At 43.1% G+C, this 72,089-nt stretch overlaps 1 long non-coding RNA gene across 1 annotated transcript; it reads left to right on the top strand.

Moving 5' to 3' along the window:
* Nucleotides 1-36,095: 36,095 nt before the first annotated feature.
* On the top strand, nt 36,096-59,059 carry LOC134731084 (uncharacterized). Its single transcript, XR_010113152.1, has 3 exons — nt 36,096-36,551; nt 37,131-37,218; nt 55,848-59,059. It is a non-coding gene; the product is annotated as an uncharacterized LOC134731084 (long non-coding RNA).
* Nucleotides 59,060-72,089: the final 13,030 nt, after the last annotated feature.

The raw sequence follows: 72,089 nt of genomic DNA, 5'->3' as shown, positions 1-72,089 counted from the left end.
CTCTGAAATGGGAACAACATGGAAACGTGCATGGCAGGATAATCTCTCTGAAAGGCCGTCAAGAGATGCAATGCCCCTAAGAGGGAGAGACTGTTCTCAAGGAGCTTCTGCCTGTGTGCTTCTAGGCTGCTGTACACACAACCTGTGTTCTACTGCAACACACTTGTCTGCTAAAGAGACGGAAAGGAGTTATGGTCTGTCCGGAGCATCATGTATGAATAAATCGGGTGTTGTGAAGACGCCAATGCTGGATTTAACTTTGCCACTCATTAACCCATCTCCTTAGCTGGACCCCCTGTGTGTCCTGGAGAGTTCCCCAAACCATCCATTGAGATGCCCAGCTGACTCACAGAGCCCTTTAGCATTTGCAGAGAGAGTTATTATTGCTAACAGGACGATAGCTATTTAGATGGGAAGGTGGAAGTAGCTGAATGCCCAGATCACAGAGAGCAAGGTCCACTACACAATAATTGCTTTTCCGGTACAGGTACCCTAGACCGAAGTCTGTACCCATCAGAAGATCTTGGGGGATGACTTTGTAGTTCTCTAAAACGGTGATGACATACCAATCTTTGGTTTGCTATGATTTCCAGGGGATGAGGCGGGGGCAAAGAATTGCAAATCGCAGTGACATCTCCCACTTGCAATTCAAGAAGCAATGTCAGCGTGCAAGCAAAGTGATGATGAATTTCACAGCTGCTGCCTCTGCAGCCCTCAGATCGAACCTCCTCAGGACTCCAGAGGTTGGAGGAATAGCCTCACTCCCCAAAGGGTTCAGTATACCCATGCTGTGGTTCCTGCTTTAAAACAACTAAAAGGAGGGGGCAAGTAACACAATTGTGTTTAATAATAGCAGCCGGAATTTATCGATTGCACATCCTGCGTCAAGCCCTGTGGTAAATTCCTTGCAGACATAAATATTTACCATTACAAAATATCTAGAAATATTTTCACCTGCGTTTCATGGATAAGAAAACAGAGTGGAGCTTAGAGAAATAAATATATATAAAATATCTCTTTATGAACACAGATTCACCTGGCTGCAATGCTCAGGTGATTTCATTCTTATGACAAATGGTAAGACATTATTTGAATTTTCAAACGACTTCTTTAATTAGGCACCTATTTACTTGCTTCCTTTTGCTTCTTTTTTCTGTGTGGATCTGAATATCTTCCTTACTGGTCCAGACTGGGGCCAGGGTCAAGCTTAGCAGGGAAGATGATTCTCCTGTCCCGAGTTCCGCAGGCTGGCTAGGATGGGGGCTCTCCTTCTCAGACCTGAGGACGGCTGCCTAAAGCCAATCCTGCTATCAGGACAATGAGTCAGGAGAGAGATGGAAGCTACAGAAATGCCACAATGGTCTCTCTGCCTGTCTGTCTCTCCTTTTCATCCTTCCTCCCACCCTCACCCCCAAATATATAACTAAAATCAGTGGGAACTGCTAGAATATTTCTGCATGGTAATAACGCAATGAAGTATTATATTTTTAAGTATTAAAGGTTCATACCCTTTGGACCAGAATTTCTATTTCATTTTAAGAAAACTGTGATACAAAGCAGGCAAAGATACACATTCAAGAAATCATCCTGACATTGCTTACAAGAACACTAACTGTGAATGCAACACGTGTGCCCAATAATCAGGGTATTGTTAAATCATTGCCTCGCATCCATGCATTGGTAAATTATGCAACCATTCAAATAGTTCTAAGAGCAATGTCTATTGATGTGGGAAAATATTTTTGCTTACTAAAAGAAAGCTTGAAAACTGAGTGAATAAAATAAGTTTGGTCCTATAAAGTAAATATGCACATGGAAATGAGCAGAGTGGGGTTCTGTGGAGTGGGATTATAGACGTGCGTGTGTCTTCTGTGTGTGTGCGTGTGTACTTCTCTCAGTTTTCTATGCTTTTAGAACTGAGCATGAATACTTCAAATAAATAAAATCTGGCAGGCTCTGTTCATTCTCTCTTACTGCTGTAACAAATTACCACTATTATTTGGCTTTAAACAACGTGAACGTGTTATCTTACGGTTTTGGAGGCCAGAGGTCCAACAGGGCCCTCACTGAGCTAAATTCAAGGTGTCCACAGGACTGTCCCCCCTTCTGGGATCTCCAGTGGGGGCTGTTTCCGGGCTTCTCCAAGCTTCCAGAGGCGGCCTCAATCCCTTGCACCATGGCTTCTCCCTCCATCCTAAAGCCAGCAGAGTTGCAGCTCTCTGACCCTTCTTCCATCATCACATCTTTTCCTGGACACCGTTGGGAAAAGTTCCTTGATTTTTACAGCGGGGAAAGGTTCCCTGATTTTTAGGGCTCATGATTACCTTGGGCTGACGGGGATAATGAAGGATAACCTCCCATCTGAAGGTTCTTAATTTAATCCCATCTGGAGGTTCCAGGGATTAGAAAGTGGATATTTTTGGGAATCTTCATGTTGCCTCCCAGACGGATGTTGCCTTTCAACAAGTGAGCTTACTTTTCTTGTGCTATTCATTCTACCATGTGAATTGATCATTTCTACTTCACATGCTTTTCTTTTGGTTTTTAACAACTTGGTCTCCTTTGTATTTCAATGGACACCTTGATTTTAGCTCAGTGAGACCCTTGTAGGACCTCTGGCCTCCAGAACTGTAAGACAGTAAGTTTGTGTTGTTTTAAGCCACATATTAGTTTCTCTAATACCCCAAATTTTGACTTATTATCAATTTAAGTATAATATCATCCCCTGCCAATTTATTCGGTTTTCTTCATTGGAGAGTTTCTCGACCTATCTTGAGCATCCTTTGACACCGCTGCGCATCTTCTGTCTGCTCATTTCTCTGGCCTGGGCTCTCTCTTACATCCTCAGTTGTGTCCAGTGGACTATTCTTCACACCTATTACTTTTTTTTTTTTTTAAACAGAGTTTCACTCTTGTTGCCCAGGCTGGAGTTCAGTGGTGTGATCTCGGCTCACTGCAACCTCTACCTCCCAGGTTTAAGCGATTCTCCTGCCTCAACCTCCCCAGTAACTGGGTCTACAGGGACCCGCTCTCATGCCCGGCTAACTTTTGTAGTTTTAGTAGAGACGGGGTTTCACCATGCTGGCCAGGCTGGTCTCGAACTCCTGACCTCAGGTGATCCACCCGCCTCAGCCTCCCAAAGTGCTGGGATTACAGGCATGAGCCACTACACCCAGCCATGCCTATTGACTTTTTAAAACCAAAATTATTTTATTTTTAATTTACAACACTTTCAGTGGGTTCTTTTTCATTGTTGCTTCTTCTTACAGTTGTTTAATGGATGCCCTGTGTCACTTGAATAGTTCGTCCATACTTGCTTGAACATCTTTTTCAAGTTTCTCGGTTGTCTCTTTCCTGTGGTTTTGATGTTCCTATTAATGCACGGGTCCCGGCTCATGGCTATGAAATGCCCTGTATGCATTGCCCCCTTGGTGGGTACCACCTTGGATGAATATTTTCTCTCATATTAGTGAGCCTTCTTCTCAGAGGGTCGTGATTTTTTCCAACCTCCTTGGGAATATGGCCCCAACTCAGTTCTGGCAGCAGCTGGAAGCTCCTGATTTCCAGTACGCATGCCCATTGATAAATGCAGCTGCTTTCTCCTTTCCCCAAAAGCTCGTGGTTTTTTTGGCTACAACCTCAGAAAACTAGGCAGGGACAGTTCTCTTCTGATGTTGGCAAGGATGAAGGTCTCAACGAGCAGCTGTACCTTAGAAATTCAATTCCAGCTCCTTTCCAGACCTGTGCATTGTGCAAAAGAGTTGCATTCCTGAGCCCGACTGCCCTGATTGGTTCCAGGTGACCACGAGCCCTTAGCTGCATTGTCCGCCTCTCTACTTCTGCTCCACTGACACCATCCTCTTGTGTTGGAGGGCAGCTATGTTCTTATAAGGATTGTCTCTCACGATTGCATATATATTCTATATATAGTGGATATTCTATAACTACAACAAAGTTATCAAAATATTAAAATATATTAAATGAACATTAAGTTAAAACCAAATAAAGTACAAGGCAATATGTTATTATAATAATAAACTCTAATATGCACGAAGCAATGACTGTGTCAAGGCATCTTCCAAGTCCTTTCTATGAAGTAAGTCATGTAGTTCTCACGAGGATCCCATGGATTATGTGCTGATATTATCACCATCTTGCAAGTGAGAGAGTGGAATGCAGAGAGCGGAAGCAAGCCTCCCAGGGCTGCACAGAAAGGGGGTGGACACGCCCATCTCCCTGCCACTGCATTGGTTGTCTCCTCTACTCATACATGCAGGGAGGATAAAGACCAGCATCTTAAGAGATTCACTCTGGGTAGTGGGAATAGAGGTTTCTAAATTTCCTACAGTGAACCCTTAACACTTTTGCAATGATAAAAAATAGTAAGAAAATATTTTTAATATGCCTTCAAAATGCAAGCAAGACCTTTTAGTAACATTCATTGTTAGATAACATTAGCCAAAATAGAGCCAGCAAAGGGCCAGATTGCCTGCAATGGGTAGGCAAACTGACGATGGAGTGGAGGGAAGGAAAGAAGAAGAAATGGTACATGAACCGGAGACACGGATGATTTCCTTTGCTCTAACTCCAGGCTCAGAATCCTCTCGGAGGTGTCTGGCCCGCCCTCCTTATCTGGTACATGCTCTCCGATTTACGGTTAAGTAATCACCTTTCTATGTATTTTAGCTCCAAAGAGTTCAGTTTCTATGGCAATGGATGCTGTTTGAAATGTAGAGACAGGCCACTCTGTATTCTCGGTAGCTGCAATACTTCTAATTGTTGTGATACTTTACTCATTAAAATTCATGTGAAATACCATAATCTCATGCCTTCAGTGTGCTATGAGAGGAAAAGAGAGGAAAGTCATATGAACACAGAATATGCGGCATGAAAAAGTCACAGGGGAATGCAGGGAAAAGGTGGGAAAATGGGTTCTCGAGATAAGGGTGGGGTGTGGAAGATGAGAACCCTGTCCGAGAGCCTGCGTCCATGTCTGGCCACAGCAGGAGGGGCAGCCATGAGTCCACTCCAATCTGCCCACGACCCTGGGGTGACCCAGAGAGCCCTGCACCAATGCAGGTGGAGCCCACCGTAGAGACTCGGCCATGAGCGACCAGCACAACCTTGAATAAAATCCCACCTGAGATTCAGGGTTCCACTATCATTGTAATACAGAATGTGTTACATGAGACACCTTTTATAGGTATAAAAATGCATAACCTACCTATGTAAAAGGACAAATCACATGTTACGTTTAATTCATCCCCTCTATGGTCCTCACCCAGCCATCTTTCCCTTTGCACTCTCTGCCCCTTTTCGCTGGCCCCTATGAGAATTTTTAGCAAAGATTTTACATCAGAGGTTAAACCTCCTGCTCTTCCAAAATAGACAACATGATCCTTTAGCATCAGAAGTAAAAGCAACTCTAAAGTAATCATGCATAGGACTTTTTTCTTTAAAATCCTATTCATTAGAGAGAATGCAAGCATATCTTTCCCAAGACTTGCAAAGAAGGGCAGAATTTATCCAATTTTCTTATTTCTTCCTATTTAAAAAATTTTTAATTATATTATTTCAGAGACAGGGTCTTGCTATGTTGCCCTGGCTGGCCTCAAACTCCTGGGCTCAAGTGATTCTCCTGCCTCAACGTCCCAATGTGCTGGGATTACAGGCAGGAGCCACCACACCTGACCTCTGATTTTTTTTTTTTTAAAACTGTGCTTTCCTTATTCAAAACATACAGAATTTCAGTGTCATGATCTTGATTCTCATCAAACGGACACAAAGGTGTGCATTTGTATGGCAGAAATTTGTGCACCCCATGGAGAACTGTGTAAAAAAAGAAGAGACATTTCTGCTCAAAGCAACAGGCATCAGCGATTTTCGAGGACTGTAGGGCTGGGAAGAGAAATAATATGTTTAGAAGAGTCACAAATTAATAAGTCATGATACTAGTAACCCACAAGGACTATGCACTCTAATTACATCTGCAGCACGGATCGCCAGCAAGACAAGCAGAAAACGCTTCAAGTCCTCATCTTTCTGAAGTTCTCATTATGGTTTCCAAAGAGGCCTTCCAATCTGTCAGATTTATCTAAGACAACTCAGAAGTTGATTTTCATGTCGCTATAAATGATTTTTTCAGTTGTCATAAACTCAGAAACGTAAGATGCTGCATAGAGAACTGTGCGGGTTCTAATTAAGGTGTTCCACAGAGTGATTTTAAATAAATGCCAGTTTCTATATCATTGCTTTCTTTCTTTGATTTCTTCTCCCTAAGAAAAAAAGGGGTACATGTGACAAGGTGCTCATGCGTGTTTTCAAAAATCGAGAAAAAAATATGGCTTTGCTAGATTTGACAAAGACTGAATAAATAAATTCAGAGGCAATTAAAAGGAATGTCACTGTTCCTTATAAAAATGACGTGAACAGAAAATATGCAGGGAGCTGTACAGAGGCATTCGAGTCGCTATTTTAGTATCTATAATTTTTTGGCATCAGCCCTGGAACTTTGCTAGATCATCATTTGCAATGATAAATGGTGAGCCTATCTTAGACTCTCCAGAAGGCATTTTTATATTCTGAAGTGTGATAGGGTCTATTATTTTTTTTAAGGAGTTCATAGCCAGCCCTGTGAAGTCTCAGTCTGAGGATGGCAGCGTTACCAATGTCTCTGGAAATCCTGTGTTCTTTTTCTCCATTCACAGTATCCCAATAGGTGGCCAATCGGCCATAACATAAATAATTGTGGTGATCTGGGATTTTGAAGAGGTCAGTTCCTTAAGAAATGTTGTCATTTGTATTAACTCAAGTAATTTTCCCTTTGTGTAGTCCTGACGAATGGGTCCAGGTGAGGTTATTAGGAGGAGCACAAGTCAGTGCAGCCTGACTCCTCACACATGTTAGCTCACGTCTCAGAAGAAACGCTCCCATGGCGTTGTGGAGCCCAACACCTATTTCTACATTAGGATAAGAAATGATCCCAGGCGCGGTAGCTCATGCCTGTAATCCCAGCACTTTGGGAGGGTGAGCGGGGTGGATCACCTGAGGTCAGGAGTTCGAGACCAGCCTGGCCAACATGGTGAAACCCCACCTCTACTAAAAATACAAAAAATTAGCTGGGTATGTTGGTGCCTGTAATCCCAGCCACTCAGGAGGCTGAGGCGGGAGAATCTCTTGAATCTGAAAGGCAGAGCTTGCAGTGAGTTGAGATCACACCATTGCACTCCAGCCTGGGTGACAGAGCGAGACTCCATCTCAAAAATAAAAAATAAAATCAAAAGAAAAAAGAATACGGAAACGGAGGTGGCCACGGAGTGTGCAGTTGCACCTTACGCTCTGACTGCAAACCTGCTTCTTCCCGTGGAGAAGCAGACGCCGACGCTGCATCACAGTGGACAGTGGCCTTGGCCTAGCTGGCCCGGCCGGCACTCCAGGGAGCTCTTCCTGTCTGCGGGTCTCACCAGCTCCTTCCTCGCCCACAGCGTGCTCTCTGCTTCGTGCCAGTGAAGTCCGTGGGCTGCCGGTTGCTGTCCTGGCCTCGCTGCTCTGTGTGGACGGTTTCGCTTCAGTGACATTCTGCAGAGGCGGGTGTTGGAATGATCTTTAGCCCAGAGATCTTACAAGGAAAGAAAATACGTTCACACAAGCTGTTGGATTCTAATAAAAATGAGTGCCACATTCTTTATTTTATTCCTCCCTCCAGGAAGATGAACATCTCACCACATATGTCATAATGTGACTTTGTCCTCCATCCTTTGTTTGAAACCATTTGGAAGACAAATGGGGTGCGCTGCTACCAATACTCATTTTATGAAATGGATGTGTACACTTAAAGAAGGAATCTATGTAATAAAAATAGCCACCGTTCTGGGAACCAGAGAAACCAGGTTCTTGTCATAACCCTTGGGCTATTGTCTTTCTGAATGACCCCGGGCAGGTCACAGAATTCCCAAGTCTGAATTTTGTTGTTGAAGAAATTACAAGGGTTGGATGAAATGATGGCTATCTTTCTTTCCCGCTGTCACGTTTCTCAATTCCACTCTTTCCTTGGGCTTATCTGGTACGGAACATCCCACTAGATGACATGAGGTCATTAAAAGGGAAGGGAAGGCTGAAACAGTGTGGAGCTTACGATTTAATTGAAGAAAAGAAACAGGCACATATGAAAAATACAGCAGCAAGGGTGCCAAGTCCACCGCAGACAAGACCTTGAGAACAGCGTTTGCAGTTGGACCTCGACAGGTGGCTCTGGCTGTGCAGAAGTGGGAGGCAGGCCTGAGACGCCTTCTTAGTAGACGGGGGCTGGAGGGGAGAAGGACTCCTGGGAGTCTCGTGTTTTGAAACTGCTTCTCTCAAGAAACCATGAAGCCCATTCTCTTTCGTGAAGTGAATCATAGACATAGGACCCAGCTACAAACCTAACTAGAAATACAAACATACATACAGAAATATAAATATTAATATTTTCATAGATATAAAGAAATGTTGAACATATAAATACAGGTATCAACACACATGGAAATCAGAATAGAAACGGAAATGTTTATGCACGCGTTCTGCTGCTGTGGCCCGTTCCGGGACGGTCTTGGGCCACACAGGAGAGCAGAAAGCCCAGGTGTGTCTCCCCTCGGGAGGGGCTGGGGGACTGAAAAGGTCTGTTGGGGAACATTGCGTGTAGACATGGATATTACAGAGATAGACTCATAATGAACAGAGTGGGGACCGGAGGGACAGGCAGGAGGTGGCAGGAGCACAGAGGACCCCTGCAGGATGCAAGCTCTGGCGTTTAACCTGGAAGAAATAATACGCTTCACAGAAGACCACAGTCCTTCAGAAACCTTAGTGTGGAGCAACCCGTCGTTATAAACCACTGAATTTGGAAACATCTCTCCAGGACAGAACTACTAATACATCCTCTAAACAGATGCAGTGCAAGCCTGTGTAGGGACCGCAGCAGGACCAGGCCAACCACGCTGCAGGGAAGGGCTTTCCTCGTGTCCACGTACACAAGGGACTTCTCTGAATGGGAGCCAGTGACTCACATGCCCATGATCCCAGGCCTGGGAGGCTCAGGAGACCTCAGTGTACGATATGCTGGTTTTCCCTCTTTTAAATGGGTACCCGCATTTTGTGCCACTTCTTGAAGTCACGCTGTTGAAGTAAACAATGACAAACCCATTTGTAATGAGCAAAGGGGATTCTACAGGTGGAGTCTAGGTGATGTTAGTACGCTGGACGTTCAACGCTGGGGGGCCTCAGGCAGACAGCTGCCCTCTGGAGTGGGGTTTTGGCTACTCATCAGGTGGCTGTGGCTTTGTGGGGCTTCACAGGTTTTCTGACCGCCGACACGAGGCTGGAAAGTTTCTGAAAATGACCACATGTGACTTGACATCGTGTTCTGTGCCCTGCTCATTCTGCCTTTTGTCTACTGCGTTCATTCCTCTCAGGTTGGTTCTTTGTCTCTCAATTTTCTTTGATTTCACCCAACCCAAGGAGCTTATTTTCAAAATCCTTCTGAAGAGGTGATTCTTTTTTCTTTCTTATTCTGATTTTTTTTTTACGAGAGAAGAATGAAATACAGTTTCTCTGTCTTATTCCTATGTTTTCTCCTTTCCAAATGATAATTGGTATACCATGAGGACCCTTCTAGAGCCATAAAATATTCAAAAGTGTTTTGAAAACCAGTTTCTATCTTCGAGAAACATCTCATCTGGTAGATAATGTAAAGAAATATGGCTTGGTAAATATTAAGTAGTAAATTTCTTCTAAAGAGTCCGTGGCAACGCCGTCAACTTTATTGGTGAGTCTTCTGTGTTTAGGGGTATCTTATGTAGTTTGGACTTCCAACTGAATTGTATTTTCTCTATCAACCCAATTTTAACTGAGAAAGATTTTTTTATTAGTGAAGAATATAAAATTATGTCATTGAAGTGTAGAAGGCAATTTAGAAAGGGAAGTTCCAAAATTATTCTCAATAATGACTGTCTTTAGGATAAACACGTTGCCTGCTGAGTGATTTTGAAGAAAATAAAATCAATCTGCAAATATAAATCATTGTAAGTTGAAAAAATAATTTATGTTATTTGAATATTATTATGAAAGGGGAAAGAAAGGAAGAGAGAAATGAAGGAAATAAGAGATAGTGAGTAAGATGCAGAAGTTAAACGTCAAAATTAGAAAGTAGAACTATAATGTTCTTTAGACAAAAAACATTTCGCCCATAATTTCCCTCGGAAATGCCTTTTCAATCTGATTATGCAACATTTTTTTGTTCTAGGAAATTGAAGTTTTTTTTCCACTTGTAGGAAAATTATTTGCAGAACCTTCAACAGAGTTGCTTATTGATGAATCCATCACCTGTAGAGCTTCCCCCTTCAACTGTGGCCTGAAGGATGATGTTGGCTCACTTGAGGCAGTGCTAGAAATTGCCGTGTGTTCAGGGTGGGCGTAAACCTCTGAACCAGAGAAGCTTTTATAGATTTAGAGAAACTTTGTGGGGTACAGACTAAATGGGGAGACTTCATCTTCTCATCAGAGCACTCTGGCAACTGATATCTGTACCACCAGAACATTGTGTTTGCAGATTGAATGCCTGATGGTCAACAGGTTACTCTACCAGAGGCGGCACCTTCACACTCAGAGAATAAGGCACCCATGGGTCTGGTACCATGTGACCAGCACTCCTCTGTCTTGTAGAAAACAATTTGTTAAAGGGAATATTGAGTCCAGCTTGGTCTTTGTGTCATTGAAGATGAAAAGAAACAGGAGATGGAGTTTTGGGCTGTAAGTAACTTTGAAGTGAATTGAGAAGATGTGAAATACATAATATAAATAATAATGAAATAGTTGATGAGTAAGTAGTGATGTGCATAGGCCAGCCCGTGATAACAAAGCACTGGTGCTGGCCGTGTTGTCCAGGGCTGTGATGGAAGCTGAATGAAAGAAAAGAGATTGGACATGGTCTTTAGAGATTAGCCAGGATTTGGGTAAACTGAGGGGACGGCAAATGAAGAGAAGCAGGTTCAGCAGCCCCAGGGATGATTGAGCAAGCCAGGGGCTCACATAGCGTCAGCTGGAATCCAGAATGCTTCATAGAGACCCAGTTGTCAAGGGCTAAACCAAGAGGATAAACCAAGAACTTGGAATTTTCCATTAGCAGTGGAAAGCTCTAGGAAATCATTCTCCAAAATTGTAGGAGGACTATTTCCAATGTACCGATTTCATTACCTGGCAACCTCACTTCTGATCATTCCTTGTCAGAAATTGGTAATCTGGGGAAACGTGGTGGACATGCTGTTTACGAAAAAGTGAATCTGGTCTCTTCTAAAGAATGGATGTGTGAGCAGAAAAACGGGATGTATGGAGCCAATTAGCTCACCAGACTTAGACCACTGAGTTATGACATCCCAGGCTGGGGAACTGAAAACATCTGTTGGGAAATATCATATGTCTACATGAATATTGACAGAGATAGACTCATACCAGAGTGGGGACCTGGTCATCCGTTATGAGTCTAACTCTGTCTATATTCCTGTATACATATAAGCATCCAGTGATTCATACGAGTGCTGGGGACCTGGTCATCTCCACTGTGGTCGCTATGAGTTTATCTCATATATTTGAAAACTGAGCAGAGTTTCCAAATTCGGTGATTTGGAAGCGGCACAGAACAGAACTTGTAGGAAGACAAGAGTTTAGGGCTTAGGGACTAAAGAGCCATGGAGGATAAAAGAGAGAAAGAAACAAATAGACTCTGACTTTTCCTCTCAGAGGAATAACTTACTTTGGATGCAAAGAGGATCAAAAAAGAAACTTCCAGCCAACATGTCTATCTTCCCTAATAATCTAGTCCAACAAAGTTTAATAGGAATATATTTCTATTTTCTATGATATTCAGCAATATGATATAAAATTTTAAATGTACTGGTTACCACATTAAAATAATTTAAAAGACAGACTTTAATATTTTATTTAACCCTATATATGATAATATATAAATATTATCATTTTAACAGGTAGTCAACATAAACAATTATTTATGAGATACTGTCGATGCTTTTTTTTCCATAGTAAGTCTTTGAGATCCAGCATGTATTTTAAGTTAATTGGAAGCTAATTGTTCTAGAGAATGGAAGTTGTTTTTCCTACTCTTAGGAAAATTATTTGCAGAACTTTCAACAGAGTTGCTCATTGGCAAATTCATCAGATTTAGACCTCACAACTAAGACTGTGGCCTGAAGGACTTACTGCATATCTCGTTTCTTATCAGCCACGTGTCAAAGGCTCAATGACCCCACGTGGCAGTGGCTACCATATTGGAAGGAGCAGCTCTAGGCTTGGAATGAGCAATATCAGAAAGAGGTAAAACCTCTACCTAGCATGCTCGTAGCATAGCCGTCTCAAAGGCCAAACTATACAAGCAGTGCCTGCGTGTGTGCATGCAAACGAGGGCTTTGATGCACATTGTGCAGGTGTGGTGTGCATGTGTGTGTGGACATGGTGTGCATACATGTAGTATACATGAGTGCATGAGTGCATGCGCACAAACCTGGCCACACGTGTGCCCTTGATTCATGAGAAGCCCTGAGTTCAAGGGTTCTAGGAAAGCGTTTCAGCAACATTCTTCAGAAAAGTGCTTTACTCTCATTTCCCAAATTTATCCCTGCCCTGTGCTTCTCAGAATCATGTTTTTGAGAAGAGAAGGCTATACGGGGGTTTTCCTGAAAGACTAATCCCTTTGCCCAGTTGGAGACCATCCCCTAAAATGCTTTGATCCAAATGCAGCTGATACACTGTGGCTTCAGAAGACTTGGACAGCACAGTATTTAAAACAAAAACAGAAGCACAGCAACAGTGGCCTGGGTGTTTAGGCAGAGCTGGGTCCTCCACATTTCATTGCTTTCTTCTACCATCTCCTCCTGCTTGCATGACCAGCCTGCCTTTGATGGCAATTCTGCTGCTTCTCCTCTAGGTATTCAGAATAGATGCCTGATAAAAGCTGAACTAGCAGGGACAGAAAACCTAGCCCACAACTCTTTGATTCACTGGCTGACTGGCTTTTGTGGAGTTGCTTTCTGCCTTCGAACTCTCAACCCAGATGATCACATCCACTCTTAGGACGTTGTTGGTGACATTTAACACACTCCACCCTGCAGCTGAGGCAGAGACTTTTCTTTTGTCTGGATGCTAGAATTGCTGAGCTTCTTCAGGGCACATAATCAGGAAATGGAGAATAATTTCCTCTTCTATTTACAGCTTGCAAAGTCGGCCAGAAAACTGACAGCTAAATTTTATCCCACTTCCAGCTAATGCACACGTATGTTATTAATGCAGTTGTTTTCTGATAAACTCACTCTTCACTGTACTTCTCCAGGCTCACTCTTCTGTAGGAATTTCCTCAGGTACTTTTTAAATTTTATTTTGTTGTGCTATTTCTATTTAAGGTGCAGATTCTAGCTGTCTATTTAACTTTCTATCAACTATCTTTATTTACCTATCATCTATGTATCTATGTATCTATCTAACATCTATCACTATCTATCTATCTATTATCTATGTATCAATCTATCTACCTATCATCTCTCTATCTAATCTATTACCTATCTATGTATTTATCTATCTAATCTATCACTATCATCTATCTCTATTTACCTATTATCAATTACCTATCATGTATTAATCATCTATCTCTATTTACCTATTACCCAGCTATCTTTCTATGTATCTATTTCCATTTACCTATCATCCATATATCTCTATCCATTCATCTATCAATCATCTGTTACTATTTATTATCTATCTAATCTAACCCTATTTACCTATTATCTATCATCTACCTCTATTTACTTATTATCTGTCTATTGATATCTATCTATCATCTATCTCTATTTACCTATCATTTATGTCTATCTATCTATCATCTATCTATATCTATCTCTATTTACCAATTATCTATCTAGCTAGGTAGCTATCATCTATCTATTACTATTTATCTATGATCTATCTGTCTACCTATGTATTTATCTAATCTATCTATCACTATCATTTATCTCTATTTACCTGTTATCCAGATATCTTTCTATGTATCTATTTCCACTATGTATCTATATCTATCTATCCATCCATCTATCAATCATGTCACTATTTATCTATTATCTATCTCTATTTACCTATTATCTATCTATCATCTACCTCTATTTATCTATCTATCTATCAATCTACCTACCTACCTGTCTATCCATCACCTCCCTCTCTCTCTCTCTCTCTCTTTCCATATACCCAAAAATCTTCAGGACACCACAGCTCCACAATCTGAGTTGTATGCACAAGGCAGCTACCATATTTTTGATTTACCTGGTGCTGAGCCACAGTTGCTTGGCTCAGAGTTGAGCCCTTGACTCAAGGAAGGGCCAGTGAGTCTTTCTCCAACAAGCTTTTAGACCTAGGATTCAGACCAATATCTCACCAGGGGTTGAGCTGTAATAGTATTAGTATATGCAATAGTACACTCAAATAATATTGCTGGTAACAGAACGGTAATAGTGATAGTAGCACTAGACTAGTAACACAGGACAGCAATACTGGTGGTAACACTAGATAGTAACACAAACACAGTGACAGTGGTGGCGAGACAAGAAGTGTGAGGAGGTAAAAAAACACTCAAGCACTGTCAGCAGCCCTGCCCCTGCCACTCAAGAAGCCACTCTGGGAAGGAATGAGTGCAAGTCACTGTTGTGGGGGCAGGGAGAGAGGAGAGTTGGGGAGAAGTGCTGGTCCTGTTTCTGAGGTTGAGCTCAGTCTTGGCCTTTGCTGAAGTTTGGCTATTGGGTTTTGTTTTGGACTCTGTGAGACAACTGCCTCCTTTCCTAGCAGAGGCCTTTCACATGAAGTTAGTGACTGGTGGAAAGGTCTCAGCACTTACAACTAAAGAGTTACAGTCAACACACTGTTGTACAAATAACACAACCAAGACAAGTTAGGCAATTAATAGGTTCATAAATGTAATTCTTCTGGCAAGTTTCTCTCTTGATAAGCAGGCAAGACCCCACATCTGTCATTCCTTTTTTTTTTTTTTTTTTTTTTTTGAGATGAAGTTTCACTCTTGTTGCCCAAGCTGGAGTGCAACGGCAAGGTCTTGGCTCACCGCAACCTCCACCTCCTGGGTTCAAGTGATCCTCCTGCCTCAGCCTCCCAAGTAGCTGGGATTACAGGTGCCTGCCTCCACGTCCAGCTAATTTTTGTATTTTTAGTAGAGATGGGTTTCACCATGTTGGCCAGGCTAGTCTCCAACTCCTGACCTCAGGGGATCAACCCACCTCAGCCTCCCAAAGTCTGGGATTACAGGCATGAGCCACCGCGCCCAGCCTGTCATTCTTTCTGAACTAGTGCATGCTATGGATGAATTGTACCAGTTGTAGAATCTGATGGATGCAACCAGTTCTGAAATATTAAGAACACTGCATAAGTGCAGTGCCATTTGTTTGTGAAACAGATTTACTGGCATGAAACTCCATTTCAAATGGTCATCGTTTGTCTAGAATTGTCCTAGCCTTCTTATTTTTATACAGGGCTATTGCCTCAGGCCAGCATACAAAAACAATTGTGCATACTAATTCCCTGGGAAGGTACCCTATTGGAACTGACTCACGGCCAGTCATGTAATAATTCCACCATGACCTGTCATCCCATCGACATTTGAACAGATTGCGTGTTCTCTCATTGACCAAGCGCCAGGTGAAACAAATGGCTTGCACTTAGAGGACGGTGCCATGCAAAGCACGATCATATATTTAGACACTAAACATGCAATAATTACAGTGAAATTCTTTTACTAGAGAGGGGCATAATAACTGAAATGGGTGGAAGTTACACGCATACTAAAAATGCCTCATTCTCACACTCACTCAGGATAAAAATTTCGAGTGGAATGCTGAAAAGAATTGGTGCACTGACTAAACTGTATAAATTGTCCTCTCGCTCTCGAGTAAAGTTGAATTGACATGAGTCGAAAGAACTTATACAATCCCATTATACAATTTTACTGTAAAACAATTACCACAGCATTTAATAATATTAAACCTATGTTTATTTTTTACATTTTCTTAATTTATTACTCCATTATGCTCATAGCATAGGCTATTAATACAATTTAGAAGTGAGCTTAATACTGCAATTGGATGAAGTTTTCATATTCTTCTTTTTTAGTTACTGTAGCAATAAAGAAGAAGAAAACACCAGAGAGGTGTCAAAACGGAGAATGTCTGTCAGGTTAGAAAAGGAAAGACTCAAACTTCCAGGATAAAAAAAAAATTGATAAAATTACACTTCATTCTCATGAATTTTGTGATGTACTTTGAGTTTCAATTTCCAATTATATTCCCAAAGGCTTCTCTTTCATATGTTTGATAACATATAAGATTTGTGAAAAAAAAAAAAATTCTAGGATTCTTTTTCACCAGGCTTTTCCCTCATGAATTTGATACTTTTTGATATTATATCTATGCAATATAACAATAATTGAACAAAAACTTTTAACAGGGTAGCTAGAAATATACTTTTTTTTCCAGTATGCCAAATAACAGATTTCAAAAAATCTCCCAATACACTGATTATGTGACTCATACTTTGACCAATTTAATCTGTTTTTTTTGGTATATGTAAACAAAATCTTAGAAAACATTGGTAATACACTGAGGTTAATTCTGTTTAGACATATCTCCCCTTGAGTGACTCTGGTTTGATGCCTTAAACCACATACTTCCCAACTTTCAGTTGCCATTCATGTATGTATATGCTACCATACTCAAAAAAAAAAAAATCTTTGTATTCAAATATCCTCTTTTCTATATTACCAACTTACCTCAGAATTACTTTTTTCCTCAACAAAACCACTAAACCAATTAAGCATAACTAATTGAAAAAAACATTCACAGGGTTAGAATCTGAAGTGGTCTCATATCTTTTCACATTTTATTAATTTGTTGCCTTCAGAATAAAAATTGACAGTCTTTATTTTCTAGTTCAAGAATTGCAGACATTCTTACAAATTTCCTGTCTCTAATAAGCAGGCTAAAACAACATCTTAACACACACATAATATCCTTTTATAATTCATTCCTATGTTTCTCAAGAAATGCTAGTCATGCACTTTGAATTTCAATAACTATCTGCCAACCAGTCACCATAGGTGGGACCCCTTCTTGGAGCTGGGGCTATTGAGGACATTGTTAAACACGTATTTCCTGTCTGTGCCCATGAACAATCACATCCTAATAGTTGCAGAGTTTCATAGAAAATACACTTTCTGAAACACTTTATTGTACTTTAATGTTATTTCTCTCTCTCCTACTAGACATGAGCTCTGTGAAGTCAAAAACGACCTTGCACCCAACCCAGTTTCTGTCATTTAGTAGAGATCAGCAAATGATTGATGGATGAATCGATGAATGAATGAATCTTTAAATCAAGATATGTTCTTACCGTACAGCCTAGAAGATCTAAACTCCCTGTAAAATTATCATTGCACAGCTAATATGCCTTGTAGTCCTTTTAAATCTCTTTCTTTTTGAACCCTATTGCATTTATTTTATTGAGTCTGCTTTTGTTTTCTTAAAAGCTCAACTGAGAGTGAAAATGATACTATAGAATAGAAGTGGCTACAACCTGGTTAATTATTTGAAATTGAATTCTCCTTTAGGTATCATGATTTGGTTCAATAGGAAATCATAGACAAACTAGGAAGGTGTCCTGTGAATTTGAATGCACTGATTCATTTCTGTATCTGTCACTGTACACTTTTCTATTTCAGATATTAAGAGTTTGATGCAGCTGAGTGTTATTTGAGGGCTCCCCTATTGTGGGAAATATAATAATTAACTATCTCAAAAATATGTGAGAAGCTACTTTGGGCGTTTTATTTTTTTCAAGTCATTGATGAATACCAACCTGTGGTTCATTTGTGAGCAATTATTTAAACTAGTCACGTTCACTCACATTTAAGTTTGAATAATTGTAAGTTTCACAGTCCGTAAAGGACTTTCAAATTTATTATTTCATCTTGTATTCTCAAAAGCTTGGAGATGAGAGGTGGGAAAGACAGGAATTCATGCCCTATTTCTCAAAGGAGAAGGTTGGGAGATACTCAGTGGCTGCTATGAAGTTGATATTCAGAAATCCACCCAAGAATTCTGAACACCAGGCTCACAACTCTCTCCAGAAAGTAACTTCGCCCTAGCTGAGAGCTCAGTCACTGGGTGATCAATGTCTTAAGAGAAAAAAGACAAAGTCAACTAGATGTCCGAAGACTTAGGTGTGAGCGTGCACTCATTTCTCTAGAGGTTTTGCCTGGGCTTCTCTCCCAGGCCTGGAAAGGACGGAGGAAGCAGAAAGAAGACTATTCTTAGAATCATTAAGTGCTCTCTAGCAGATACGGTAGAGATCACAACTCAAAATGCCTGGGAGGGTTCTCTTAACTGACAGGCTTGATATAAATACATTGCTCACTGCAGATGGCACCCACTACGGAGCTTTAGGCAAAAGTCAAAGATAAAGTTGCAATCTCTAGTCAAATGCTGTACCGTGGAAGCCCAAATACTCGGTATTGAGGGGAATATATTGCTAATATGACCACATCTCTAAAGCAGGATTGTGAGAAAACTCTAACTACAAGTTGAAGAATCTCAGCTCCATTTATGTGAAATTGCTTAACACCAACCTAAGAGCTAGGCTTATGGAGGAGAAATAGAAGCACTGTTGGGTAAAAGGCAAAAATGGTTTATATAATGGAATATCTTGCATAACAAATGAAAAGTTTTGCAGGGCTGTACATAAGTATGCAATCAAAAGGAAGGACGTAATTCACTTTTATCTTTCCAGAATCTGCTTTGACCTTCAAACAAAATCACTCGCGTTGGTATTCTCTGCAGTACCTGCGTCCTCCTCTGCACATAGTGGGTGCTTAGTAAATGTTTTTTGGTTTAATTAAACTTTCTAGTTAATACTCATATTTTAAACTATTTTGTTATAAGCTAGACTCTGGTTAGAATATGAAGAGAAATGCTTGCAAGGAGTCCATTGATGAACGCTATTTTTAATATATTTTATGAATTACCTGGTGGTGTTAAGAGAATGATTTTGCAGCTCAGATTCTGTAATTCTGTAGCTCACCAGCATTTTGTGTAAACTCAGTGAAGAACTTTAGCCTCCCTGTGCCTCGATGTCATCATTTGGGAATGAGAATCTGCAGGCTGTGAGTTGAAGTCACCTGCAACCACATGATGACCGGAAGTTTGAAAGCAGCCTGACACCCGGCCACCAGGAACTCTAACCCTGTCAAATCTCCAACACATTACGGACAGGACCCTGCTCCTCTGCTTATTTCTGAAACTTATTTTTAGACACTGCTTCTCCCCCACCCACCTGTCCTCACAGGACTGTGAGCTCTGGTTTGGGAACAGGGATTTGAGCTTTAGCCAAAGGGGTGTCAACGGCAGGTGCTGAAATACATCTGAACATATCTCACCCCTGAGTCCTCCTGAGGATAGAAAAAGGCACAACCTGGTATCACAGAATCTTTTATTAAGGGTGTGGTGATAATTCTGAGTATTTGTTCCCTAATTTTATGCAAAGCATAGGCTGTCAGTGAGAGATCAAGAATGAGTTTATGAAACAAAATAAAAACTCCACGAAGTGTTGGGGTGCACGTAGCTTCGATTTGGAACCCCTTGAAGCGACTGTAATGCAAAGAGGAAAGTGTTTTTTTCCCCACCATTTTTGTCAAAGTTTAACTTGGCGTTGCCACATCCCTAGTGTCTTGTAGGGAGGCAACATCAGCTCAAGGGAGAAGGCCTCTTGGTTTAAGGAAGGAGACCTCTGTTGAGGCTCACAGATGTCCGAGTTGCTGAATATCCTGGGTGAACAGGTAGGAATAAGAGCCAATTGGTAAGGTCTATAAAGGGATTTGACTCAGATAAAATACACCTTCCACATTAACATTTATTCCCATCATCTCACGTTAACTCTTAGGGCCTGGTTCTTTGCATGTGGGAGATGCTCAGTGGTTTTTTGAAAATCATATAGTGTTTCTTCTAACTCTGTGACTGTGAATGCATTTGTATTTTAATTGGAAGGTTAAAATACCATGAGCTATTATGGGCTATTAGGACCTAATTTTGCTGCAAGAATGAGTAGAAAAAAATGGCCCATATCTTTAATGTAGGGAAGGTAGGAGGACTTTTTGGAAAATGTAATCCAAATTTTGATCTTAAAAAGATATGAGCCATGGACTTGGATTATGCACTGTCAAAATCAGTCTAATGTGTTACTACTTCAGGAGAAAAAGTTAACCATTCTTAGAACGATCTAACCTGGTGTTTAAAAATAGAAACAAAATATTTTCCTACTCTTCAAAAGCTATGTTGCAGCTGTGCATGGGAAACTTTGCATGTATCATCCCTCATCTTGCTTTTATAGACAGACACATACATTCTTTCAATATGGGAAGAAGGGGGAACCAAATGTTAGGAGGAGGTGGCTGGAATGTCTTCCTTGTAAGAACTGACTGAAAAAATTAGAGTTCTTTTGTCTGAAAGATGAAGGCCGAGGTGAAGAAATGATCAAAGTTTGTAAATTCATGAAAGGCATTGCTAACGTGATCATGGACCTCTTAGCCAAATCCCAGAATATTTAAACTGTGGCGTCAGCCTTTGAAGTTTGAAGAGGGTAGTTTTAGGATAGATGAAAGGAAGTCCTTTCATACAGCAGAAAGGAAATTTATGGAAGTTTTCAGAAGTTACAGGCAGAAAATACTGCCTACACATTTTTAGGGGACAGGATCGATCTGTTTAAGTCTCTTGTGAGGAAGATTGTGTTACATGCAGAGCCTTTTAAGGGAATAGAAAGAGTCCATGTTCCTTATGAGACTCTCTTAGTTTCACTCTCTAGGTTATAATACATAGGGAGGAAAAATTACTTGTTCTAAGATGTTCATAATGGTTAATAAATGTTCATGTATGGAGCTAGGGTAAAAATACGAACATGACACCTGTCAGTGCCTACTCAGGCTGTGATTTCTGAAGTTTCTGTTTTTAGAAGAGATCAGTGTTCTCCAACTGGGGTCACTGGAACTTCTGTCTTCATAGGAGACCTGACTTCCATTTGCCTCTGATGCTCAGGCACAGCCCTCGGACGTGGACATCATCAAACGTCCTCTTCGCCTTGGAAGGGGGCAAACAAAATCCATATTTCAACTCCATTTTCTCACTGGGAGGAGAGAGGGGCAGGTAAAACCCATATTTCCACTTCATTTTCTTTATATAGTTTGATCTCATTGTATCTAAATAATGACTTCTTAGCAACACATTCTTTTCACACGTGGGCTCTGCATCTTGATTTAGATGATTTCCACGGAAATACCTTTCCTTCCTTCCTGGCCATCTGTTTAAGTTGGACCATCATCCACCCGGGATCTATCAAGAGCCGGGCAGCACTCCGATTTCACACACGTTTCTGATCACTCTTCCTAACAATCCGGGCAAGCACACAGGGCAGAAGTCACGGACGGGCCACCTGGGCGGGCGCTCCGGCCCAAGCTTAGCAGGGACCCATGCTGGGTTCTTTAATGCCCCCTCGTCACTGCCTTGAAATTGTTAACTGTGCTTGTTCATGGGGCCTGCATGTTCATTTTGCACTGGGTCTTGCAGATTCTGGAGGGGGTCTTGGAGAAATGTCCTTTAATCCCCGTTAACAAATGAAGAAAGGAATGATCAGAACAAGCAAGCCGCTCATCTAGCACAGGGACTCGCCAAGGGAGCGGCTGAGAGGAGTTGTCACCTTCGCAGAGAGGCCCTGCAGGCCGTCTTCCACAGTGGGAGGCCACTGGCCACGCCCCCAAGGAGAACACAGCGTTGTCCCCAGTGGCACTGCCGTAGGGAGGGCAGGTTTTCCAGATGCTGGGGAAGCACAGTACTTTCTGCATTTCGGTAAAGACTCATTTCTTCTCGTTGACCTTGGACGGCCCTGCCGGATAGGAGGTGGGGACTGGTACTGGGGACAAACATGGCTCAACACACTTTCAAACACGATGCACAGCCTCGATGAAGCCAGCCCTTTTGGCTCGAGCCCCACATTCCCTGCAAATGAGTGTTCTGTACTGAAGGACAATTTCCCCCTCACTGGGGCCTTCCTGTGGCCCCTCAGCCCCTGCCCCTGTCCCCAAGGCTGCGCAGGGTGCGCCGGGCACTAGGGGACAGTGACCCCGCTGTGGTATCAGTGCTCAGGAGCAGAACAATGATGCCATTTTCTTTGCTGAAAGGTCTTTTTTCAAAGCAAAATAAAATGCCCAAGGCTCGAGGGCCTTTGTTTTTTGGCTGAAATGTCTCTGTCCTCCCAGCAGGCTCCTGTTTTGTGACAATTCCTGCCAAAAGGTGTTTGACAGGCTTGGCTCCCCAGTGACCACTCCCTGGGACAGGCCTGCTGCCCACCGATAAAATAAGAGGTGCCGCCCAAGACCCCTGTCCTCTCAGGGCTCTGGTGTTTAAAGTCTCCATTGCATGTCATCCTTTATCTCCCCACAGCTGCTGCCTGGGTGAATGAAACATTTAATGCCTTGCTTCTTGTTTTAAGTGATTTTTCAGCTAATAGCAGCAGCTGAGTAGCCAGATGGAAAGACAAGGGCTAATGCAGTGACCGAAAGGTCTTTACAGTCGAGGCTGCTGGAAGAACACAAAAGAGAAGTTGTTTTGCCCAAGAAGAGGAAGGGGCGCTTGCTTTGAAACTTCCTTTGCTCCACCGTCTAGTTTGCACCATGGCCCAGGATGACCGTGGGCAGCTTTGCACAGCTGGCGTGAAGCCGTCTCTGCCATCGGGTGCCTCTGTGTTACATGTTTGAGAATGGAAGGCGGCTCCTAGGCAGTGCTGGCTGCAGGGAAGGGGACACGAACTTAGCTTAGTGCCCTAGGGTCCTGGGCTTGGCCGTCTGCATGATTTCCAGGATGACCATGGGCAGCTTTGCACAGCTGGCGTGAAGCCGTCTCTGCCATCGGGTGCTTCTGTGTTACATGTTTGAGAATGGAAGGCGGCTCCTGGGCAGTGCTGGCTGCAGGGAATGGGACATGAACTTAGCTCAGCCCTCTGCTGTCCTGGCCTTGGCCATCTGCATGATTTCTTCACAAGGGGACCCACATTTTCATTTTGATTTGAGTCCCACAGATTTTGTCCCCAGCGCTGTCCGTTAGTGTTTCCTACCAACACTAAGGCTCAGCACAGAAGGCCCCAAACTCCTTTTCTTCATGATATGAAATCACTGCGTTTTCTACTTAAAATTAGATGTTATGTGCACGTGCACTATTGGGTGTGTATATGTCTGGTTTTTTTTTCCTTTTTTACTTTCCAAGCCTTTTCTTATTGATATATAGTAGATGTACATATTTGGAGGTACATGTAATAATCTAATACTTCCATGTAATCAAATGGTAACTGGGATATCCATCACCTTAAATATTTATCTTTTAGTTACACTGTGTCTGTTTTTAAAGAGGTGCTTGTGAATCAGAGAAAAGAATGCTGGCAGGTGTATTTTGAATTAGAGTGATAAAAATAATAGAAAAACTTCCGAGTGAATTTCACATCCATTTGCAGTCATTGTTGCTCCATCTGTTCCAATGTAATGTGATATTTCTCACCTTCACCTTGAACGTCATGTTCTTGGATTAGATTTCAGTTTATTCACTCAGTACATGATACAATGGCTGGCCTGTTCCTCACAGGTGCATACTGAAATGAGGTGTCTTGCCCATATTATTAACATCACAGCTCCAACCTCTACTACCAGGAAGCAAAAGGCTCACTTTTTTTTAAGTTATAAATTTTGGTAAAATTTTTCACTTTTTTTAAGTTGTAAATTTTGGTAAATTTTCTTTAAAGGGACTCTGTATGGAGCCATTGACCATGCAATCTATGCGATGGGCGTGCTTGCGTTTCTAGGTGGCTCCTAATTGTAAAGGACACTAGATTTTAGAACACATGCAGGTAGTGAAATGGCTACATTTGTAAGAGGAAGAAGAAGGGCGGCAGGAGAGAGAGCCCATGTTCCTCACGGCTCTGTGTCCCAAAGCTGGCCCCAGGGCAGGTAAGGACAGGGAATTTGGGACTTGACCTTCATCTTGGTATTCGTCCCGCAGTTCTAGGGTCTGGTTTGCCAGATCCTATACGGTTGGGGGGGTGGTTTGCACACTTCCTGTGTTAAGGACCAGATAGTATCTATTTCAGTCTTTGTACACTGTAATGTCTCGGTTGCTGCTACTCAACTCTGTGGCCACTGCATAAAAGCGGCATGGGCACCGTAAACCAATGAGTGTAGCTGTGTTCCAATAGGAACAATCAAAAATAACAACAACCTGCTCCTCGTGCTTGTCGGATATGATGGCCCTGATAGCTCAAGCACAAGGAATGATCAATTTTTTATACATTCTGCCATGGTGAGAGAAGGACCTAAAAAAGTCCATGCAGAGAAGTAAATGGCAAATAAGCTTCATTTATAACCTTCCCTAAGACATACATGTCTGTGCACACAGGTGGTGTGGGTGAAGGGTTAAGAAGGACTGAAAGAGGCATGGCTCTGGTTGGACTTGAGACAAATGCGTGAAGCCTCAATATGTAGTGGATGAGCCAGTGAGGGCCTGTGAAGCCTTTTCACGCCTTGTGTTCCTGCCATACAGACCATGCCTCCTCCTCTACCAAAGGCCGGTCAACTCTCTCTCAAGGAGTGGACGATGCTACCCAGAAGGATTCTCTGAAAAGATGCAAATCTATTAGGAGGTGCTAATTTAATTTAATTTAGCATTAAATAAACTAGATCCACCAGGAGACAATGAAAAGCAGCTTCTTTCTTCCCCAGGTCTGTCCCTCTGCTGGCGTTTCCTCCCCAGAGATGGAATTCCAGGCAGGTTCCTGGAGGGACGGGCATAGACACCACTGGGTCTCCTGCGCATGAGGCCTCTGGATAGACTCCCTCTCAGCAGAGGGACCCAGCTGTCACGCACGAGGCCCACATCCAGCAAGTGCATACTGTGGTCCCATTGTCAGTAAAAGGGTATGGCCTCTCTCCTGTCTGAAAGATCCAGCCAGACTCACCTTTATCCTTTTTCAGGCATAAGTCAAATATTAGTCGCTTCTTCCTCAGATCCCAGGGATGTGGCTCAAGCTCTTTAACTGCTTTTTGTGAGGCTTATCTGACTTATCCTGAGGTGAGAAGGGAGCAATTCCCTTCTCCCGTGGGGTAAGCAGAGGCAGGGCAGGCGCTTTCCAAACCTCCTCAGCCCCTCACTGCTGACGTTGTCACCTTCCTGTATATCATGGTGAAGGTGATGATGCAGTGGCTCTGCCCATGGCGCTCCCCTGTTCCCCTGTCTCCACAGCCTGAGTAGTGTGTCCAGCAGCCGTCTGCAGTGGGCGAAAGTCCTTTGTGCCTGTGGTTGTTGTTGGTGGTGGTAGTGGTGCAGTTGGGAGCTTCTGCTTAAAATCTCAGGACAACAAGAGAAGCATGTCTAGCACCCAGTTACATCTGCAAACAGCCACAGCAGCAGAGCCAGCAGCTTTGCAAATGAACATGCACAAATTATTTTGCATCTGCACAGAGCAACAGCAGCGGAGCCAGCAGCTTTGGAAATGAACATGCACAAATTCTTTTGCTTCCATTTTGCTTTCTAGGTACCAGTAAGATAAGACAGAAAATCAAGAAAGGAGATAAGAGAAAAAAAAAGATGTCTGATTAAATGAGGTAAGCAAAAGCTTGCCTATCTCTTCATTATGATAAAAAAAGTATTTTGCTTTAAGAAATGTTTTTAACTGCTATCAAAAATAATCAGAGGAGGGAAAATGTGCCCTTGTAATATTTCTGGGCTTTCTTTATGTTCTTGGGCTGTTCCTATCATTTCTCTATGAGTTTGACCTGCAGCAGGTAAGAAACAGAGCCTAATGGAGCGGCACCTTGCCTTCATGTCATCAGTTCCAGCAGCTGGTCCTTGGCTCACACTGAAGAAAGAGAATGAAGCACCACTTCCTGTGAAGAAGGGTTTGTTTTGAGACAGCATTGATCTCCTGTATGCTGCCAAGACATTATGTAATCAAGTACTCTACATTTAATGTATGCATGGTGTCATGGGGTTGCTGTCATCTTTGACAAAACAATATGCTTTTTAAATGTCTACTTTTGCAGTGTGCAGTGGCTCATGCCTGTAACACCAACACTTTGGGAGGCCAAAGCAGGTGAACTGCTTGAGCCCAGGAGTTTGAGACCAGCCTGGGCAACATGAGACCTCATCTCTACAAAAAATACAAAAATTAGCCAGGCATGGTGGCAGACACCTGTAGTCCCAGCTACTCAGGAGGCTGAGGTGAGAGGGTCGAGTGAGTCTGGGAGGTGGCAGCTGCAGCATATGGCACCCCTGTGCTCCAGCCTGGGTGACAGAGTCAGACCCTGTCTCAAAACAAACAAACAAATAAATAAATACCTACTTTGGGAAATATATATTTATAAACATTATGACCCAATACAGGTATCTCTTTCTAATCCAAAGACTGCTTCTAGTCTGTGTTCTAAATCATTCCACCTCCTCTTTGAAGCATCCTATGATCTAGGTGTAGAATGTTTTTAGATAGAACACCTTTTCCGGGGAGAGGGAATGTTTACATATCACATTGAATATCAGTTTTGTGGTATACAAAACTTGAGAGGTTAGAAGGACAGTTGTGGCTCAGCTCACCATTCTGAGGGCCTGCAGTTTGGGCTGGGTTCAGCCGGGTGGTTCTTTTGCTGATCTTCCCTGGCTTGCTCAGATAGTTTGGTCAACTGACACATTGGCTGAGTTGGTTGTTCCTGGATAGCCTCTCTCATGGGTCACATGCTCCAGCAGGCTGGCCCTGGCTCCTTTCCATGGTGTATGTGTTGTACAAAACTAAGAGAGAGAGAGACAGCAAAAGCTCCAGCACTTGGATGCTTTCGAGACTCTCCTTGCATTAGATTCATAATTGTCCCATTGGCAAAAGCAAGGCTCATGGCCAGCCCCAGATTCAAGCATGGTCATGGTGCCTGAAAGGCTTGTCTGTATCTTTTTCAATCTACCACTGTGTGCGAGTCCTGTCTGTATGGGGTGAGGCCAATGACCAAATCCATTAACCCTCCTCTCATTTGGGGGAAAAATAGTGTGGCTCACTGCCAGTGCTCATTTAACATAGACGAGCTCTTTGAGGCTAAGGAAAATCGGACTGACTTTCAATGTGAAAATAAAATATAAAAACTGTTCTTGGAGTTATCTCTAAACAGAACTAACATCAGAATTATCCGAATAATCAGAATCATGTATTTTGGAAAAATTGGACTCACCAAATGAATCTTTGGCCAACAACTATTGGAGAATGATGTTAACATCACATATAGGAATGCTACGTTTCCTAGGATTAGACATTTTCAGCGATCGATAGTTACTACACTTTTTAAATGGAACGACCACTACTAAAAACAGAATGCTACAAATAGAATGATGTCTTTTGTTTCCAAAGTTGACATACCGGAGTGATATAAAAATAATAATAAGAGCAGGATATTTTGTGGCGAAGTTATCACCGGGTAAATACTGCAATCGCAAGCACCACTGGCAAGTATTCTTGGGGCAAATGGGAAAATGGTTAATTAGAATCAGGTTTAAATTTGTAATGTTTTATTTCTATAATATTTTTAAATTATAAAAGAAGGGCTCATTGAAAAATCTTCAAATATTAGAGAAAGACATAACATATAAAGCAAATGTCTCTGTGATGGTTATATATTTTATGTGCCAACTTGAGTAGACTGCATGGGGCGCCCAGATTAGACATTATTTCCAATGTGGCTGTGAGGGTGTTTCTGGATGACATTAGCTTTTGGATGGATGGGTGAATGCAGGAAAGCAGATGGCTCTCCCCAGTATGTGTGGGTGCCATGGAATCCATCTTCTGCCCTCAGACTGAGGTTTCACTGTTGGTTCCATGGCTCTCAAGCTTTAACATTCAGACTAAATTACCCATTTTCCTGGTTCTTCAGCTCACAGTCACATTATGGCCTCCATAATTGTGGCCTCCATAATCACTTAAGCTTATGAGTCATAACACACACACACACACACACACACAGAAAGAGACAGAGAGAAGAGAGTCTTTCTGAGACTCTGAGAGAGAGCGCCAATCGGGTATATCACTAAGAAGACACACAGGTGGGTCTTAGGATTTAGAGATGTTTTCTTTTCTGAATCAGAAGAAGCCTGCATGAAATCATATGAGCTACTGTTCATAGAACACTTCAAATGTGCATGGCAGAGCTTGGGTGGCCCCTCATATGTTAATCATTGAATATTCACAGCAGCTCTATTCCCATCTGGCATAGGAGGAGCTCAGGCCCCGAAGAGGAAAACTAACCTGCCTGGGTAGGACATGGTATCATGTGATGCCAGCCCAGGGAGCCTCATCCCAGAATCTGGGGTTTGGGCGAACATATTGTGCCGCTCTTTGATTTCTCACAGCTCCTCCCCTGGTTCTTTCTCTCGGTGTCTGTGGGCACCATGGAATCCATCTTCTGCCCCTAGACTGAGGTTTCACCACTGCTTCCACGGTTCTTGGGCTTCTTTCTCTCGTGAGCCTGGATGCAGACCAAAGCTGTGGTGGCCGTCCTGTGACTCCAGAACTGGAGCACTGGTGACATTAGCCCTAGACTTGCTAAGGAGCACTGGTGACATTAGCCCTAGACTTGCTATGTCCAGACTTCTTGTTAATTGACAAGAGCTAATTTCATCTGTTTAAGTCTTTGTACTGATTTTCTGTGACTCCATCGAAACTCAGAAAATTTGCTGTGCAATTTGAATTTTTATTCATTAATATACTTCAGAGCTGTTTCCATGTGAATACCAAAGTATATGTATAGATTTACCACATTATTTATAATGTCCACATAGGATTGTGTCACATGGATGCCCAACAAATTATTAATTAGACCCATTAGGTGTAAACATTTAGGCTGTGTTCACTAATTTGCCAAAACAATGCTCTGTGGACACCCTGTGTCAAGTCAAGCGTCTTTCCCAGTGGTAGAAATTGAGATTCTGGTTGATTGGAGCAGGAAAGAAATTTACTAAAAGGATTTTTGGCAGTTCACAGCCAGCAGAACAGATAAAGTATTGATTCAGAAAATGGGATGAAGAAAAGGTTAGGCATCGAGAACTATTGCCCAAACCATGTGCAGAGGCAGCAGTGGGGGACTTCCCACCACCACCCTCAGCTGCTGCAGTTTGCGTGGGTTCCCCATTGGTACTAGTGTGTCCCGGATGCTGCTACCTCTGTTTCTCTTAGAAAAGATACAGTTTTTCCAGCCACTGCCCTACATATTTCCACTGCCTTTGCTGCTTTGTTTAACCATATCCAGGTTAGAAATGAATCAGTAGCATGATGGAGTTGAGCCTTGCTCACTCTCACACAGTTACCCAATGGACCACATCAGGAGGGCAACCATCAGCACGAGGGCCCAGCATCTTCAGTGTCTATGGTGAGTTATGGGCTCTGTTCTCACCAAGACTTACACATGGGAGATTTCTCCAGATAGAGGAAGGAGACCTTGTGTAGCCAGACTGGAAAAGAAAAGGTTCTAGGCCGGAAGCGATGGCTCACACCTGTAATCCCACCACTTTCAGAGTCCAAGATGGGCAGATAGCTTGAGGTCAGGAGTTTGAGACCAACCTGGTCAACATGGCAAAACCCCTTCTCTGCCCAAAAAAAAAAAAAAAAAAAAAAAAATCAGCCAGGCATTGTGGTGTGGCCTGTAATCCCAGCTACTTGAGAGGCCGAGGCAGGAGAATTGCGTGAGCCTGGGCGGCAGAGTCTGTGGTGAACCCAGATTGAGCCACTGTACTCCAGCCTGGGTGACAGAACAAGACTCCATCTCAAAAAAAAAAAAAAAAAAAAAAAGGAAAGGATCTTGCATTCTCATCCATGAATCCATCTGAACTTGTGCAAGTTAATTTTCTGGGCAAGTCTTCAGAAGTGAGGCGTCAGGATCAAAGTTTTATATGCATTTCAAAATCGGGAGACGCTTCCAGATTTGTCTTACAAAAAGTTTGTACTAATTTACAGTCCCACTGCCAGTGGATGCAAGTTCTGATTTCTCCACACCCTCAAAACACTAGATATTTTTAGTTATTCAAATGAAATGTTTGTATAAGAAGCACTTAAGCGCCTCAAAAAATTCTTAGTTGGAATAGTCTAATCTTGCTCTGTCTGTGATTTTATATACTTAACACGTGTGTTCTCCCTTAAAACAGTAAACAACAACATTTTCAAAGAGGAATACATCTGTTAAGATACTAATAAATTTATTTTGAATCTTTCAGATGATTCCAAGTTTATTTTGTAGTATTGTATATGCATTAATAGAAATAAAAATACATCTTTATATCTGGATGCACACACACATATATATATACACACACATAACTATATATGACTGAAATGTGTATGTTTGCATGTAGTTATATATACATAAAGAATAGCAAACTAATTTAAGTTTATTTTTTTCCTATGGTGAGATCACTTTCCAGCTAACATAAAAAATGTATTAATACATTATATGTCTAATATGCTCCAACAGAGAGCAATGAGCTTAGTGAGATAGTTATGCTAAGCCCACTGTGACTTCCATGTTGAAATATATCCTGCAGTGTTTTATCTTTGCTTCTCTTAAGATATCATGTTATACCTAAGATCTCCATTTCCTAAAGTTGTGGGTATCAAAAAATGATATTAAGGCCAGGCATGGTGGCTCATGCCTGTAATCCCAGCACTTTGGGAGGCTGAGGCAGGTGGATTGCTTGAGGACAGGAGTTTGAGACTGGCCTGGCCAACATGGCAAAATCTTGTCTCTACTAAAAATACAAAAGTTAGCTGGGCATGGTAGCACAAGACTGTAATCCCAGCTACGTCAGGGGGCTGAGACAGGAGAATCTCTTGAACCCAGGAGGTGGAGGTTGCAGTGAGCTGAGATCGCACCACTGCACTTCCAGTCAGAGCGACAGAGAGAGACTCTGTCTCAAAAACAAAACAAAACAAAAGATATTAAAAGTAATCATGGCAAAAGTCCATGGTCTAACAAGTTTGAGAGATCTTGGGTTAAGCAAATTAAACATTACTTTTCTGCAGGGCCTCTACCTGCCCTAATAGGCAAATAATAGTTTAAATCTCCAAGCCAAGAAAATAATTGGGAGCTTTTCCAATTGATAAAATAGATCTCTTTTATCATGGGACTACATCTATTTAGGGACTGTGTATTAAAAGTCCTAGTGTTAAGCGTATTCGAATGCAGGTGTTTATAGCCAGTGGGGACAACAGCCATATTGCTTTCCTGTGCCTAGACAGAGCACCTCAACTTAGTGACCCCCTAAATCTGGGGGGCTAACAGTGAATGACATCAGGTGTCCTGTGTGACGCAAACATTCTCCACCTCCCTGACTGCTGGATAAGCAAAGGATTCTCTCCATTTCATTGGAAATCAGACAACTGACATTCTTTCATGACTTCATTCCGAGTCTTGACTTGTTCGATGTGCACGATATCTAGAAACAACTTAATATTTGCATATTTATTAGTCATTTTAAAGTCCCCTTTGATAGAGCAGTTATTATTTAAATCTCATTTTGGCATCTTCTATTTTGGTTCAGTCTCCAATTTTCAATGTTATCATTTCTTTTTTTTATTATTATACTTTAAGTTCTAGGGTACATGTGCACAGCATGCAGGTTTGTTACATATGTATACATGTGCCATGTTGGTTTGCTGCACCCATAACTCATCATTTACATTAGGTATATCTCCTAATGCTATCCCTCCCCACTCTCCCCACCCCACAACAAGCCCCAGAGTGTGATGTTCCCCTTCCTGTGTCCATGTGTTCTCATTGTTCAATTCCCACCTATGAGTGAGAACATGTGGTGTTTGGTTTTTTGTCCTTGCGATAGTTTGCTGAGAATGATGGTTTCCAGCTTCATCCATGTCCCTACAAAGGACATGAACTCATCCTTTTTTATGGCTGCATAGTATTCCATGGTGTATATATGCCACATTTTCTTAATCCAGTCTATCATTGTTGGACATTTGAGTTGGTTCCAAGTCTTTCCTCTTGTGAATAGTGCCGTGATAAACATACGTGTGCATGTGTCTTTATAGCAGCATGATTTATAATCCTTTGGGTATATATCCAGTAATGGGATTATCATTTCTTAAGGGCTTGAGCAGCTTTTTGCTGCCTCCTCTGTGAGGTTTGGGCTAGAGATGAAGATGAATGATAGTTTTCACGATATGTCCTGCTTGTCCACAGCATGAGGTAGTGTCTTTACCTGCTGCCTGTGCTCTCTTTGATTGGAGTGTACTTCCCCATCATGGTCACCTATCAATCACGTGCTTATCTTTGGAATTGGGGCTTCCTGAGCCACCTTCCCCTGGGGAGGGACAGTATCCCTGGCCTCCTTAAATCCCTCTAGCCTGAGACATCTCAACCATTAGTTACTTGGCATCTAAGGGCTCAGATGGGTTTTCCAGCACATGGTATTAATATATCTCAATTTAATGCTTCTTGGACAAATAATTGAATAATCATGCTCTTGAAAGCTCTGCTTACTAGATTTGAATTTTTCTTCAGTAAAACTGGATGTTTCTGAAAATGTAGTTCTATAGTTCAACGAAATAAAGCTAGAAATGAGTTTTCTTGTCCAATGTTTCTCAGACTTAAGTCACGCATGCATGCCTTTTAAAGAAAGTAAAAGGTCCCATGGACTCACAGTGTTAAAGAGCTCATAATATAGTATTAATATTAAAATATACAATATGATATATAGATATAATAGCACAAACTTTTAAATATGTACTATATTATATATGGTATATTATAATTATAATATGGATAAACTTGAAGCGAGGTATAAATACATTATGCTTTTTAGCTTGGCAAAACAAAAGCTAATGTAGACTTGTACACGAATACAAGATTTAAAACCAATAAAATTCAAAATACCATTGCTTAATTTAATACGGCATAGTAGACTTTGCTCCTAAGGAGCTGCTATTCAAGATGCAAGTGTGACAGGGTGAGGCGTGGAGCCCTGGTTTCAGCAGGACTTTCCCACAGTTGCTATGTGATGACCAATCCACCTTCTGCTCTCCTGCAGCCAAGATTCTCCAACAACTTCTTCCCCAGTTATCATAGCACTGTCCTGTCATTTTGAGTTCACTAAGTGGAAACATTTTTTTTCATTAAGTGTATCTCTGTCTTTTCAGCATTGGGCCACCACAATGACATTAGTAATGTTTTATACCAATTTAATTAGAAATATCCATAAAAATAGATGCTCAAAAACTCAAAGGCACTATTCAGTCCTGAGGTGGTTTGAGAAGACCACATCACACACTTGTTAACATCATTGGTGAAATGAAATCATAACACCCAAATATTTTATAGGTGAGACCATTTACTGAGAACATGCCCTCATTTGAAAATCACTGCTGAAGGCAGAGGCCTCTGCATTCTTCCCAAGCCTGTATCTGCCAATGCACATTTTAGAACATAAAATTATTAACTCGAAGCAAAATGAACCATTCAGTTAATCAGAGCACATCCCTCCTTGGCCATAATGATTAACTAAGGTGTCCCTCTGGGTGTTTCAGTCCACACGCAACACTCATGGTGTCCCTCCATCAGTGGCAGTGACATGGCCATTTGGTAATGATTTCACAGCACTCCTCTCTACAGGGTGTTGTTGAACACAAGGTTTTTAAACATCAGTTTCAGTTTTGCATCTATCAAAAAAGGGGGGATAATCCTGAAAGCTTCTCAAGGTGCTGTGTGTCTTGTAAAAATTAAAGGGGGTTATGGACGTTGAGCCCTCTGTGCAGGAGCCCCACAGAACTGGCTCTTCCCAGTTCTGCCCGTGCAATGTGGCCACTCCCGGGACCTCTTCACTCTTCTCCCAGGTCAGTCCCCATGCGGCCCTGCAGTGTTGACTTATCTTGTGCCACTGCCTTCGTCCTGTAAACTCCTGACGTGATAAAAGGATATTTTCTAAGAGGCTCTCCCATTATTAAAAGGAGTAGAGGGACCCTGACTCAGGAACGTTCGTGTGATCTTCACTCTGAAGAGTGGGTTTCTGAGAAAGTCAACCCATGTGTCCACTAAGCTCGCACACCTGTCTCTTAGGGATTTCAAGAATGGGATGTTGTGATTAACATGTGTTCAGAACTTGAAAGGGGTTGAAGCCAAGAGGTACTCAAGCATTGCTCCTCATGTGTCCTGGAGTCTCCTTATTTCAATTCTTGCCACATGGCAGAAAGAAAGGGATAAAACGCCTAAAATGGCCCTTAAACAGGTTGATGAGTCAAGCAACCTTGTTTAGACAACCTATTGGGTTGAAGACAGAATTGCAGCTTGAGAGGTAAGCCTTAAAAATGTCAGGAATCCACAGTCTAAGTCCGCCTCTTAATTAATGGGAAACTTCTCTGCCAACATCAGAAACAAGACAAGCCACCCACTAAAACTGGAAGACAAACCAAACATTTAAAATTAAAAAATACTAGAGTGGAAAGAAGGAACGGGTGAGGGGTAAGAAAGTTAGGCTTCCCTGATTATGTCTTGTTTTATAGATTTGATTGTGGAACCATACATATTTTTATATAAAACAAAATTAAACCAAAATTTACAAAGTAATTCCCAACTATTAAAAACAACAAAGAAAGGACGGGTGCAATGGCTCATGCCTGTAACCCCAGCACTTTGGGAGGCCAAGGTGGGTGGATCACAAGGTCAGGAGTTCGAGACCAGCCTGGCCAACATGGTGAAACCCCGTCTCTACTAAAAATACAAAAATTAGCGGGATGTAGTGGCGAGCGCCTGTAATTCCAGCTACTCAGGAGGCTGAGGCAGGAGAATCGCTTGAACCGGGGAGGCAGAGGTTGCAGTGAGCTGAGATTATGCCATTGCACTCCAGCCTGGGTGACAAGAGCAAGACTCTGTCTCAAAAAAAAAAGAAAGAAAAGAAAAAGAAAAGGAAAATAATTGGCGGTAGCTATGTATCAAGGTGGTAGCTAAGCCACAAGTAAAACACTGTCTTGTAACTTTAACACCATAACTGAACGGCACTAACAGGATACATATTGTGGACAAAACGAATACAGAGACATTTTAAATTATTTTCCGTGATTGTAATACCAGTGATAATACTGGTATTGTTATCTTAAGGGTTTATAGATTTCTAGATAGAGTCGATAATTAGGTTTGTGCCTTCAGAAACCAAAAATTTTAGCACAGGAAAAGGAGTGACATAAAAACTTTGTTAAAAAATTAAAAAAAAACTATAATTATAAATTTGAATTATACATATCAATATGTTTTATGGTGTATTTTTTCTTGCAAAAAAAAAAAAAAGTATTTCTTAGCACTATGTACTGAAAAATCCCAGAAATAACATCTCACCCAGAAGCAGTGAGGATCACTAGGCACTCGGATTGTGATCTCTAAATACCACTTCCCATTACAGGGTGCCAGTGCTCCTTGGAGTCAGAAAACGCTGATTCCGGCTCTGGGAAGAAAGTGATCCTGGACCAGCCTCTTGCTCCAGAAGGTGAGAAAGCCTCCTGTTCTTCCGGTCATGACAGAAGGAATCAGAAGCCGACTAAAAAGTTTTTCCAGGGGCCACATAGAGACAATTTTAGCGTCAAACAAATGATAACTACAATTGACGGCAACACGTTGGACCCATTAGGTCAGACTGATGCTGGGAATAAAGGCAGAACAGAAACATAAAGTTTTTTTTTAAAAAATTTCACCCTTTTTAAAGAATAAATTATTCTGAAAACTAGTGAAGGTAGCGCATAAAACAAGCATTTATCTCATTTTATTTGTGGAAACTGTGCTTTGGGGGAACAAATGAGTGTTGAAGGAATGGTCTTTATAGATGAAATCTGGGCAATACAAGAGGAAATCGGAACTATTAGGTTGGTGGAAAAACCGTGATTACTTTTGCACCAACCTGATAGAATATCCCAGTTGGGCAATCTCGAATGACGCAAGATGAGCGTCATCATCATCATTGCTGCCAACCCATCTGGTGAGGAGCTGGGAGAGAGCGTGGAAACACTGAGCCGGCGGCTCCATCGTTACAACGCCGCAGGCAAACAAGGGGAATTCTGGGAGAGAGCGTGGAAACACTGAGCCGACTGCTCCATCGTTACAACGCCGCAGGCAAACAAGGGGAATTCTGGGAGAGAGCGTGGAAACACTGAGCCGGCGGCTCCATCGTTACAACGCCGCAGGCAAACAAGGGGAATTCTGGGAGAGAGCGTGGAAACACTGAGCCGGCGACTCCATCGTTACAACGCCACAGGCAAACAAGGGGAATTCTGGGAGAGAGCGTGGAAACACTGAGCCGGCGGCTCCATCGTTACAACGCCGCAGGCAAACAAGGGGAATTCTGTGGCTCCAGTGTGATACGGTGAGGGGCGCACATCGCCGTGAACTCCTTTTTCCCCCACAAAAATCCGAATCAAATTAAGCCTCTACATTAGCGCTGTTCAACAGAAATATCACGTGAGCTATCTTACAGTATTTAAGACAGGAATCTTAAATTTTCTAGTAACCACGTTAAAAAGGTAAAAAGAAATTGTTGAAATTAATCGTATGTTTTATTTATCCCAATGTACCAAAAATATAATTTCATAATGTTATCAATGTAAAAAGTATTGATGTGATATTTTACATTTTTTCATACATCTTTGAAATCTTGTGTAAATTTTGCATTAGCAGTACATCTTCCATTGCTGATTTCTCATTGGAAATAGTCTGTATTTACAGTTTGTAAAATTTCCAGCTGAAAAACTAGATTTGTGAGCCGCAGTTGCTCCAATCATACTTGAAAATCTTCCAACAACCAAATAGAGTGTGTTTTAAAATTTACATTAATTTCAATTAACTAATATTAAAAGTTTTACAGAAGCCACATTTCAAGTGTTGAACAGCCACATGTACTAGTGGCAAGTGTGTTAAACAGCACATATGTAAATCTCGTCACCAGTCCACAGGAACGCACATGGGACCAAGAAGGGAAAGAAGATACCACGTATGTGCAGTCACTCAATTCAGAGTGTGGAAAATGCTACAGGGTAAGGAATCTGGTTAATTGCAATTAAAAAAAGAGAGAGAGATAACCTGTATATAAAATAAGTTTAAGAGACTTGTCCAAGTAAATGTAATGTTTGAAATGTGTTGAATTCTGATTTAAACAAGCCAAACGTGTCTATACATATGTGTACACACATGGGCACATATATACAAACACATGCATATATATACATTTACAATCAATCTGAACACTCTTCAAGTACATACTTTATAGAATTAGTTATTGCTAATTTTTTTAGCCATATCGTGGTTATATTTTAAAAGAGAGAGGGACTATTTTGTAGAAACACAGACTGAAGTATTTACAAATGAAATGATTTCAAGTCTGAGATTTCCATAATAATCCCGGGGAGAGGAAGAGGTTACATGGGATTTTAGATGAGACAAGTTGGCCTGGGTTCATAATTGTTGAAACTGCATGATGGAGGCCGGGCGCACTGGCTCACACCTGTAATCCCAGCACTTTGGGAGGCTGAGGCAGGCGGATCACCTGAGGTCAGGAGTTCGAGACCAGCCTGACCAACATGGAGAAACCCCGTCTCTACTAAAAATACAAAATTAGCCAGGCGTGGTAGTGCATGCCTGTCATCCTGGCTACTTGGGAGGCTGAGGCAGGAGAATCGCTTGAACCCGGGAGGTGGAGGCTGCGATGAGCCAAGATCGCACCATTGCACTCCAGCCTGGGCAACAAGAGCGAAACTCCGTCTCATGATGTGTGAGTACATGGGGGTTTATTTTAAAAACTGACAGCATGTTAGATAGTAAGAAGTTTTGTCAGTGTAGTCAATAATCATAATGGTGTGTGGTTACATTTTTTAAAAGGTGGTGGGTGTGGTGGCACATGCCTGTAGTCCCAGCTACTCAGGAGGCTGAGGTGGGAGGATCACTGGAGCCCAGGAAGTGGAGGTTGCAGTGAACCAATATTGTGCCACTGCACGACAATCTGGGCAACAGAGTGAGATCCTGTCCTCGCTTCCCACAAAAAGGTTACCTATGGCTAACATAAAACAATATGAGGTCTTTGATTTTGCTGAAAACATTCTGGGAGACAATTGTTGGGGCGGTGGTGAAGCAGGAGGAAACACACTAGGGGCATGACTCAGCCAGTGGAAGAGGCACACATCCCTGCTTCCCCACCGGACCCGGCTCCAGCACTCACGGGCTGTCCCTGCCAAGATTTGGGACCTGAGGACCCAGACATCACAGCCAGAGAGAGTTTAGGGGAGAGAGCATAGCTTACGGGCAACCTTACTTCACTTAGATAAACCACCCTGGGGCTGATTCAGAGACGCTGAGACCAGCCCCTCTTGCCGTAGCTGAACGCCTCTCGCCGGGAGTCAAGGCTCAAAGTTTTGTGTTTTCCGGTGTGGTCTGGCGTGGTTTTCCAAAAATCTAAGCTGTCCTTCCTAGACTCTGCTCTGCATACTCTGCTGAGCTTGACAAAGAAATCCTGAGGTTGACAGTTACACACACCAAAGGGGCTAAACAGGAAGGGGAACATCACACTCCGGGGACTGTTGTGGGGTGGGGGGAGGGGGGAGGGATAGCATTAGGAGATATACCTAATGCTAAATGACGAGTTAATGGGTGCAGCATACCAACATGGCACATGTATACATATGTAACTGACCTGCACATTGTGCGCATGTACCCTAAAACTTAAAGTATAATAATAATAATAATAAAGGTTCACATTCATTAATTTCTCAACAAAAGGCAATTCCTGGATTTGTTTACTGGGAATATGTGTGAACGTCATTAAATTGGGGTGGATGAGTGCTGATTACCACCTGAATTGTTTTAGAAACCCTGGCCTGAACCTCAACTTTATCTGCCATCAAATGGAGTTACTTCCACTTGTGTCAGCCCTATTTTAAGAGGATCAATGAAGGTTTATGAAGAAAAAAAGCCTTGTCACCTACTTCCAAATGAACTAAATTAATTAAGTTGCTGGGGCCAAATCTATGACACTTTTTGTATATCGTTACTTTTTATGGACTAGTTGCTCACATGAGTTAGAACAAAAAGATGGGCCTTTTCAGCTGAGCACAATAGATGTTTGTTAACGAACAGGTATATTCATAATTTAACTTTCTTAGTTGCCAGGTCTGAATACTAGAAGTGTATTTCTGGTAAAGACCTGAGCAACTCCCAGTGTGTGGCAGGTGTGTAAAATTTGTGCTAGAATTAGTTGATAATAAATGTGCTATTTGAAGGTTTTACACTTGAGGTTACACTAAATTTTAATATAGAAAAATTAAAAATGACAACTACCAATTCATGGTAAAAATCTCTTTAGACACACAATCTTCTATATCTCTAATGAGAAATGTTTCCTCCCCTCCCATTAGGAAGTCTGTCTTGTCTTTCTTTCTGTTGAGTTCAGGGAGAGTCTCAGAGGTGTCCTCAGAGGTGTGGACAAGGTAGATGTGGGAGCTGGACGGGAGACCTGGCCTGGCCTCAAAGCATCCCCAGCAGGGTGGGCCTGAGCAAAGAGGAAATGGACCCTGTGTACATGTGCAATGTTCAATTTCACCTGTGTCCTAACATTGGCATTTCAGCCAGGGTTCTTTGAAAGGCAGTAAAGCTGAAAGGGCTCTATACTTAGAGACTGTGGGTTTCACGTGTCTTAACTGGGCTGCTACCACTCATGCACAAAAACAAGACGTCTGATCCCCTGGTCCCCATCATCCCGACGGCATGGCCCTGATCAAATGCACCAGGATGGAAGCCCTGCATCAGCTGTAGGGACAGCCCTCGGATGGCTCCCACTGCAGAGAGCGCCTCCTCCTCCAACTGCCCTTGAGAACTGTTCTGGGTCTTCAGAAGTGAAAGGGCTAACCTATGGAACTCATTCGAAAGAGGACACCAAAAGGCTTCTGTGTTTTCAACAAATTCCTCCTGTTACTATTACCCTGCTACCCCCAACGGTGAACACCTGAGCACCACGGTCGGCCAGTGAGGAATGACATTCATGGCAGGCGTTCTGTCCAAAGAACGCTTCGTGCTGGACCATGTGAGATGCATCTCAGAATCGAAAGCAGGTGCTGCATGCTAGAAATGGGCAGAGGAAAGTGGAAAAAGGGGCTGATTTGAAAAACGTGGTTCCAGTTCCTGCCCTCACTGCTTTCTAGCAGGGAAAGTTGCCTGAGGGTGGGTACAGCTGGTGAGCTCATCACTGAGTCCCACGTATCCCATCCCCTTCCTGCTGCAATGGCCCAGCAGAGCAGGCTTGTCCACACTGGGCCGCAGGGACACATGTAAGGAGGTTGTTTCTGGGACTCCTGAAGAAGAAAATCCTCCCTTAAGAGCTATGGAAAAAAATTATCTCTCGTAAATGAGGAATAGTCCAGCACAGAGATCCGGGCAGCCCGGTTGAGACTGCTGGAGTGGGGGCGGTGAGCCTGCTCAGAAGAGGGCCAGTCCTGGGCCAGCAGAGACGAGGGTCTGACCCCGGAGCCAGCAGCACCTGTTTCCTGGGAGTCCCCACTGGGACCTTCCTGCCACACGAGCCCACACAATCTCTTTAACCTTCTGCTCAGCTTGCGGTGGGTTTCTCCTGGTCTCCATGCAAGGGTTTCTCCTGATACATGACCTGAACAACAGCCAAACCCGGATCCATGACGGAGCAAAAGTGGTGACCTTGTGAATTGCAGGCACGGCCTCTTCTCATCATGGCGGTGGTATCTGCCAACACCAGGGCACCTGACAACTGCAGAGCTGCCCTCCTCACGCTTTCATGCATCATCCTGAGTTTGCCTTATTCGTTAGGAACCTGGGATCCTTTCAAATGAGAATGGAAAGTGCAGCAGCCATCCCTGCATGCCAATGTCTGGTACAATCTACTTAACAAACACTAAATAAAACAGGTTTATAATACTCAGTGCCCTTGCTAGGTCGTCTGCTAGAGAGTCGTGAAACAAACACCAAGAGTTAAACTGATCTACACACTCACTGGAAGCCGGAGGCCTGCCTTGCTGGTTTGGGGAAGAAGCTGCTGCATCTCTGTTTACTTCTGGGCCTCATCTCCTAGGCCTGATTAGGAGACTCCTGTGTGGCGTTTACAGCCACCACACACCCTCTTCCTGTTTAGGCTCTGCAGAGATTTGCAACACGTTGCATTGTATATGATTTCCCGGCTGGTAAAATTTTCTGAATGAAGTCAAAGCTTCCCATACATCGAAGTCTTATATAAAAATAATTTTAATATGTAGAGAAGGAGGTGAATTCTTCCAGTTTAGAAAAACTACACTCATGTTCCATTACTCACACACACACCAGAGGAGAAAGACAACTTTAAGAGAAGGGTCTTGGGAGCTGCACTTAGAAGACACGTTAAACTGGGTTAATATCATTTTCTAAGGCCTCATGGTTAAAATTCTACTTGGCATTATAAGTAAAATACAAGTATATCTCACTCGCGTAATAGAAATTGCTACTGTTTCCAGAATTAGGAAGTAGTCCACCTGGGAATAATTTTTTTAAACTTATTTATTTTTTATTATTATACTTTAAGTTCTGGGGCACATGTGCAGAACGTGCAGGTTTGTTACTTAGGTATACTCGTGCCATGGTGGTTTGCTGCACCCATCAACCCCTCATCTACATTAGATATTTCTCCTAATGTTATCCCTCCCCTAGCCCCCAACCACCTGACAGGCCCCGGTGTGTGATATTCCCCTCCCTGTGTTTTCATTGTTCAACTCCCACTTATGAGTGAGAACATGCGGTGTTTGGGATTTGAAGGCACTACGAATGCCACTTGCATAGCTTCTTGGTGGAATTGCCACCTTGTTGGGGCTGTGTACTCAGGAACACTTTTAGGGTTCCTACGGCACCCGGATGGCCAGAAGTCCCCAGCATAATGATCATAACCCAAAGACGGGAGCTGGCTCCCCTGTCCAGCATGAACACAAACTAACACAGCTTCCCATGGGCTCAGGGGCCTCAGGACTAAATGTGGAAACTAAGAAATGATAAAAGTCAATAATAGTTTATATCCAACCCTACACAGGCTTATTTTAGACATAGGACTCTTCCCTTGCTTTCTGTACCTTTTTCTATGACTTGGGTTGGCTAACTGAGCCTGAAATCACCCTGGTGCCCTCAGATTGCTACCAAAACTCCACGGTTTCTCTTATTGTCCACTGGTTATTCATATACTCAGCATTTGAAGGGTTTCACAGAGTTTATAAGACACTCTCTGACACACAATGGTATTTAATCCTCATAAAGCTCTGGGAGGTAAGAGGACATTCATTATTATTCCACTTTTGTAGATGAGGGAAGGCATGATTCTGAAAGGTTAAGGGGTTGCTTTTGCAGCTGGCCAGCTACCGTGGCTAGAAAACTGAAGCCAGAACTTGAAATCAGGATTTTAAGACCCAAATTCTATGTGAGGCTGAGGCAAGCGAATGGCTTGAACCAGGAGGTGGAGGTTGCAGTGAGCAGAGATCACGCCACTGCACTCCAACCTGGGCAACACAGAGAGACTTCGTCTAAAAAAAAAAAAAAAAAAAAAAAAAATTCTAAGCTCTTTGTAGCATTCCAACTCTGGGTAGACACACAGTAGGGCAGAGATGATGTCAACAGGAGGCTCCGGGGAGCCAGGTGTTACTTGATCATAACCAGTTTTATAACACCTGTATTACCTGAGAGGTGACTTTACTTGTCATTGCTCATGTTAGTGACAACTTCAATCATTCATCCATTCATCCTTGCTGATCAAGGTAGCTAGTCACAAGTAATGGTTTCTATTTTAAGAAATCACTTATTTTGGGGGGATTGGGAAGATGTTGGTTAAAGGATACAGAATTTCAGTTAGGAGAAATAAATTTAAGAGGTTTCTTGTACAGCCTCGTGACTACAGTTAATAAATACGTATTGCGTACTTGAAAATTGCTAATAGAGGAGATTTTAAGTGCTCTCATCACAAAAAATGACAAGTATGTGAGGTAATGCGTGTGTTAATTAGCTTGATTTAGCCTTCCCACAATGTACACATAAATGAAATTATCATGTTGTATACCATAAATATAAACTCATTCAGAAATTACTCATCCTGGATGTCTGCCTCACAAAGTGATTTTTCTCCTGATTACCTTTACTCATTTTGGTTTCCTTTGCCCCAGTTATTTTGCTCCCCATCCCCCCGATTTCCGCCAACTCCACCCATCCACCTTCTCCTCACGGTTATTCCAACGGGGACACCCCTTCTTGCTGGTGGTAACTGTGAATGTTTCCCTCCAGGTCTAGCAGGCAGAACCCCACCTCTGGCCCTCTGGCCACACGAGGGAGGGATTTGCATAAACCCCTGGAAACACCTGCTAGCCCAGAAGAGGATCTTCAGCCACACTCATGAGCTCCCAACTCATTTAGTGCTGCATTTCACTTCTGTCCCCATTTTCCCAATAAAGAGATTCTCTCCTAGAAGAATGGGGAAAGTTCCATGTTAACCAATGAGAAATGGTACTAATTTGCCTTTTTCTCAAGCTTAAGAGGCTTACAACGGCGACATCTCCTAAACAAAGCTGCTTCAAGTCACAAAAGCCATGGAAAGCAACTTCCAGTACACACCTATACAGAAATATTTTTTTCTTCTCCTTTACTTGAAAATATTTCAAGGGGAACTAAGCCTAAAAGATTCTGGGCATTGGGTTGCTCAGGATACTAGAAAAAGAATCTTGCTGTTATAAACTGAGTGATCTCTGCGTGACTCAGCATCCTCCTGGCCTCCTGTGGCCAGGCTGGAGGTCTCTCCTAAGCCTAGGTCTAGCCATGGTCCAGCAGATATCACCAATTCATATGCCATTTTCACTCAGGTCAACCAACATCCAATGCAGAGATAAGCACATGGTGAGGTTCTTCTCCTTGGGTGATCCCAAAGCAGAAGAGAAAGGGAAAGGAGAGCTGAAGGTATCTGTTCGGTCAGCCAACAGCCATCACCCAACGTGTGTTCTGGGCTGGAGGGCTTCGGACTGATCTCTCTATATGTCAGCCCTTCAATTGGTTCAATAACTGCGATGAAGAGTAGTTAATTGTTTTCTTCTTCCTATTTTTAATCGGGGTATTTGCACAGGCTTTTCAGTTTGGGTGCTCTGAGAAAGATTTATGTTTTCAGATTTCCTGTCTTCTAAATGTAATATATTGGCTACTATACAATCTGAAGATTCTGATAAGGATGGGGATGATAAATAGTAACGATCACAGAACTCAGTGAGCTCGAGCATATCAGAGTTTACCAGCTGTTTTCTTTGCCCTCTCTCTTTTACTCTTCATAACGCTCTAGGAGGATCTAGCATTTGTTCCATTCCACATTCCAGGACAACATCCAAACTAAACATGGCATTTTCTGAGAATCTTGCATTTCTCATCCCATGGACCAAATAAGGATGCTGACATTTTAAAATATGTTTAGCCCCAAACTGATTTAGTTTCAGGATAAATGAAAATGTGGAGTGCAGGGTTTCCAAAAAATTGGAAGCTTTGCAGCTACAGGCAAAGGGCGACAAACCCAGTAGAAAGCGGCGTCTTGCAGCAGAATTACTCTTTCCACATACACCTGACGGATGGGGCTTTGGGTTACTTGGTTGTTTCTGGCCAGGCAGAATGGCTGAACAGACCCAGTGAGTCCTGTGTCCACAGGGGCTTGGGTGAGGCTGCCCAGGGCTGGACTTGCTGCCTGAACCAGAGCTGTCAACCAGGCTCCCTCTGCCCCTTCAACACATCCTACAAATGCACGGGCAAGAGAGCCTTCTCCGTGGGTACCCCACCCCATGCATGCTCTGTAAATTCACACTCAGGTTAGAGTTTACATGATTATCTCTCTGTTCAAGACCACTTGGAAGAAAAAGAAGCCAATTTCCAATAGCCCAAAGGCTGTCATAAATTTCATGATTCAAACATGCATTTTTTATTTTAATTGAAATACTTTTATGGACTTCAAACTTAAGAAATTTGGAGTTAAGTTTGATGGGGTGGCATTGAACTTAACTCCAAATTTCTTAAGTTTAAAGTCCATAAAAGTATTTCAATTAAAATAAAAAATGCATGTTTGAATCTTGAATTTTATGACAGCCTTCGGGCCATTGGAAATATCAAGCTACCAATGACTTTCTTCACAGAATTGGAAAAAACTACTTTAAAGTTCATATGGAACCAAAAAAGAGCCCGCATTGCCACGACAATCCTAAGCAAAAAGAACAAAGCTGGAGGCATCACGCTACCTGACTTCAAACTATACTACAAGGCTACAGTAACCAAAACAGCATGGTACTGGTACCAAAACAGAGATATAGATCAATGGAACAGAACACAGCCCTCAGAAATAATACCACACATCTACAACCATCTGATCTTTGACAAACCTGACAAAAACAAGAAATGGGGAAAGGATTCCCTATTTAATAAATGGTGCTGGGAAAACTGGCTAGCCATATGTAGAAAGCTGAAACTGGATCCCTTCCTTACACCTTATAGAAAAATTAATTCAAGATGGATTAAAGACTTAAATGTTAGACCTAAAACCATAAAAACCCTAGAAGAAAACCTTGGAAATACCATTCAGGCCATAGGCATGGGCAAGGACTTCATGTCTAAAACACCAAAATCAATGGCAACAAAAGCCAAAATTGACAAATGGGATCTAATTAAACTAAAGAGCTTGTGCACAGAAAAGAAACTACCATCAGAGTGAACAGGCAACATACAGAATGGGAGAAAATTTTTGCAATCTACCCATCTGACAAAGGGCTAATATCCAGAATCTACAAAGAACTTAAACAAATTCACAAGAAAAAAATCAAACAACCCCATCAAAAAGTGGGTGAAGGAAATGAAGAGACACTTCTCAAAAGAAGACATTTATGCAGCCAACAGACACATGAAAAAATGCTCATCATCACTGGCCATCAGAGAAAGGCAAATCAAAACCACAATGAGATACCGTCTCACACCAGTTAGAATGGCAATCATTAAAAAGTCAGGAAACAACAGGTGCTGGAGAGGATGTGGAGAAATGGGAACATTTTTTACACTGTTGCTGGGACTGTAAACTAGTTCAACCATTGTGGAAGACAGTGTGGCGATTCCTCAAAGATCTAGAACTAGAAATACCATTTGACCCAGCCATCCCATTACTGGGTATATATCCAAAGGATTATAAATCATGCCACTTTAAAGACACATGCACACGTATGTTTATTGTGGCACTAGTCACAATAGCAAAGACTTGGAACCAACCCAAATGTCCATCAATGACAGACTGGATTAAGAAAATGTGGCACATATACACCATGGAATACTATGCAGCCATAAAAAAGGATGAGTTAATGTCCTTTGTAGGGACATGGATGAAGCTGGAAACCATCATTCTCAGCAAACTGTCACAAGGACAGAAAACCAAACACCGCGTGTTCTCACTCATAGGTGGGAATTGAACAATGAGAACACCTGGACACAGGAAGGGGAACATCACACACCGGGGCCTGTCATGTGTTGAGAGGAGTGGGGAGGGATAGCATTAGGAGATATACCTAATGTAAATGATGAGTTAATGGGTGCAGCACACCAACATGGCACATGTATACATATGTAACAAACCTGCACGTTGTGCACATGTACCCTAGTCCTTAAAGTATAATAATAATAATAATAATAATAATAATAATAAAGAAATTGGGAGTTAAGTAAAACCACCTTGTTTCCAAAAGAGTTGAGGATAACCTTACAAATTTAGAATTTATACATGAATGGATTCCCCCTTAAATTATGGAACATGAGACCATTTTAAAATTATTTTGTCAATGTATTTCAGTTATATAAAACAGTTGTTACATCAGTACCAGTTGTTTCTTTCTTTTTTGCCAGAAATAAGCGTATTTTTACATGGAACGCATCTATCTTCTAAGTGCAGTTGATTGTCAATATTTGTGAATGTATGGTTTATAGTACACAGTCCTTTATAGGTATATATGTATATATATAACACATAGACACAAACTTGTCTCTTATATATAGAATCTGCCTTCTCGCTGTGGTGATTTCTTTTGATACAGACTCTGAAGTAAGGGTCCAGAATATGAAATTAAGAGCAGCTTGTGCAGTTGGGAAGCCCCTGAATTTAGAAGCCAAATGCCTGGATTCAAGTACTGAGGTTTTTCCTTTATTACCAGATTTTCCTCCGAGAAGTCACTTGACACCTCTTGTGACGGTGAATATTGAGTGTCAACTTGATTGGACCGAAGGATGCAAAGTATTGTTCCTGGGTGTGTCTGTGAGAGTGTTGCCAAAGGAGATTAACATTTGAGTTGGTGAACTGGGAAAGGCAGACCCACCCTCAATCTGGGTGGGCACCATCTAATCAGCTGCCAGCACGGCTAGGATAAAGCAGGCAGAGGAACATGGAAGGACTGGACAGGCTGAGTCTTCTGGCCTCCATCTTTCTCCCAAGCTAGATGCTTCCTGGCCTCGAACATCAGACTCCAAGTTCTTCAGCTTTTGGACTCTTGGACCTACAACAGTGCTTTGCCAGGGGTTCTCGGGCCTTCGGCCACAGACTGAAGCCTGCACTGTTAGCTTCCCTACTTTTGAGGTTTTGAGATTCAGGCAGGCTTCCTTGCTCCTCAGCTTGCAGAAGGCCTATTGTGGGACTTCATCTGGGGATTGTGTGAGTCAATACTCCTTAATAAATTCCCTTTCATATATAAACTATCCTATCAGTCCTGTCCCTCTAGAGAACTTTGACCAATACACTTCCACTGAAGCACACCTTCAACACGGGGAAGACAGCCCCGCCTCCAGCGCCCACTGCCCTGGTGGCTCAGCCAGAGTGGCACCACCAGTGGGCAGCTGAGTGGGCTGCAGGGGAGAGCCCAGAGGTGGGCAGAGCAAGTGCACCCATGGCTGCCTGGGACCAAGTGATGATTAATGGTCATGCCTTTGATATCATGGTGTCATGGAATTTTTTGGAGAAAGACATACCTTTGATATCATGGTGTCATGGAATTTTTTGGAGAAAGACATACCTTCGATATCATGGTGTCATGGAGTTTTTTGGATTTGAAAACGTTTTCTTATAAATGTCATCTAAAGGCTGTTTCTGTCATAATCTAACCCAGGAAATAAATGTATCAAGTATTTTAGGATTAAGTAAAGGTCCCGAGAACATTAAATAACTACACTGTCATAATTGTCGGTTGCTTGACTCTGGATAAAGCCAAAGAATATCCAATGGATACAATGCAAGAAGGAAAGATGACCATTTGCCTGGATCCACCAAGTAGGTGCTCAGGGGTCTGTGAAACGTGGGTGTGGGGAGCAGGGAGTCTGACCTCAAGTCCAGCCTGTGTTTCAGGATCTACTGTGCAGGAACCATGCAGGGAGGGTGGAAAGAGAGTGGGCAGAGGGGGTGGGGAGGGGCTGATACTGGGCTCCAGGGGCCCTGAGGTGGGAGATCAAGGCAGAGGCAGACGGCAGAGTGGCCCTTGTGGCAGGGGGGTTGCAGCGCCCAGGCTGCCTAGGGCTGGATTTGCTGCCTGAACCAGAGCTGTCAACCAGGTTCCCTCTGCCCCTTCAACACATCCTACAAACGCACAGGCAAGAGCGCCTTCTCCATGGGTACCCCACCCCATGCATGCTCTGTAAGTTCACACTCAGGTTAGAGTTTACATGATTCTGTCTCTGTTCAAGACCACTTGGAAGAAAAGGAAGCCAATTTCCAATGGCCTCAATTTCCAATTTCCCTTGAGGCCATGGGAAGAGTTTATAGCTATTCCTGGAGGTGGCTGTAAAGTTCCGAAGGATCTTAGATGGGGACTGGGTGCTGGAGGGGAGCAGGAGATCCTGGAGACTGCAGATGCCCAGGTATCCTGTGGCACCTGCTCAGGCACCCACCACAGAGCCTGAAGTAGGGGGACAGTCCAGGGCCAAAAACCTGGGATGGGTCCTGATGTGGGCACAGAGGGGACGGAGGGCCCACAGGGGTCCAGATTTGAGCATGGAGAGGATGGGGTCCTTGTGCGTTCAGGCTGCTGTCACTAAAACCACAGACTGGGTAATTTATGGGCAGTCGGCATACCCTCCTCACAGCTCTGAGGCTGAGATGTCTAAAATCAAGTTAGATTTGGTGTCTGGTCAGGGCTTCGAAGGGAACATCTTCTCACTGTGTCCTCACATGGAGGAAAGTGAAAGGCCGGATGACACAAGAACCCGGCCAGTTCCTCCAGCCTGTTCTACAGCACAAATCCCACCCCTCCAGGCAACGTCCTTATGGCCTAATCAACGTCTAAGGGCTCTTCTACAAAGGGCTGCTTTGAAGATTACATTTAGGGCCGCTTTGAAGATTATATTTCAGCTTGAATTTCAGAGAGACAACCATTCAAACCACAGCAGTGGAAGACCCACGATGCATCAGGAGCAAGCACAGAGAGGGTAGGGACCCACAGCAGACCCAGGTATGTGATTGCAGAGTCCAGGAGACTCCATGGGTGTGGCACATGGGTCACCCCAAGGGGAGGCACCTGTCCTTGGATGTGTTGAGGCTCGCCAGCTGCAGAGTTGAATATGAGTTGGACAGAGCTGGGATAGATTGCCAGTGTATCAGTATGTTTTCATGCCACTAAGAAAGACATACCTGAGACCCGGCAATTTACAAAAGAAAGAGGTTTAATGGATTTATAATTCCGCCTGGCCGGGGAGACCTCATGGTGGAAGGTGAAAGGCATGTCTCCCATGGCAGCAGACAAGTGAAGAGAAGAGAGCTCGTGCAGGGAAACTCCCCTTGTTAAAACCATCAGATCTCATGAGACTCATTCATTATCACGAGAACAGCACAGGAAAGACCCACCCCCTAATTCAACCCCCTCCCACCAGGTTCCTCCCATGACAGGTGGGAACTGTGGGAGTTACAATTTGAGATGAGATTTGGGTGGGCACACAGCCAAACCATATCAGTGAGGCAACCAGAGGATTCAACAGAGTTTAAGGAGCCTGACGGTTTCACAGAGTCTGACTATTCTGCGAGAGTGGCCAGGAAGCATGCAAGGTTCGTGAAGCACCACGCTGTGGGCCCAGTCCCCCATGCTGCCCCACTGACCAGCAGCTCCAGCAAGCTCCTTCCACCTGTGGCTTCAGCCCAGGTCCACCTCGCAGCCCAGGGCTGCAGCCTCTTCCCAGAATTATCTTCCTTTTTCACCAGCTCCTCCTCGCTGGCATCGGGTCTGAATTCTTCTCATCCATGGTCAGATGGCAGGGCTACAGTCTTATAAATGATTGAATGACTCATGGGGAAACACAAGTTTCCAAGGAAAAATGTTTTAAAAAGAAAAAATACGAGTGAGTAATGAGGGAGAGGTAGCCCTACTAGATCTACAGGAATTACCATTCTGCGATATTGGCAGAAGAATAAAGAGCTTAATCATCGGAAAAGGTTCATTTTCCCAGAAACAAATGCTAATAGAGAAAAACTTAGTGAGTAATAATAAAAGGACAATTAATTCATAAATGATGTTGAAAAGTTTGTAGATTCGGTTAGGGGGGAATAAATTAACATCCTTAATTCATACCATATACAAAAATAAACTGAAGAAGAATTGAATAGAAAATATAGACAGCTGAAACATTAAACATAACAATTTTTTTGGAAAGTGGAACATTTAATGGATGTGAGGAAGAAGAAAAGACTTTCTAAGCAGATAATTAATGGAAAAAATCATGAAACAAAACACAGACATTTGGTTACTATTCAGGATCAGCAACATTATCACCAAAGCACTGGCCTTCTCCTGGTTACAACTTTCCTTAGTGCTGGTCCTGGCCTCTCCTGCAATCAACAGCCACTGAGCTCGACCCCAGGAGTAGCCAAGAGAAAGCCTTGGGCATCCTGAAATTTCATACATTGGGATAAAGTAAAAAGCCTAAGTCAAAAAACCGTTACTGTCAAATAACTAAAAGGTATTATATATAAGAAACTGGGAAACTACGTGCCACAAAGATTATTGGCAAACCGTTTCCAACGGAAAGACAGCCCAGTGCTTAAACACAGAAAAAGAGAAATGAATAAAAAATTCCTCAACCTCACCAGTAAGGAAAAGAAACTCAAATTCTTACAACATTGAGATATCATTTTTTTTCTTTTTGCCTAATAAAGGGTGCAACCCTTTTTTCTTTCTTTCTGTGTATATGTGTGTGTGTGTGGTTTTTGTTTGTGTGTTTAATAAAACTCCCCATTGCTGCTAGAATTTTTGGTAGATGAACAATCTCATTCACTCCTGGTAAAGTCTAAGAATTTCCAAAAAGTGATGTTCTGATTTGTAACAATAGATCTGAAATTATCCATGCCCCTTCATCGGGTACCTCCATTTCTAGGAATATATCCTAATAAATAATATGACTACCTATGAAGATTTATGGGCAATAATGTTTGTTCTAGCTACACGGAACTGTTAATATCAGAAATAGTCAACACCAAGAGAATGATTAAATAGTTTTGGCATATTGTTAAGATAAAATATTATGTAGTCACTAAAAATTAAAGTTCTGAATTATTTTTAATTATGTGGAAGGCTAGGTGAAAAAAAGGCAAGCTGTAACACTGTGTGGGCAGCCTGTTCACCCCCATGTAGATATAATTGCATATTGACTTTTCAAACACAGGGAACAGCTACTCACATTCCCACAGCAACAAGGGCTGGGGGTACTTCCCACCCCCAGATAACTGAACAGTTGTTACGGCTAAGTTTACCTAACACATGTATTTTTGTTTCCTCTATTATATTTTATCCGTATTTTCCAACTTTTCTCAAAGGCCATTTATCATTTACACCAAGAAGTCAATCCATAGGGTTTTCTAAAGAGGTATCTGTGATGAAGTGACTCAGGCCTATCCACAGCCCTCCTCTTCCTCCGTCTTATTTCTGTCCTTCTCTAAAGGGTGCCAGGGGACCCTCTAGCTTGGGCATCTTGTTTTGTGGATGTGGGAGGTGTCTGTGGAGAAGACCCTCAGAGACGAGGGCCCTGTGTGTGGGGGGGGGGAGAGTGGGGGGACTGTTTAAATGACAGTACAGGACCATGTATGGCCTAGAAGCATTTTCCCAAATTCTTCAACTGCATAAAGTTTTTTGAAGACTTAAGAACATGCAGGCACACACACACTGTTAAGGAGTAAGTTGTGTCCTCAGTTTTCAGGTGTTGAAGTCTGCACCTCCTGGGAAGGTGAGAACTGTGGTGATGGGGTCTTTCCAGAGTTAACTGAGTTAAAACAGGGTCACTAGCATGCGGTCTCGTCCAATCTGACTGGTGTCTTTGTAAGAAGAGGAGATTGGGACACAGAGGGCGATGGTGTGAGGACGCTGGGAGAAGATGGCGTCTACCAGACAAGAAGAGAGACCTCAAGAGGAACCAACACCTTGGTCAGGACATCCAGCCCCAGGGAGTGTGAGAACCTGCGTTCCCACTGTTGAAGCCGCCTGGTCCACGGTGCTTGGTTGCCGCAGCCTTGGGAGATGCGTGCGCCAGGCTTCAAAGGCAGCTCGTCCCTCAGCACCTCTATAAGACAGGGTCTAATGTCAACTGCTAAGGGGGTTTCCAGTTGCATCAACTCCATCCCTTCCTCCTTGGCCGTCACTGTGAATACACAGCCCCGAGCCTCTGGTCTAACCCTTGACACGAAGCGTGTGGCCTTCCTGTGAACGTCCCTGTGGTGAAAAGTGTGTTATCTCGACATGACCTGTATTTCCCACATCCAGAGCCGAAGGAATGGGCATTAAAGTTCCAGCTCTCATGTCCTCTCTCTCTATGGTCCATTCCAGATTCCACACCAAGGAATGTGGGAAACAGAGGCTAGGTTAGTGTAACTCGGCCTCCAGGGGCTGACGTGCCCTGGGTCAGCAACCGACCCTCACAACGATGCTCTGGACAGTGCTGAGGTTCTGCAGGTGCTCCGGCTTGATTTTCAGAGTGCTGTGTCAGGGGGAGACAGCAGAAAACACACTGTTTTCCTTAAAATCTCAAAGGACCGGTGGCCCCAGACACTCTGAGGCCACCAGGAGGCTTCATGCACGTCTCCAGGAGTGTGACATGTTTTCACGCCACATCTCCGTGCTCCAGCGGATTCATGAAGTTGGGAGCCCACTGCCGCCGCCTCTGGGGCTGCCTGGGGAGATGGGGCTGAAGAAAGTGACCTGCACCTGGCCTGTGCCTGCTTGGAGGTTTCTAAGTGTAGACGAAGTGTCAGAGGAGTCCATGTGGGCTGAGCTCTGGTCTCCCAGGCACCAGCATCTCATTTCACTTACAGCACAATTCCAGGAAGCGCACGGGCACCACGAGGCCCGTTCCTCCTGCTGAGATCTCCCCTTGTATCAGCAAGTGTGACTCATGGCTTCCAGCTCTGACACAAAGCCTCTAATGAATGTCAGCTAACAAGAGGCAGAGTCATGGCTTTCTTTAAGTACATTCCAGAAAGTTCTGGCAAGTTTGAGAAAATTGTGATGCCACTAAGTCGTTGGCTCTGACTGAGGCAGAGAACAAGCCAGTGAAGAGAGGCAGGGGTCGCGAGGCTGCGTGGCACCCGGGCCACACACTGGTTCCCGGAGGCAGCTGTCCTGCACGGTAACAAATCATTGGCTGCTTTCCACTCGGAAGGTCCACCAGGCAAACCTGGGGCCCTGATCTGACCTCCTCACTGGCTGAGATCACAGTGCCTGAATTCCCGTTCTGCAAAACCCGCGGTCCACAGCTGACGCTGGGAGAGAGGCTCCAGGATCTTGGGAATGGGGAGACGTTTTATGTAATCGGAGAGCAGAAATCTTCCTCCTGTGTTGGCATTAACTGATAATGCCTGGAGGGTTTTGTAATTCGAGTATGATTTGGTTGTTAAAAAGAAAACATCCATTTTATTATGTGTGTCGCCCAAATTCAAATCTCTGTCTTCTTTTCTAAAGAGAAAATATGCTAAGAAATGATGCCATTTCTCTTACAATACAGTGTTGTTTAGTCAGGAGCCACTTCTGTGAAGATCCAATGATGTAATCGACAAATATTTACTTAAGGACTAAATGAACATACATGGAAAATACCATATCTTTGATGTATAATAATAAAAGTGAAAAACAATGTCTTTGCTCTGGCGTTATTGGATAATGATGACAACAACATTGTTACACTTTGCAGTTGCAGGCAATGTCTGCCCACTTCACAGGGTTTGTTTTTGCCTCTGGAGTGAGATCATGGGATTGAGATGCAGACAGCTCTGAAGTCGGGTTAGAGCAGCTTAGGAACAGGATGAAACTTCGGATAGGCCTCAAAACAGGGTCCCCATGCAATGAATGATGCATCGCATGAGACACACAGACACACAGACAGCAGCAACAGACAGGCTGGACCCCTAACAAACAGCAGACACACAAAACCAACGCCACCCGTGCCTGTGCAGAGGCTGCTGCTGCTGCTGCTGCTGCTGCTGCCGCTGCCGCCCTTTAGGGTTTGTGGTCCCTGGTTCTGTCATCTGCCCTGCCACACCCCAGCTGAGTGGTTGGGGAAACTGGCAGCCTCACCTGTGCCTCAGTTTCCTCATCTGTCATGGGGTGGGAACCATCCTACCTCTCAGGGGTATTTATGAGCCAACCATATACGTAAAGGGCTAAATGGTGGCTGGCATTTAGGAAGGCCTCAATTAGCTATAGAGGGAATGTATAGAAACAGAATTTAAGGCGCCCTGAGGTCAAATGGTGAAGGATGGGAACTGTGATGGGAGGCCACCTGCCCTAGTGTGGAGCATGTGGAAATAGGTAATTCAGTCAATGGCAGGGGCAGGTGTCTGCTGTTAATGGAAACCAAATAAGCATCTGGTCCGTTTTGTGCCCAGCACGGTGCCAGGCACTGGGAGGATACCAGAGCTTTGGAACGACGCTTCCTTTACAACATTCCAAGGCTGCAGTCAGGAGGACCAGATCTCTTTTAAATGATGTCATGCAAATACAGTAGAAATGCAGGAAAGGGCTTCCTGCAGAGGTCAAATTTTAATGAGGTATTAAAATATAGATAAAATATTGTGAAGAAAAGTAATTTGAATAGGCATAAGATCAGAAATTAAAATAATAGACCTAGACAGCACAGGGAATTAAATTATGGAAATGCCTAAGAGGCGTCAATCCCAAAATTGAGGCTCAAGTTAAATAATTTGGTCTTAGAAAAACATAAAGTTCAAAATATTGTACTGAACTTACACAAAAGCAGAATTTTTCATAGTATCTTAATTTCTTTTTTCGAACTCTATTTTGTCCCTAAATAGATAACTGACACAAATGTGCTGCTTCTCTTTTTGACTAAGAGTGGACTATTTTTAAGCCAAGATAATTCAGTTTCGAACTTTCAAAGTGTAAATTTGAAATTATCTTGGTAGTAACTCCAAAAAGCACATTAAATTATACACCGGCAACTACAGGCAGATTAAGGGTAGGCATTTCAGACTCGAAATACTGCTCTTGTTTTTTGTTGTTATGGCTTCATTGTTAGAGGACTATACAGGTTTTATATTTTATTTTCTTTATGGAAATGTTTTTGGTTCAAAGGAGTTTTGTGTTTTCAACAGAAGTCATTTCATTTATTCTTACAGCTATCTCTGGAGGGTCTTGAAGAAAGAAGAAATTCTGTATTATCCAAACAGATGGTTATGAGGATCTACTTTCAACCTTCCACGTTATGTGCTGTGAATCAAGTCTTCACCCTACCATTTATCCATTGTCTCCAAGAGCTTTTGATATATAAGGAAATAGGGAAGCCCTACATATGGAAAAGTGTAAGGATTGTAGTGGTGAGATGTGTGTTCCAGACTCTCTGGATTCAAATCCCAGCTCTGCTACTCATAAGTAAGTGACTTAATTGCATTCACTTTCTCATTGGTAACATCGGGACAATAATAGGTCCTTACTGCCAGGGCTGCTATGAGGATTATAAGCAACACGCAAAAGGCATTTGGAACTAGACCCTGCTTGTGTCAAGAAGGCTATAAATACAAGGGATTTGGGTGCAGGGAAGTTAGGAGAGAACAGGGAAGGCTCATCAAGAGAGAACAGGGCAAGACTCACTGATGTGTTATTTTCATTCTGCAAAAAATTTTAACAAGTGATTACACAGCAGGAGCTACATTAAAGGCCCAGAATTTTAAAAGAATTAAAAAAAAATAGATGAAGTCCTAAAAACTTCCTTGTGTATTTGAATAAAATGATATAAATAGTTCATTACAAGGTAAGGTACAATGTAATTAATCCAGTATCTTCAAAGCACTCTTGCAGCAAGGAGAAGGAATCCACGTTCAATCCACATAAAAGTAAACGTATGTTCCTACAGAGAAGTGAATGTTTGATCATGTTCTGTAGTCCAAATTCAGTATCAGAACATCCACATTAAAAAAAGCTACAAAATAGGCCTCAAGGGGTGGCCCCCCGGGCAGCGGTGGGTTTCTGCAGCAGGAATAAGATGAACAGGCTCCTGGCAATGGAAGGGAACATGGCCTGGCAGGGTTTTGTTCAGTCAGGTGAGGTTTCTAGGACAGCACATGGGCAGGTGTGTGGAAGGCCCTGGGAAGGGCACAGGAGCCCCCATGGCCCCACATTTGGTGTCCTAGGTCCCATCAACCCACAGACCACCTGAAGTGCCACAGTCTTTCAGTAATTAAGCACAGTATTCCCAGGCCTGTTTTCTGTAGGATTTCAGCTCTGCCCTGCCTTGGTATAAGCTCTGACGTCAGTGTGAGTGGGGGGCAGTGCCAACCGTGGGGACGGAGCCTGAGACCTGGTAGAGCATCCCCTGCCCAGGCCACTGAGAAGGTGCTGTTGGATGAGAAGGAAAGTTGACGAGAAAACTAGCCCATTTCAATTCCCAAGTGCAAAATTAGAAATAAACTCTCCTGAGACCAAATACGGGGCAGCCCATGGGGACATTTGGAGGGCTCAGGGCTTCTACAGACAGAGGCCACCCTGGGGCCTCTGCTTGGGGCCTGTGCAGGCTGCTGAGCAGCACAGGCCACTCTAAGGGCTGCATGGAGCTGAACGCATCAAGTGTTCTGCAGGGCCTCGTCCGAGTGATTTGCACTGTTCCCGGGCACTCCAGCTCAGAGCTAAGTCCCGCTTCAGAGTGCTTACCTGCAGCCATTAAATAATTATCAGTGTGCAAGCCTTTAGAGTTAGGCTGTCGTGCTTTTATATTCTAAACATGCTTTCTGATTTTTTTTTTTTGCATCAAAGCAGTTGTAGGAAATATTAATATTTATACCACCCATGGGACACTGGGGTATGGCTGCTTCTAGCAGGAGGTCATCAGCCAGCCTCCCAGGAGGTTCAGCTCCCAGGCTCCGTCCAGCTGCCCAGTGGCTGAGGCTCAGCATCTCCACTGCCTGTAACCTACTCACGGCACACTGCACCCACGGCACACAGCACCCGGGCACCGCTCACGGCACACAGCACCCGGGCACCGCTCACGGCACACAGCACCCGGGCACCGCTCACGGCACACAGCACCTGGGCACGGCGGCTGGGAGGCTCTGACCTCTGCAGCAGACACAGAGCTCCACTTCTTATTCTCTGTTAATTGATGCTGCCCTGTTTCATTTTAAGCATTGTTACCAGGTTCTTAAGACTATAAAAAATAAAAATTAAATAGCCCCAAACTAAACCTCACTTTATCAACATAAAAAGAGATGTGTGTGTCCGGAGGAAACGGGATCTTTTCTCTCCACCTTTCCCATTTTTGAGTCCTCAGTGATGTGAAAAAAAGCCGGTGTCTGTTTAGAATACGATAACTAGAAGCTCCGGAGTGGAGCCAGGGGTTAATGAAATTCCGGGAAGCCAAGGAGCCCGTGCTCAGAACGGGCAAGTGCCATTTCTGTCTTGTTGATATTAGAGAAATGGGTCGTGGGTGAACAATGGATCGCAATACCCATAAAGAAGAATCCACGGGAGCTGCCGCGACTCTGCGGTGAGCGCTTTGCCTGTGGGACTCTTGAGGCTGGTCAGCTTTTCAGATGCACGAGGCCTGGTGGTCCAGACAGGAATGATGATGACATCACTTTCTTCTCACCGTGTTGTCATGCGACAGGTCACAGCGGCCACTGTTGCCCCAACTACGGGCTGTTTACATTTCGGGGCAATTCAGTAAGCTAAATACTGTTAAGGTTCAAGTCCTTGTCCCTCTGAGAATCCCAAACCTCTCCGGAACCTTCAACAATTAAGATTCCTACCACAGTCTGCTGCAAAGGTCATATTTCATTTCTAATATCTTAGAAATAACACTTTTCCCAGGGCGGGTCAATTTATGATTTTAGGAGTTCTACTCCACTTTATTAAAGAAGAGGTGGTTACTTTTTAAAGCTTGAGATCTTTTTTTTTCTTGGAGTACAAATTTAGGAGCTTATTTTTCTTTATTTGTGAAAATTTTTTTGACTGTACAATGCAAATAAAACTTGGTAAAAAGTGAAATATAAATCCAAGTAAATGAGAGTTTTAGGCATCTTAATTACTCATTCTGTGAGTAGTTTGACTCATTAAATTTATGGGACACCCAGCAGAGGCCAGGCCAATGACAGGTAATAAGATGATGGGGAGAATAAAATGGGTTAGGGTTATGGTTAGCGTTATGGTTAGGAGAGCTCACAGATTCATCAGGAGTGCACAGCCCAAAAAATTAGATTGTTTTTCAGTAAATTGTCTGGTTAGAGTACTACTGCGATACATTAGTCAAGATTGTTACCATCATACAGACTTAACCTTTTCTTTCGTTTTCTAAAATGTATGTCCATGTGTGAAGCTCTGGGTGAAGCATAACGGAGGAAGGTGCAGAAGGGTGGAGCATGGACTCCATGAAGAGGATCAGGGAGGGCGGGTCGGGGACTCCATGAAGAGGATCAGGGAGGGAGGGAGGGGGGCACCTGCACATGTGCACTCACGCGTGGGGCAGAGACCAGCACGTGGACAACCACGAGGCATTCCCAGAAGCAAAGAGGACATGAAGCTCTCATTTTCAACTCTGTAGTTAATGTATCTTCAAACTAAAACAAGAAAAAATATGCATTTTGCAACTTTAATTCATAAGGCTAGAGATTAAGGTCCCAAAACATCCTATCACAGTCAGAATGACTCTTGGGATAGGTAACTATGACTCAGATGTTTACTTTTGTCTAAACATATGCAAAAGGAAGTCAGGTTCCACAGAGTAGAAAGCACTTCCAACCTGACAGTGTCCAGGTGTGGAGAAAGCGCCCGTGGACATATTCTAAGAGCTCCTTAGGCATGACCTTCAGTGCTCTCCCCTTCCCTCCAATCACAGACATATGCCTTTGAGGAATTCCAGGTCCTCCTGTCTTGAGCATGAAACGACCATTGATGGCCCTTCCCTGCCACCAGCCCATGGCAGGCACTGGCCACAGCGCTGGGAGAACTTCTCGTGTCCCCCCAATGCCTGAGCCTTATTGGATCCAAAGCTGTTGTTTTTCAGTCCCTTTGATTTAACCACCTGGGAACAGGGCTCTTGTCTCTGCCTCCTTCAGTTATGGAGACTGTTTATAGTGCCTGAAGGCTTTCCTCTCTGAACCTGACTTCCAGAATGAGAGAAGACAACAAGACACTGAGGAGGCAGAAACCTGTCCAGGTCATCCAAGAAGCCCAAATCCCTTGTAAATGCATTCCTCGCAGCAATGTCCCCAAGAAGGCCAGCATGAAGAAGACAGGACACAAATGAAATCACAGCGTGCAGCCTGCTCCCGGCGACAGGAGCCATGCATGAGTCTCTTGCCGAAATGTGGGTGATGAGTCAGTTGAGGAAGCTCAGCTGGGCAGCCCATCCCCTTCGCACACAGTGGCAGCTATGCCAGCCACAGAGCCCTGGGGAGGACGGCGAATGATTACTGTGCATGACCTGAAAAGGATCAGAGACGTAAGGCAGGCACCATCCTGGCCAGGGTGGGGACGGGCAGGTGGGGAATCAACTGCTGCGTCTCACAGTGCCTACACTGCGGTTGCCCTGGGATCCAGTCAAATCTCAACAAAACAAGGAGACAATATATACAGAAGGGTATTAGTATTATAGTATAGTATATGGTGTAGTATACTGTAATAGTAGAGTATATAGTATAGTATAATAGTATAGTATACCACACTATAATATATATAGTATATATATTAGCATATAGTATTATAAATATAATTCAAAAGATGTGCATCCATTCATTCCAGCAGTAATTCCAAGGTTTGCTGAGATCTTCCTGAGATCAATTGTGCAGCCTTTCCAAAGAGGTGAATATTAAGTCTCCAGTCCATACAGCAACTGCAAGATTAGAACAGCCCACCAGTGTACGTCAAAGATTTATCTACCTTAAGCTTCTACAAAAGAAAACCTGATTTTTTCTCACAGCAGTACATGCTGCCCATGCATAAACAATCAAAGTTAAACAAAGAAAAGATGGATACACATGGAGCTGCTAACGATTGGGAAAGGATTTGGTTACTTTATTATTTCATAATGCTGAGCTGTGATGGACCTGAGGACATCTGAGAAAAAAAAATTGCCCAAATGAAAAAATAAATAGCCTTAGAAAAAATGCATAAGTTGCGTACATCCAAATCCACACACACGCACATGCATGTATGCACATATGCACTGACATCCATGCACACGCATGCATAACATGCATGCACAACATAAATGCACACATAGGTGCACATGCGAAGAGATGCCCACATACCATGCACACACATGCATGCACACACATGCACACACATCCCTGAATACACATGTACAGCATACATGCACAACTTGAGTGTATACACGTGCACATGCATACAGATGCACACACATGTGCATGGATACACATTCACACACATGTGAACACACTATTTCTGTCTCTGGAAGGCAGATTCCTCCTTGACTATAAAGATACAGTTAAGTGTTGGTGGCAGCACTCTGGGTGCAGCAATGTGTGGAAAGAAAGGAGAGACGGCAGTTATAATTTATACAGCAGGAGGGACAACTGCCTTCTCTTCTGTATGAGTTCAAGCAAGAGGGAGAGGGCTGTAGTAAGATATTTTTTAAAAACGATAAGAGTGATGTTGCCTCAAACAAGACTCAATGCTGTGACTAGGCATGAGAAAAAATAGAAATCTGTAGCTGTTTTCTCCCACTTGACAATTTCAGATGACTGTGTTTGACTCGGGGCCTTGTACATGGACGAGTATAAACTTGTTATGTGCAGAAATTTCTTTCCAGTTGCATGAAGCCTTATATCCTGTGCATCTCAGGTGTCCAGTCATAACTCTCAAGACCGGAGTAGCCCACCTCCTCTTCTCGGGAATTAGCCACAGCGGTGAAGGGTCTAGAAACTTCTCTGTACAACTAACAAGAGAGGGCAGGAGGATGACCTGGAGGAGAATGAACAGGCTTAGAGGGAACTTAGTCACCCTTTTCAAATATTTTAAGGGATGCCAGACAGGAGAGGAGGCAGACTGATGCTTTCAATCACCAAAGGAAAGCTCTAGGAGCCAAGGATGGAAGCTCCATGGAAGCGGATCATCACTCAGCAGAAGGAAAAACGTTTTAACCGCTGAAGAGCGCCAACATTTTGGCAGCAGGGAGCTTCATGTCCCTGTGTAATGCCTTTGTAGATCTCATCCCCAAGCAGTAAAATTTACTGGCAAGCTAATTGAATTAGGGTCATGTTAACATGACACATAAATATTCAAAAAATGCATCAAATCTAGTTGAGAAAGTAAAAGAATTTGACTATTTTCACAGAGTCTGAGCATTAACGGAATCCAGTAGACTATATCACTAATACCTAATAGCAGATAATAGCAGATGACTAAGGCTAAATCCAGTGGACTATATCACTTATATATAATAGCAGATAATAGCAGATGACTAAGGCTGAATCCAATGGACTATATCACTAATATATAATAGCAGATAATAGCAGATGACTAAGGCTGAATCCAATGGACTATATCACTAATACCTAATAGCAGGTGACTAAGGCTGAATCCAATGGACTGTATCACTAATACCTAATAGCAGATAATAGCAGATGACTAAGGCTGAATCCAGTGGACTATATCACTAATACCTAATAGCAGATGGCTAAGGAAGTGTTGATGGATCTTTGAGTCACACCTTGAAAACTCGAGCTCGTTGTCCGATTCATGAGCCTGGCCTCTGCTCTCTCCGGCTGTGTCGTCCACACCCCGCATGCTTGCTGGCAGATGGCAAAGCTGTCGCTGTGCCATGAAGGGGCCAGTGCAGACTGCGGGGATGGAGCTCAGATCCACTGCCTTGCTTTTCTGCAAGGGCGCAAGGCCAGTGTGAATCCTGGGGTAACAGCAGCATCCCGGCCCACATGCCCATCTTGATGAGAATTCTCTGGATAAGGGCAGCAGTCAAACAAGTGTGTGGCAAGTCAGGTGTTTGAAGTGAGAGAAGCCTATTGCCATTATCTCTGAATGAAACCAGAGCCCTCATTCTCAAACAATCCTACTTGGAAAAATATGACCTTAAAACATCATCACAACTGAAAGCCAACGAACTCTTGAACGAGTGCTGACTTTCCCAAATGCCTGCTTCGTCGGCTTTCTTGAAGGAGAAGCTAAGAAGTGGAACCTTGGCTATACATGATTGATGGCAGCGACGCTAAGGAAACCCTCGCTCTCTAACACAGGCTCCACGCCTAATTTACATGGCCCCGGGAATCCAGCTACATCGGATTCAAATACAAGATCCATAGTGATGGCGTCTGCTGGGCTCTCTGCGTTTTGAATTCACCAGCATTTGAACTCATTCTTTGGGCCTCTGCTGAGATTTTCTTGTCTGACTGAGGGGATGCCAGCCTAACCGGGGAGAACACGAAAGAGAGAGTCAGCAGGTGCTGTCCTGTGGGTCAGGGCTTTAGGTGAGAGGCTGAGAGAGCAAGGCCAGTCAGAGGAAGAGGAGGAGGGAGGAGGACTCCCCAGGCACTCTAAGCTCTGCCTCCTGCTCTCCTGGGGCCAGAGAATGAATACAGGTCTATATTAACTTCAGGAATAACTTGGACCTAGATCTGGGAAGAGCTCGTTTGTGATGATGGTGTTTTAATCACTTTCACTGTAACAGTTGGTTATTTTTAAAATAGAGCTTCCTGCTGTTAATCTTGGAATCTGCAGGAGAAGCAAGTTAGAAAACCTCTAAGAGACCATACAATGTTTCAGAAGGAAAATGCAGCAAAGACCAGCCAGTCAAGCAAGGAATTCCCATAAGTCCTATCTTATCCTTTTCCTCTGGGCTCGGGGACCTTTCTGCTATTCTGTTCTTATTCCATTTGTTTTATTATTTTTTTAAGGAGGAAACTGATCTCACAGCCACGTGCATTGCAGTACAGAAGGGATATTTGTCTAAGAAAGAAATGAGACCTCCCTTGTCCAATGAGATCACTTAGTGATTTATGCTCATTGAACAATTCTCTGTGATTCCAGGACTCTTGTCAGCTCCAATGCTGTGGGTGGTTTGACCCTGAGTGGGTCCAAGAAGCCACTGACATCACCATGATCAATACCCCGTGGAAAGTTCCTCTCTGCCTTAGAAGAAGGAGACAGAGGCCCTGATGTGTGGAAGGAAGCTGGCCCACTCCCACTGGACGCTGCTACAGCCTCTGAGCTCACCTGGGAGTTACCTGGGAGGGAATGTCCCCAACAGTCTCATCAGCATGAGGATAGAATTTTATCACAATGATAAAGCGTGATATGATCATTTGTCCTAGGGCACTGCTTAGAAATTGTCACTATCGGCCGGGTGCAGTGGCTCATGCTTGTAATCCCAACACTTTGGGAGGCCGAGGTGGGCGGATCACGAGGTCAGGAGTTGGAGACCAGCCTGGCCAATATGGTGAAACCCTATCTCTACTAAAAATACAAAAATTAGCCGGGCGTGGTGGCAGGCACCTGTAATCCCAGCTACTTGGGAGGCTGAGGCAGGGGAATCGCTTGAACCCAGAAGGCGGTGGTTGCAGTGAGCCGAGATAGCCCCACTGCACTCTAGCCTGGGCAACAGAGTGAGATTCCATCTCAAAAAAAAAAAAAAAAAGTTCACGATCTAAGACTTCTGTCACTTGAGTTCTATAACCATTGTATAAATGATCGTGATGCCAGTCACTGGCATTCACGGCTTGTGTTCTGCCTAAATGTGCTATTGGATCTGGCTCTCTTTCTGGAGAAATCTCCACCCCACCCGTGTCATCATCCCAATCTTTCGCTTCAAATAAAATCTTTCGCTGCCTATAAATAGAATATCCTAATCCCATATACCAGCCAGGTCACAAGATGTAGTGAAGAAATCATTTGTAGTCAGAAGAAAAGAAATGTTGTATGCAAAAATTAAGAATAAAAATAAATTAAGGAAAACATACATGTTTCTGCCTGTCCTGATGATACACTTGCAAATTCAGAAAGTCAGCACACCTAAGGAACAAGAAAGAAAAAGACCACAGAGTGATTCAGGGACACATATTTTCAAGTGGAGAAGCGAAAGAAAAACAGCTTTAAATGTGTGATTGCACTTGGACTCAAAAGAGCACAGAATATTGGAAAGAGTAGGATCCGACTTCTTTCTAAAGACGGGAACACGAAACCCCAGTAAAGCCAGATCCTTATCTCAACAATTCTAAAAGGGAAAACCATATGGGATCCCAGAGGAGTGGACACACCCCAGGGCTGCTCACATGCACAGATGCTGTCACACAGATTTTCCTAGAATCTGTTTGTTTTGTGGACCGTTTTTCCCTTTAGTTAACTTGGGGTGTATGGAATGGAGAATGAAGTTAGCATTAAAATCATGGTGAGAGAGGAATAAACCAACAGCCCTGGAAGAACCACTGAGTTTTTAAAGGAAAAGTCACTTTAGTTTATGTTGCATTCACTTGTAGCCCCCTTCTAGACACTATCTTATTGCAAAAATGGTGGGAGAAAGGGTAATACACTCATACACTAATTTTTTTTCTTTTTTTTTTCATTTATAATTAATGCCCCCAGCTGCCTGTAAAATGGGTTTGAGGTTCCATTGGTCCTGGTTAGTCGACCAGCTGGGAACTAAATTATTAAATAATCATTTGAAAATTAAATAACTTCATTTCATTTCTCCTTGTACTAGGACTCATTAGTACTTTCCATGGCATTTCAAATTTTGATCTAAACAGCAGTAATAACTATCTTTAGATTCCCCAAATATTGTAACCCCAAAGTTATTTCATCCCGACATGCTGGATACAGATGAGAGAAGTCTCACATCTAACATTTAACAGGCAGGCTACTGTCCTCCCAGGGAGGGGAGCATCTGCACCACAGCCCTCACAGGCACCAAGAAACATTTAGCAGTGCAAGTAGGAAATCAATAATAATGATAATAAATTTAGGTATGTGTTTGTGGGTTTGAGGACAGACTTATTTTGAGAAAACATATACTGTCATTGGTTGGATATGAAGAAATGGAAATAACAGGACTAAGAAGTGTTTTAAAAGGATAAGTATGAGGTTAGTGGTTTACCCTGATACTCAAAGTTTGCATCAGTTAAAAAAGCTGGAGTAGAGACAGAAAAAAAGGAAGATATTTGAAACTGGACAGAGCAAAGTTTGATCTCAAAAGCAAAAAGCCAGTTTTGAAAAAGATTTAGAAGTTGCTCTGGAGTAAAAAAATCCTTCTTCTTTGACTTTGAAGCATTCATTTTTCTCCAGGGAAATTAGAAATTTCTTAGAAATGACCTCTGTTGGAGCAGCACCATGGAAAAATATCTTCACCACAAACAACTCCGTTTCTCAAGTATGTAGAGCCATTGATGCAAAATGCATTTGACTCATCGTTGGAAGAGACGTTATATTTAGTGGTGGAGCTGGTAGGATATTTTTAGAAATAGTAAAGTTCACAGAATTTTTAATGTGTTGAAGGTCTTTAGAAGATAAGGTTTTTAGGGGATGTGCAGAAGTGGCCATTCGCCATCAGGACTGGAAGGCCTCATTCCTGCTCCATAGTAACTGGATGCCTTGATATCCAGACCCCGAGACACGCCTGCAGGTCATCTCACGCTGGATATGGGGTGAGGCTCAAGCCCATCCTTAGGGTAATCTGGGGCTGGATGTGTAACATCCCAGGCCACTGCAGACTTCTTTCAAGAGCCTCCAGTAACACTTAGTTCTTTGGAGAAGAAACTATCCAAATTTCAGAGCCAGAAGGATATCAACAATCCATAGCCATGGGCACCCATCTCAACTGGAACTCGAGGACACTGAGGCACAGAGACCCAAGGGCCTCATGTCAGGCAGCCCAGAGCACTGATGGGCCCCCAGGCACATTCCTTGCAACAGGGCTGCTCTTGTTTCTCACCAGATGAAGTGAAGGAACCAGGGTGCTGCGGAGGGCGGGGGAAGCCCTCGCCACATACAAGAATCATGCATTCTTGGTTGAAGCTGGGCTGTGGCTCCCTGAGCCCTGTGCTGTCCGGTCACCTTGCAGCTTTCCACTCAGACTTGTACAATTTTCCATGGGACAGATTTTAAAAAGTATCACCCTTCTGAGGAAGATAAGTCGGACGCCCCCCAGCTCTACCCTTCTGGGAACTCATCTGTCCACCCTGGCTCTCTGCTCCCACAGGTTTCACTGGCTTTCCTCTCTCGCAGAGCTTCACTGGCTCTCCGTTGTTTATGACTCACCATCTCAGTTGCAGATGTACTCTTCCCGGACCGTAAGTCACTCCATGTGACGAGTCACCATCCATGTTCTCCTGAGGCCAGCCACTGCTGCTAGTGTGCATGCAGGACGAAACCGAGGCACAGCCATGCACAGAATCCACCTTTCTCTCCTTTAAAAAGGAAGCCCTTATTTCTTTTCTCTATTCCAATCGCTTTAGATGTGTAAGTGGTTTTTGGTTACGTGGATGAACCGTATAATGAAGTCTGGGATTTTAGTGCACCCATTACGCGAACAGTGTCAATTGTGCCCATTTTGTAGTTTTTTATCCCTCACCCCCAGCCACCTTCCCCACTTCTGAGTCTCCAGTGTCCATTATACCACTCAGAAGCCCTTGCATACCCATGGCTCAGCTTCTACTTAAAAGTGAGAACATACGATGTGTGGTTTTCCATTACTGAGTTACTTCACTTGGAATAATGGCTTCCAGTTCCACCCAAGTTGCTGCAAAACACATTATTTCTTTCTATGGCTGAGTGGTATTCCATCATGTACATATATCACATTTCCTTATCCACCCATTGGTTGATGGGCACTTAGGTTGGTTCCACGCCAACCTAAGTGAATTTTGCTGTGATAAACATACATGTGCAGGTCTCTTTTTGACATAAGGATTTCCTTTGGGTAGACACCCAGCAGTAGATTGCTGGATGAAATGGTAAATCTACTTTTAGCTCTTTAAGGAATCTCCATACTATTTTTCATGGGGGTTGTGCTAACTTACATTCCCACCAGAAGTGTATACGTGTTCCCTTTTCACCACATCTGCGCCAACATCTATTGTTTTTTGTCTTTTTAATTATGGCCATTCTCATTGGGGTAAGGTGGTATCTCATTTTGGTTTTAATTTGCATTTCCCTGATGATTAGTAATGTTGAGCATTTTTTTCATATGTTTGTTGGCTGTTTGCATAACTGCTTTTGAGAAATGTCTATTCATGTCCTCTGCCCACTTTTCGACAAAATTATTTGTTTTCTTTTTGCTGATTTGTTTGAGTTACTTGTAGACGCTGGATACAAGTTTTTTGTTGAATGAATAGTTTGCAAATATTTTCTCCTATTCTGTGGGTTGTCTGTTTACTCTGCTGATTATTTATTTTGCTGTGCAGAAGCTTTTTAGTTTAATTGGTCCCATATATTTATTTTGGGTTTTGTTGCATTTGCTTTTGTGGTCTTTGTCATAAATTCTTTGCCTAGGCCAATGTCTTGAATAGTTTTTCTTAGGTTTTCCTCTTAGGTTTTATGGTTTCAGATCTTTGATTTAAGCCTTTAATCCATCTTGAGTTGCTTTTTGTCTATTGTGAGAAATAGGGATCCAGTTTCTGTCTTCTCCATGTGGCCAGCCAGGGAAACACTCATTTCACTCTGATTCAACAGGAACTTATAAAGCCAGAAAGTAACAATGAAGTTAAAGATTTGATTTTTCTTATCAAAGTTTCACTCTCTGCAAATTGACCTTTACAGAGGTAGTTCTTTTAAGGTACATAAAAAAAGAGATCCTGTACAAATGAATGTGCCAACAAATTACATTGGAGATGTATTCTAAAGCCATCTCTAGGTCAAATGACTTGCCTTTGGTATTTTGAACTTTTTAAGATGGCATTTTGCTCTGTCACCCAGGCTGGAGTGCAGTGGCACAATCTTGGGTCACTGACTGTAACCTCTGACTCCCAAGTTCAAGCAATTCTCATACCTCAGCCTCCTGAGTAGCTGGGATTGTATGTGCGCGCCACCACGTCCAGCTAATTCTTTGCATTTTTACTAGAGATGGGGTTTCACCATGTTGGCCAGGTCTGTCTTGAATTCCTGACCTCACGTAATCCAGTAATCCACCCACCTAGGCCTCCCAAAGTGCTGAGATTACAGGCATGAGTCATCGCGTCCAGCCTTTGGACTGTTTTTTCCTTATTTGTTTCCCATTCCATTGTAATCATTTACCACACTTCATTTATTTATTTTTACACAACTAAGATACGAGCATATCACTGTATTTTAGATCTAATTAGTTATCTGAGATGTAAATAAAGGCTTTGATTATTAGGACTTGGTAAGGAATGTCTGAAGATTCATAGAATGTGCTTCATCATGAGAGCTACAAAACAGGGAATGCGAAACTGCCAACATACAGTGTATCCACGGACATGACCCATCCAGACCAGATTCCTATTTCCAAGCAGGATTGAAGATTCATAGAACGTGCTTCATCATGAGAGCTACAAAACAAGGAATGCGAAACTGCCAACATACAGTGTGTTCACGGACGTGACCCATCCAGACCAAATTCCTATTTCCAAGTGGGATTGAAGATTCATAGAACGTGCTTCATCATGAGAGCTACAAAACAAGGAATGCGAAACTGCCAACATACAGTGTGTTCACGGATGTGACCCATCCAGACCAGATTCCTATTTCCAAGTGGGATTTGGAGCTGCAAGTCACATCTGAGTTCTGATCAAATGCGGAATAAGAGCTGGCCACCCATCTGCAAGTTCCTGGGTTCTCCGACCATGTACTGAGCACAGTGTTAGAAATCCTGGCATAACTCAGGCTTTTGAAATGTGGAATAAGAGCTGGCCACCCATCTGCAAGTTCCTGGGTTCTCCGACCATGTACTGAGTGCAGTGTTAGAAATCCTGGCATAACTCAGGCTTTTGAAATGCGGAATAAGAGCTGGCCACCCATCTGCAAGTTCCTGGGTTCTCCGACCATGTACTGAGCACAGTGTTAGAAATCCTGGCATAACTCAGGCTTTTGAAATGTGGAATAAGAGCTGGCCACCCATCTGCAAGTTCCTGGGTTCTCCGACCATGTACTGAGTGCAGTGTTAGAAATCCTGGCATAACTCAGGCTTTTGAAATGCGGAATAAGAGCTGGCCACCCATCTGCAAGTTCCTGGGTTCTCCGACCATGTACTGAGCCCAATGTTAGAAATCCTGGCATAACTCAGGCTTTTGAAAGTTCGGATAGCTCTACATGTATTTCGATTTTGTTTCTGAAAATAGATTCAGGAAAAAAAAAAAACCACTTCCGACCACCACCACAACAAAATTTACCATGCTTTGTTTCCTGATCTACCTCAATAGTGAGACCAACATCGTTTTATGTGACTGGTGGTTTTGGTTTCTCATCCTATAGGGTAGAGCCACTTTATGGCACAGAGGACTCAGTCATGTGAATAAGCATCAAATCTATGAGATTCACTTCTACACCGTGCCCATACCCCACCGAGATCACGCTATCTCACCCCACCCCCCAAGTGGTCTCATCAGTAAGTCACAAAAAATCCCTGGGAAATTTGGGGATTGGCTAGTGTTACCTACAATCTTGAGAGGTCATTTAAATGGACGTATACCAAAGAGTTGGCCTGTGATCCTCACTGCATTCAACTTCAAGTCGTGATAAGCAGGAGAGAATGCAGGTGCCTTTAGAGTGGCAGGCTCAGGACCTGGGGCCCTCTTCTCATTTGTCACAAAGCCCCCTCCCTGGGTGATGGGATCCAATCTCATGGCTTAAAATCGTCTGTCAAACGTACATTTCTCTTTTAGACCTCTCTCCTACATTCCAGGTCACACATCAGACCACTGATTTCACAGTCCCAGGTGGTCCACTGGCATCTCAGAATCCCGAGCTAATGACCATTCGCTGCCACACTGCACACCTTCCAGCCGTCCCCACTTGTACCAATGGCAAGTCCATCCTTGCAGATACTCAGGACAGAGACATGGAGTCGATGGTGACTCTGTCTCCGACACCTACATCTGAGGCATGAGCAAATCCCACACATACCCAGATCCCAGCGCGCCTTCCTGTTGCCGCCAGAGTTACTGCAGTGGTCTTCTAGTTAGTCTTTCTGCTTCTACCCCGTAGGTGATCAGTCCATTCTCAATGCAGAAGTCAGAGCGCTTCTTTAAATTTAAAAACAAGTCAGCCAGCTGTGGTAGCTGGCAGGGTATGAGGAACAGGCAGCCATGGGCTGACTGTGTCTCTCCACCCCAGCGTTTGGCGTATAGGTGGGCATGGAAGGATGGGACTCGGAGGGTGGCACTGAGTGATCGTCTGTCTCCCCCGGTGAATCTCCGTGCAGATGGTAGGATTCTTTAAAGGAGAGAGATGGGCGGATTATCAGCCATGTTTTCATAACCCACACAAAAATACTTCCACTATTTGATAGGGTTTGTCCCAATCTTCGTTGATTCCAAATATATCATACAAAAGAGGGAAAGTGCCTCTGAAGACTAAAGCTCCGCAGTCAATGGACGCATGACAAATTGCTATTTGCAGGTAACAGGGCAGCACCCTCTTTCTTTTCATCCATTTTCCTGCCACGCTGGAGTGGGATTTCCACAGCACAGTATTATCTCCATGATACAATATTTCACAGAAAAGATGCTTCAATGCTGATCAATCTCTACACTTGCCACTATGTAAGTACAATGTCCAGAAGTTTTATGCTTGAAGAAATGGGTCTTCTGCAATAAAGCACTATTCATAGGACACCTTATCATGTAGGCATCCGAAATGTCTAATACAAACACCAAAGAAAAATAAACAGCTCAGTCACCAGGAAAATCACACACAATAAAGTCCAATTTATTTAGAAGATTAATGGCATCAAGGGTAACATATTCTCTTTATTTATAAAATTTTATAGATAAATGGTACGCCCAGAATAGCTCCAGATGCCTAACAGAGTAAGAGAGTATCTGTTTTCTTCCAGAGACATATTTCATAAGAAAGTGAAGGAATAAATCATTTTTAAAACGGTAACATTGTTGGGTGAACCTAATTGAATTATTAAAAGGAAGCCCATTTTGAATTGCTTTAAATGCTTTTTTTACCCATCACTTCACCATCTTATATAGTCTAATATAGACTCCATTTTTAATTTTGTCTCCTGCTTGAAGTCAACTTTTCAAGCAGAAAGGAAACTTTGCAATCACTTGGCTCAACCCATTTTTCAGTTGACCCAGAGTTTACCTAGAGTTTTCTCAAGTTTATGGAGCCCATAAGTGCTGGATGGGTTTCACTTACTGTTACTCCTCTTCCTTAATGCCCTCGGTGTTCTGTGATTCTTATTAGTATCCAGCCCCTGTCCTTTGCTGTTTGTGTGG

Source organism: Pan paniscus, chromosome 8 (assembly GCF_029289425.2).
Source record: "Pan paniscus chromosome 8, NHGRI_mPanPan1-v2.0_pri, whole genome shotgun sequence".
NCBI classification, from domain to species: domain Eukaryota; kingdom Metazoa; phylum Chordata; class Mammalia; order Primates; family Hominidae; genus Pan; species Pan paniscus.
This window is presented reverse-complemented; position numbering and strand designations above follow the sequence as displayed.